This window comes from Nicotiana tabacum, chromosome 7 (assembly GCF_000715075.1).
Source record: "Nicotiana tabacum cultivar K326 chromosome 7, ASM71507v2, whole genome shotgun sequence".
Lineage (NCBI taxonomy): Eukaryota > Viridiplantae > Streptophyta > Magnoliopsida > Solanales > Solanaceae > Nicotiana > Nicotiana tabacum.
In genome coordinates, this window is record NC_134086.1 from 119,485,075 (window position 1) to 119,557,163 (window position 72,089).

A 72,089-nucleotide genomic window follows, 5' to 3' on the forward strand; every position below is an offset into this window, starting at 1 on the left:
GGTTGAAGTGCATTTCAATGTTTTTGATATCTGTTTGAGATTCTGAGCCTTGGAATAGCTCTGTATGGTGATTCTCGTATTAGGGGCGCGTCCAAAAGTGGTTTCGGAGGTCCGTAGGTCATTATGGATTCATTTAGCTAAAGTTAAAAATTTGAAGGTTTTGAGAAGTTTAACCAGAAGTAGGCCTTTTAATATCGGTGTCGGTTTCTGATTCTAGAAGTTGGAGTAGATCCGTAATGTGAAATACGATTTGTGTGCAAATTTTGAGGTCAATCAGACGTCATTTGATAGGTTCGGCATCGAATAAAGAAGTTTGAAGCTCTAAAGTTCATAAAGCTCGAATTGGGGTGTGATTCGTGATTTCAACGTTGCTTGATGTGATTTGAGACCTTGAGCATGTCCGTGTTCTATTTTGGGATGGGTTGGTGTGATTGGATGAGGTCCCAAGGGTATCGGATGGAATTCGGGTGGTTAAACGATCGAATTTAGAATTTGAAGAAGGATTTAGGAAGCTGTCATCTGGTGTAACCGCACCTATGAGGTTTTTGTCGCAGGTGCGGAACGACAAAAGCAGCCTAGGAGACGCAGCAGTGGGCAGGAGCGTAGGTGCGAGGGAAGATCCGCACCTACGAAGGCGCAAATGTGGAAGGGAGATCGCAGAAGTGGAAGCTACTGGGTTGAGTTAGAGCTGCACCTGCAATGGATTTCCGCAGGTGCGAAGGTCCGGGCTGGACAGTGTCTTTTTTAAAACGAAGGGTTTGGCTCAATTTCATTTTATTTCGTCCATGGGAGTCAATTTTGGAGCAATGTGGAGTGCCTTCTTCATCAACTAGTAAGGGGTAAGTACTTTCTTCCAAATTTTGAGTTAAATACATGATTTTATATGGATTTAATCATGGAAAATTAGTGGAAATTTTCATTTTTGGTGGAAAAACCTAGAATTTGTATTTTTGGATTTTGACCACGATTTTGGATATGGAACTTGGAATAAGTTATATATTTGAGTTCTTGGCATTATGGATAAAGTTTATCTTAGACATTTTTTGTAATCCGGGCACCTAAACCCGAAGATGATTTTTATCGACTTTTCGATCAGGGTTAGAAATTGTTATGAATTAGATTATAATGAGTATTTGAGTATATATTAAAGGGTTTGCATAATTATTGGCTAGTTTTGGAGCATTGAGCATCGATTCGAGTTGTTGAAGGTCTTAGAAGCCTGTTATGGAACTTCGGAGTGAGGTAAGTCTCCTTTCTAACATTGTAAGAGAGAATTTACCCCATAGGTGAAATAAATCAATATGTGCTCCTATTTTTGGGGTCTATGTACGCACGAGGTGACGAGAGTCTGTGTGTAGCTACTATTATGCTTAAGTTCGGGTAGTCTAGGACCCAAAAGCATGCTTTACATGCAATATTTGCAACCTTATTGTCAACTTAAAATGCTTAAATTATATCAAACTTGGTAAATAAATTTCTAAATGGTTAAACATCATTTTCTTGACTTTTAAAAGAGAAGTTTGCCTTTTCCTTGGATAATTGCCCTTGATGAATTCTTGATTGACTGTTTGAATGAGTTTATCTTTTGTGGAACGGGTCGAACGCCTCGGTAGATTAATTAGATGCATCTATGGTTCGCGCCATTCGACCCTCTGATAGTGCACAGTTTAAATATTATATTGGATCGGGTCGTACGACCTCAGCATGATTTACGCATGCTTGTATTGCGTGCCTTGAGATTTATAAATAATGATATTGACTCCCTGGTTTGAGATAAATTGATAAATGATGAAATATAAATTTGGAAACCTCTTATTATAAAAAGGACTATTAGCTTGCTTCATGATTTCCTTGAGTTTACTGCCGTTTTTAATAAATCCACGACTAATTATATTATTGATTGCCATAGTAAGTGTTGGAGTCGACCTCTCGTCACTACTTCTTCGAGATTAGACTGGATACTTACTGGGTATGCGTTGTTTTCGTACTCATACTACACTTGTTGTACATTTTGTTGTACATGCACATGGTGCGTTGCATCTTTTGAGACGATCCGCAGCCAGCAGAGTCTCCTTCAGAATACTTATATTTTCTTTTCTGTCCAATTTGTATTCCGGACAGTTATTGTATGTTATTTTTACTTCCTAGTAAATGCTCATGCACTTGTGACACTAGGTTCTGGGATGATTATGGGATTATTTAGTATTGAAATTTGTTAAAAACACTATTATTCACTCTGTGAAGTTCACCCTTTATTATTTGACTTAAGGAAATTATGATTTCAAAAATACTAAAATGAGAATCAAAGTTAATTATTTATTGTTGGCTTGCCTGACAGTGGTGTCCGGCGCCATCACGGCTTTTAATGGTTTTTGGGTCATGACACTTCTAGTAAATCCAACAAATACGTGTAATAAGAGAGATGATGTCGAGTCTCGACCTCGCGGGCGTGGCCTCGCTTATCAACCCACCTCCAAGCTAGTAGGAGAAATAGAGGAGGTGGTGCATACGGAGCTATCGGTGGAAGAGGTGGTTGGAACTGTAGGAATCGCTCATAGGCCTAACCTAATATAGGTTGTGGACGTAAAATTTAACGCATTTTTTACTATGTATGTTATCATGAAAATAATTGACTATGTTTTCATAAGCAATAGGTTCCCATGCACGTCCTACACATCTGCCTATACAGGTAAGCTAGAACAGCTGAACCCCAGCTGTAACCAGATAAGTCATCTAACTGCTCCAGATGATGTAGAAATCACAAGATGACTAGGTTTTCCGAAGTGTTTGGGAACAATATACCACCAAACATCATCAGCAGCAACAACCTTGTTTGTCGGTCGATATCCTCTGGCGACGAATCATTAGTAATCTCCGTGTCCATCGCCACCAGATGTTGCCGAAAAGGCGTCAGTTGTAATCGACTGGCCCCACTCAGCGCAGTTAGCTCCGCATGTTGGAAGCCGATAAGCCGCTACAACATATGAATGTAATCTTCTCCGTATAATCTCTAAGAGCATGTGGGTAAGCTAGAGTTATACAAAAAATAGGTAGCCCGAAAAGAACCTCCATGCCATCAAGCGTGATGGTAGCCTCGCTGATGGGTGGATGAAACTTGTGTGTCTCCGTTCGCCATCGCTCTATCATAGCTGTGATCAACGCCAGCCGAACTGTAATCGATTGATCTCTATGATCCTGTATACTCTGAAGGCGTCTAACTATATTGGGATGCAATGGGTGGTCCCTAATGAACTCTCACATATCGTTTATACGTCTACAGTGGAATGTCTGGGATAGACACTGCCCATCCCAGATGTGTGAAGAACTATGGTTGCCCTGTAGCAACAGTAGCTCTCGAGATGCAGGTCTGGGATGCATAGAGGAAGCTCCATGATGATGTTTGTAAATTGAACAATATTAATTAAAGTATTTTTCTATTTAATTTTTTTTTTGGTAATTAAAACTTTCATTTACCAGGAAAATATTTACAAGTAAATCAAAAACCTTTACACACATCCTACACTTTCTATACTTCTCCCCTCCTTAACCACCTTTCTATTACTATACTATTTTGTCTATTACATAGAGTACCATTCCAATCTACTTAATGCTTTTTCCACATGCTTGTTGCTTCGACACTGTATTTCCTGTATAATCATCTTGCCAAGTATCTCCTATCGTCTCACTTTAGCTTGAAAGATTCTGGTATTTCTTTCTTGCCACACATAGTAGACACATGTTGCTAGTATCATCTTATATAGTTCAGTTGTTGCAATTTTTCTCTTCAGCCATTTTTTAGCCCACGCTAGCTCCTCAGCCCATCTATATACTAGTCTTCTTATCCCTTGCCAAGCTAGCAGATTACCCCATAATTCAGCTACATATGAGCACTCAAAGAATAAGTGTTGAATTTCACTAGCTTGTCTGCACAGAACACACTCCTGATCAATTTGTATTTCCCATTTTCTCAGTTTGTCTTTAGTATATAACTTGCCATTTGCTGTCATTGTGTAATGATCCGGCCAGTGGTTTCATGAGTTACCGCTCCTTTTCCCCATTTCTGCTTCTTATTGCTTTGTTTATCGGTTCAATGTGTTATCGGGTTGGTTGGTTCGGGTTCGGAGACGTTTTGGTAAGGTTTCAGACACTTAGTCTCTTTTGAGGAAGCTTAAGTTAGAAAAGTCAACCGGATGTTGGCTTATGTGTTAAAGGGCTCGGATGTGAGTTCTGATGGTTTGGATAGATTCAGGAGGTGATTTGGAACTTAGGAGCGTGATCAGAATGTGTTTTGGAGGTCCGGAGTAGGTTGAGGCTTGAATTGGCGAAATTGGAATTTTGGCATTTTCTGGTTGGTAGGTGAGATTTTGATATAGGGGTCGGAATGGAATTCTATGAGTTGAAATAGTTTTGTTGTGTCATTTGGGATGTGTGTGCAAAATTTTAGGCCATTCGGACGTGGTTTGATAGACTTTTTGATCAAAAGCGTAATTTAGAAGATTTTGAAATTCTTAAGCTTGAATCCGATGTGAATTTGGTGTTTTGATATTGTTTTGAGCATTCCGAGGATCGGAATAAGTTTGAACGATGTTACGGGATATGTTGGCATGTTTGGTTGAGGTCCTGGGGGCCTCGGGTGAGTTTTGGGTTGTCAATCGGACCATTTCAAGTTGTTGGAGATTGCAAAAAAACTGTTGTGTATGTTGCAGACAATTGGCCTTCGTGTTCGCAGTAGACCCTCTCGTTCACGAAAGGTTAGTAGATGAGGCTGAAGATTTGGCCTTCGCGTTCACGAGGGACGTCCTGCGTTCGTGAAGGGCTGGGCCATGGAGCGTTGTGTTCGCGAGAAGGAGAGCTGCGTTCGCGAAGGATTGGAATCTAGAGCATCGCATTCGCGAAGGAGGAAATTTTGGTCAACGTCAGTTTGTGCTTCGCGAATGCAAGGCTTTGACCACGTTCACGAAGAAGGATTAGAATGCCTGGGCAGAATGTTTAAATAGACATTGTCCGCGATTTTGGGGCTAAGTTTCACCATTTTGGGGCCAATTTTGGAGCTTTTTGAAGAGGATTGAAGAGGGAATCAAGGGGGAACTCTTGGAGGTAAGATTTATGAACTTAATACTCGATCCTTATGTGAATTATACCTAATTAATCATGGAATTTAAGTCTAATATTGAAGAACTAGGGCTTGTAATTGGAGACCTAGAATTTGGGATTTGAGGGGTCGTTTGTGGTTGGATTTTGATATTTTTGATATGAATGAACTCGGGGAGTGATAAAGAGTCTATTGATGTAATTTTTATCGGAATCTGAGACGTGGGCCCGAAGGTCGGGTTTGGCCAATTTCGGGATTTGTGTTATAATTTGATTTTTTTTTGAGCGGGCTTTGTTCCCTTAGCATATTTTGATAGTTTTGCACTGAGTTTGGTTAGATTTGGAGCATCCGGAGGTCGATTCGAGAGGCCAAGCCATCGCGGGTTAGAGATTTGGACCAGATAGAGGTGAGTAATGATTGTAAATGTTGCCCTGAGGATATGAAACCCCGGATTGCACATCATTGTGCTATATTGAGGAGACACACACGCTAGATGATGAGCATGGGGTCGTGCACTGTTGGGGATTGTGACTTATTCCGTCCCGAATGACTATTTTATCGCGTATTCGACTGAAAACTATTTACTATCATCATGTTTTGGGCTGAATGCAATATTTGGGCCTCGTGCCAACTATTTGAACCCTTAGGGGATTCTTACTAATATTTTCTCACTGTTTTGACTTTATACTTGTACTCAGTCATGCTAGATTCTACTGTTCTCATAATTCAGCCATGTTTACTCTGTTATAACACTTAAAATGATATTTTAAATGATATTTTGGGTTGAGCATCATATTTTACTATTGTCCGAGTGACTTATGAGATTGTGACTGAATAAGGCCGAGGGCCTATGTTGTAAGGTTATTGTGCTAATTCATGATTATAAGGCCGATGACCTGAGATTTGTACGCCACGAGGTGGCTTGTTGTTATGAGGCCGAGAGCCTATTGATTACTCCATGAGATGGCTTGAGATTTTGCTTGGGCCATAAGGGGCCCCTCTCGGAGTTTGTACACCCTCAGTGAGCGCGGGTACCCATTGTGATATGAGATATAGCCCGAGGGGCCGGTATTGTTCCATGATATTGCCCGAGGGGCGGATTTTGTTGATATTGTGCCCGAGAGGTGGATTTTGTTGATATTGTGCCCGAGGGGCGGATTTTGTTATGTGTTTATCTGTTCTAGCTGCTTTCCATTTAATTGTTAACTGTTAAAAAGGTATTTTAAAGAGGCTTATTATGAACTAAGGTGTCTTTAAATGTTTTCACTGTTTCATTGCTTTTACTAGTTTTATATTGCTTCTTTATAGTATGTTGATGTGCCTTTACGTGATTTCTTACCACTCAGTCCTCAATTATTGTTATTACTTACTGAGTTGGAGTACTCACTTTACTCCTTGCACCCTCTGTGCAGATTCAGGCGCTTCAGGTCCCGCGAGCGAGTGTTGATTTCTTCCAGCTCAGGCGGATTCTGGAGATTCACTAGGTAGCTGCTCGGCCTTCGCAGCCCAGTGCTTCTTCCCCTATCTTATTTTTCCTTGTTTAGTTCTGTAATAGACTATGTAGACTTTTCCTGTCTTTATTCGGATAGTAAATGCTCATGACTAGTGATACCCCATTGTCGGGCTATGTCTATTCCGTAATTGTATTGTTTCGCCTTATTTTGGGATTATTATTATGTTAAGGACGTAATTTGTATTATTTTAATTGCTTAAAATAAATTGGGAGTGTGTCAGCTCGCCTTGTCTTTACGATATGTGCCATCACGACTAGGTCGGGGTTTAAGGTCGTGGCACATTGTTAGTATAAATGTCCACCTAGGGCAGCCTGCATTCTTCTCCAACTCACTTTACTGAAGCTTCCTCTCACCTTGTGATATATATGTTTAATTGAACAGTTGTTCATCTTTTTGATGTCTTTATGATTAAAGCTTGCTTCCTCAAAGGTCTTGTTTGCTTTCATAATCTTGCTCATCATCCATGATGTTTGCTTCAGTTGGACTTCCCATATGTTTCTACTTTTTATGTAGTAACTATGCATCCATTGAATCCAAGGTTTATTCTTCTCTTTGCATAGATTCCAATATTGTTTACATATAGCTGCTTTGTTCCATAGTGTGATGCTCATAATATTGAAATCCCCTGCTGATTTGGGCAGACATACTTTTTTACATGCCAGTAATGCTTTCTTAGAGATATTTCCCTCCCCTGTCCACAAAAGCTTATGCATATTGCCTCAATTAGTTTAGTGATTCTCTTTGGGAGCACAAAGATTTGTGCCTAGTAAGTTTGGATAGAGAACAATACACTTTTGATCAATTGAATCCTTCCAGCATAAGATAGAAATTTAGATGTCCATGAGGTTATTCTGCCAACTATTTTATCAATTAAGGGTTGGCATTGAATTGCTGATATTCTCTTAGAACTTAGGGGAGCTCCTAGGTATCTAACTGATAGTTCACCTTTTTGGATTCCCAGAAATTCCAGAATAGATTCCTGTGCAACTTGTGATACCCATCCAAAAAAGATTGAACTTTTATTCTTGTTAATCACCAATCCTGAAGCAGTGAATTCCATGAAGCAGTTATAAAGTAACTTGATTGATCCTATATCACCCCTGCAAAAAAGTAAAAAGGTCATCTGCAAAATCAAGTTGCAAAATTTGCAACTTTCACACTTGGGTTGATTATTGAAATCTGGAATCTAGTTCAAAGTCTTTAGGTTTCTTATCAAATATTCCATTCCCAGCACAAATAGAAATGGATATAATGGATCCCCTTACCTCAGCCCCTTCCTAGCTTCAAATGGATGTGTCAATGAACCATTAACCAAGAATGTATATGTAACACTTTGCATAAATGTCATGATCCATCTCATAAACTGTTCTGGAAAAGTCAGTGCATTCAGCACCTGCTCCATAAAAGCCCATTCAATAGAATCATATGCCTTTTGCATATCCAGTTTTATCATACACCTTGGTGACATCCTTTTACTTCCATATCCTTTGACAAGTTCATGGCTAAGAATAATGTTATTTGTTATCACTCTTCCAGGAACAAAGGCAAACTGTGTTTTATCAATCAGTGCATCCATAACCCTTTGTAATCTCTTAGTTAATACCTTAGAGATCACTTTATACAAAGTAGTTCAACAAGAGATTGGTCTGTATTCTTTAATACTGCTAGGATTTCTTACTTTAGGGATCAAAGTGATTGTTGGGCAGTTGATAGGTCTGTACATTTGAGCAGATTCAAAGAACTCTAGAACAGCCATAGTCACATCATCTCCTATGACTTTTCATGCTTTTTTAAAAAATACTACATTAAATCCATCATATCCAGGTGCTTTTTGGTCGCTAATACCCTTCAATGCTAACCAAACTTCCTCCTTAGTCACTGGTTGGATAAGTTGCAATTGGTGCTCCCTACTTAATATTGCTCCCATCTTCATAATATTTGGATTAATAGCAAGGATACTTGCTGCTCTTGAACCCAACAATTCCTTATAATATCCCAATACTTCTACCTTTATGCCTTCTTCCAATATTAGTTGAATCCCCAGGTCATTTGTTAGAGCCTGAATATCATTCGAGTTATTCCAGTTCTTCATTTGTGCAAAGAAATAAGCAGAGTTGGAATCTCTTAGTTTCATCCATTAGACTCTGGATCTTTGCTTGTAGATACTCTCTTCTATCAGTGTCCATTTTTCTAATTCACATTTTAAAGTTTTCTCATTCTTAATTAACTCTGGCTGTTGCATTCTATCACTCATCTTCTCTTGAACAATTTGCAACTCTTTCCTAACTTCTTTAATTATATCTTCCACCCCTTGATAATGTTGTATGTTTATTCCTTTTATAACCTCCTAAATCCTTTTGAGCTTATTCCATACTTCCTGCATCATTCCCTTTGCTCCATCTACACTCCATACTTGATCAACATGCTATATAAATTGAGGATGATCTGCTATACAATTAAAGAATCTAAATGGCCTATTCTTCGTCCTCTGTATCTGTGTAACCATTAGTTTAAGTGGAGAATGATCAGACACAGATAGTTCTAGCACCTGTATTTTCAGGCTTGGCATTGTCATCATCCAGTTAGCATTAACCAACCCCCTATCTATTCTGCTATAAGTATGATTATTTGTCCAGGTATATTCTCTTCCCACAGTTTGTAACTCATTCATCCCAATATCCTTCATGAACTCCTTGAAATCTTTTGTCTCCATATCTTGTATCACGGAACCATGTTTTCTGTCTTGGTCATTTAACACAGCATTGTAATCTCCCATTGCTATCCAAGGCCCCTGTTGTGTACTATGAATCTGTCTCAACTTTCTCCACAAACCATGCCTATCTTTGATAGTATGTAACTCATATATTGCTGTTAATCCAATTGTAAACAACTTTGAAACAGTTCTGAGCTGACTATGTATTAGCTGCTCATCAATTTCAGTTGGGTCAAACACATAGATTTTATGATCCTAAATCACCCAAATTCTACTTTTGTTCATTGTACTAAAGTTAGTTATCCATTGCCATCTAGGTGCAATCTTCTTCATTACATCTCTAGTTTTCTATTCCTTTATTTTGTGCTCAACTAGAGCTATTAATGTTTTTTTATTTACTTTTATAAACTCCTTATCTCCTTTTGCTTATAAGTTTTATTGAATCCCCTAACATTCTATGTTATCACACTCATACTCGTATGAAATAAGTACCTTGATACAACTCCTACACCCCTACGCTCATCATCTGCATACAGCTTGTGCCTGGATCACTATTTGCTTGATCATTTCTTAGAGATTGGAATCTATTGTTTCCAACCAGGTTCTGTTCCTTATTTTGTTTAGCTTTGGTTGCCCTTGTTGCTGACTTACCAAGCACTGTTATCTACCCATCTTCTTTTCCTTGTTTCTCATTGTCCTTTGTCTTTGCCCCTTGTTCTGATGTTTGGACTGCTTCATTCTTCTTACTTTGTTCAGTCTCTTGCTTTTTATCATTTGAGCCATCTCTATCGGTTCTGAGCTAAATTTGCTTTCCTTTATTCACCTTCCTCTGATATATCATTTTCTGTGGTTGTGGAGCTTTGACTTCATTACAATCATGGCCTATTTTCAAACATTTAGCACAGAATGTTGGCTCCCAATCATATGTAATTTCCTGCTGTATTGTTCTGCCCTTTGGATATTGCAGCTTCACAGTTCTAGGTAATGGTTTAGTGATATCCATTTCAATTAACATTCTTGTATAAGAAATTCTAATCGATCCAGTAGTACACTCATCAGCATAGACAGGGTTTCCCAAAGCACTACCTATCTTGCTTAGGGCCTTTATACTCCAAAAATTGATCGACAAGTTAAGAAATCTAACCCACATGGAATGGTTTTCAGTACTTCATCATGCAAATTGAAATCTGCTGACCATGCTTTCATAATTATAGGACAATTGTTTACCGTACGAGGTCCAGAATATAGTACTTGATCTCTTTCTTCCAAATTACTAAACCTTATCACAAAATAATCATCATTATGATTGTAGATCTGTGGCTTCACTGAAAATTTATCCACTGAGTTCAAGAATCTTTCCATTGCTCCAATAGTAGGTGAATCTCATATCACATAAAGTACAATTGCAGAACTCCACTTATCATTTTCATGTTCTATATCCTCAAGGTTTAATTTCACGATCTTCTCACCATTTTGAATTACCGGTGCAATAAATTGTACATTCATACCTTTTATCGTTAATTTGTTCCCCACTACCACATTTGCCCATGTCTGAGTTTGCTATCTTTTCCTTCAGCAATTTTATTGTTCTCAACAGTACTTGAGCTGCATGATACTGTTCTATTGTTGCTCAGAGTGTTCGCTTGTATTTGAGTTGTCTCGCTTCCAGATCCACCTCCTATAGCTTGTGCAACTACAGGTGTAATATCTACAGCTTTCACTTTGCTATTTCTACGAGCTAGATCTGCTTCCTCCTTGCTCTGTTCACTTTGTATGCTTCTCAGAGTGACTGCTTCATTTGGTTATTCAATTCTCACTCCTTTTGATGATACAAACAGTTCTAAAACAGCATTTCTTGCTTCCGTTGATCTTTGATCTGTAATCGGAACCTTCATAAGGTTCTTCTTAGGTCTGCCTCTCCCTCCCATGGCTTCCAAAAGCACATTAGGCTTGTTTAATTGTTTAACATCTTTAAATATATTGAAATATCTTTTATATTAATATTTAATCAAAAATAATTCTATATTATTAGTTAGGTTGATACATTTTTTATATTATTAATTTATATGTTAGTTTCTTACATTTTTCGACTAAAATTCGGCATGTTTTTTTTTTGAACTATCATCTTTTAAAGCTATTTTTGGGAATAATAAGATTAAATAATTAATTTTCAAAACTATATATAATATAATTAATAAGTATTCATATAAAAATACTTAGTTTGACAAATTTTCTATATTGTTGTTTTATATTTTATTTTCTTATATTTTTTGACTAAAATTCGAGAGAGTTTTTGTTTGAACTATCATCTTTTTAAAGATATTTTTGGGGTTAACAGAGAATTAAATAATTAATTTTAATAACTAAAAAGATACTTTAGTAATTATTCATATAAAAAATACTTAGGTTGATAAATTTTCTATATTTATATTTCATATATTAGTTTCCTACATTTTTCTACTAAAATTCTACATGGTTTTATTTTAACTATCATATTTTAAAGTTATTTTTGAATTATAATAGAATTAAATACTAAAATTTCATAAGTAATCAAGATATATTCAATAATTGTTCATATAAAAGATACTACAAACTTAATAATAAATAATATTAAATTTATCTCATTCGTAATATAGGTTTGTTTGTTAACTATGATATCTTGCCCAAATTTCCCGGCATTGTCTCTGTTGCAATGTCAAATGATTATTTTATGATTTATTTCTAATATTTGATAATTAACTACTAATACATTAAATTCATAATAATCGAGCACTCTATCCGAGTCTATTAAGGAGAGCACATAGTTTTTATTCTACACAACGGAATCTTAAAGAGCATTAAAGTAATACTACTCTAAATGACAATAAACAAAGTCAACTATCATAAGCTAAAATTTATTATCAGTGTTACTACGTTAAAGGGCACTACATAACTAAGGGCACAACATAATACTAAAAGGCACTAAACAACAATAAAGTCACAAATCAATATATGTACAACAATAAAATCACATATAACAATAATTATTCGTAAATTAACAATATGTATTTTTACTAATTTTTTAGCACATAAGTAAACTAATCCAGATATTTTTTTTAATTAAATCACAAAATGATCACTAACAACAATATATAACACAATAAATAACAATTAATAAGCATTTTATATACATGAGGTTTACCAAAAGTAAGTCGAAATACCTTGATCTAAAAAATTTTGAAATGTGAAAATTTGATGATTTGAAAGCTGAAACGAGCAATAGACGAGATTTACTACACGACAATGCCTTCGATCCGGTGATAGTTTGCTAAAATACGGAGAAGACACAATTTTTGGGGGACGGGTGGACTCCAATAGAGTGTTTTGGTTAAAAAATTGGGGGAGGGGGGTTCACCTTCTGCTTCTGTGTGGTCGGGGAAGGAGATGGGCATCGATATTTTATATAGGTATAGCACATATATTGGATGTGTTATACCTACCTGTCTTTTCAACTGCTGGTATATAGCGCATCCTGCATATATATATAAAATCGCCAATTTAAAATTCAAATTTAGCGCATGTAATCCATGCGCTATACCTTAACGGACAAACGTGCCGTTGAGGTATAACACAGTGAAGAAGTGCATTATACATAAAATAATACTCAATTGTTTTTTACGTTTATTTTTGTCGTTTGAGTCCAAATAAATAACACTTTGATTCCGGACTCTATAATATAGTGATTCTGACAAAGATTTTTCTTTTGTTTTGCGGGGGGAAGGGGGAGCTAGTCACTCCCTCCTCTTCTTTTCAATAGAGTTGTCATTTCACTTATATTATTAGAACAAGAAATAATACCATCATTCTAATAGAAAAATTCGTCAGATCCGCTGCACTAAGACGATTCTGAGTCATCATTCGTTACTATAACTAATACTTCATCTGTTTTAATTTATGTGAATCTATTTTTTTTTAATCTGTGCCAAAAAGAATGACTAATTTCCCTATTTGAAAATAATTTACCTTTATGCAATGATTTATAGCCACATAAAATATATATATATATATATATATATATATATATATATATAGAGAGAGAGAGAGAGAGAGAGAGATAGATAGATATATATACCTCAGTTTATACCACAAGTTCAAAATATTTCTCTTTTTTCTGATAAAATTTTGTGCCCAATAAAATGAGTTGACAACGAGAGAGTATTAAAAGTCATCAAAAATTTGCATGTTGTAGTTCTGAATGTATGGGACCAACGCTGACGAAAACGGGAATGAAAATCAGTCCAAAAGAACAGATCTTCAATTTTATTCAATCTTTTTCGCGTATACTATATCTTGAATCTAAAATATACGTAATTAAGAATATCATCAAATTGTATGTTTCAAAGAAACATGGCTAATTGATTTACTCTCTTTTAGTTGTCCTCCCGCCAAATTGTGCTTGGAGAACACCACATAAATTTTGAAAATCATGAAATAAGTACTTTAATTATAGGCATTTAAGGCCAATAAAACTCCGCAAAATAAATAATGAATTATATTAAGCTTCTTAATTACCAAGTCTTCCATGATTAGTTTATAATAAACCAAAATTGTGAACCCTTCTTCAACAACTACAGAGACTAAATCTTACTTTCCCTCGACTTAATGGAAATGGTCAGTATTATTGCAAGAGTAGCAAAGTAAGAATTTAGAAAAGAGAAGGTATATATTATACTACTTCAAATCTTTCAATACTTTACATATGCTTAATAAAAGTGTATGATTCTGAAAGTCAATAACCCACAGCAACTTCATATGGTGTAAACACGAGTGTATTTATATTTTTACGTACCCTCAACTTTACATAATTCTCAATGGGCTCTTGATTGAAGTGGAGAAAAAATAAAAAACAATATAACAGATGAACACAGGTGCAAGGAAAGAGTAATATTGCTACACAAATTTTCCTATCATCAATTTAACAAATTTTATTTTAAAAATTCAATAATCAATCCGGTTATTCATTTGACAAATTTCAAATTTACTAAGATGAAAAATACATTGCCAGGCTACCAAAGGATATCTATAGTTTAGACTCGTTAAAATATGAGATTTATAATATTGAAAATAATACAAATTAACTGCTATAAAATTGGAGAAATCTAGATCTTAAGCTAGAGAGATGTGAGACCTTCTCTATCTAAAAACCTTCCTTCCTACAATATTCCCTTACCTTCATCTACGTTCTCTACACACCAAAATATGGAAAATAGCTTTATTAACACTTCTTTACAATCTTCCCAAGAACCCCCTAATATAGGAAATATGCAAATTGATGACCCTCCACCTTTCCTAGGCTAACAAAAAACCTTTTTACAAATACTGATATCAAATAACTCTTCAATTCCCATTACTGATAATCATTGTCCTCAACAACAATATGTTGACTTCTCTGATGAAACAAAGACTACAGAGGTTGATGAAGAATTATTTATTCCTTTATCTACTGATGATAAATCACGATTACATACACCTTGGAAATCATCAGTGGTTGTTAAAGTGTTTGGAAAAAAAACTGGCCATCTACTGGTGAAACAAAAACTAACTTCACTATGGAAACCTACTGAAAACATGTCTCTAATTGATCTTGGATTTGAGTTTTTCCTTATTAAGTTCCAGAAAGAAGAGAATCTGCAAACAACCCTTCATGGAGGTCCTTGGTTTGTCCTTAACCATTTCCTATTTGTGAGGCAATGGGAACCTAAATTTATTGCATCCAACACTCAGCTAACGTATTCTGCTATATGGGTACGTCTTCCTGAGCTACCTACTGAGTTTTATGATATGGAAATCCTTCAGCGAGTGGGAGCAAAATTGGGTAAGCTATTAAAAGTTGATACATGCACGACAACTACTTCTAGGGGAAGGTATGCAAGAATTTGCATTGAAGTACATCTTGAAAAACCTCTCAAGACACATCTCCATATTGGCAACCATAAACAAACAATCTAATATGAAGGTTGTTTAACCAAAAAATGGGATTTCGGTCAAAGCTTTAATTTAGAAGAATGCGGGTTACTGATAATCAAAAGAATATATGAAAGAAAGTGATTTGGATAGCAATAAGATAATCAGAAGAAAAGCAAGTAAATCGGTATATTCAGATAGTATTTCGTGTCCCTACAATTGATCCGTTCTCTCCCTTTTATAACTATTTTGAAGATATGTGTTTTGCCTTTGTCATAATAAGGCCATTATGGACAACTAAAGACATTAAATGCTATGTTACATAATTATTGTATTTAATACAGATTCTCTAATGTTTTTAGTATTTAAGGCTCATTAAATACTGTATTTGTACTCCCATGTAGTGTCAAATTCATTCCCCTTGATTCTTGGACTTAAATAAGTATGAGCGCTGAGTCTTTTGGATAACCGCTCGTGCCTCTTCCTTTGCCTCTGCTCATATCTGTTGCAACTTGTGCCTCTTTGCCAGTTGTAACTCTTTGACCAGTCTATGTGTCATGACACGTCATCTTTACACCACTTTAATATGTAAACTCAATTTTTTCCAATACAGATAGTCCCCCCACTTGCCATTTATTCATCAATTGAATATTTGAGAAGTGGATTTCATTAAAATGAGGATTTTTGTCACCATTAATGCTATGACAGAATTGATGCTTCAACTGTCACTTCCATTTAATTCTCTTCACAAGTGTCACATTTTCATTAGTTCTGCAGTTTTGCAGCACTTTTTAAGGCTTTTTCACGGCTTCACTATTCACGAAGCGTTAGTTATCATTATTATGGTCCTTCCATCATTGCACATTTTCCTTTGGTGGTTGCTTATCAATATAAATATAACTTCATTCTTTGTCTTTACCACATAAAGTTTTCTGAACATCCAATTTTCTCAAATCTCTGTTTGTTTCTTCATTGTATCATCATGTCTTCATCAAACCCTAACCTTAGAAGGGTTCCCATTGTTGATACCTTCCCTAATGCCCCTAGTAGAAGCAGAAGAGGAGGTAGGCTCTGTAGTTTATGATCTGCATGTGGTTCTTCTATTCCTTCACCTAGTTCTGGCCCTTCTTCTAGAACTAGAATTTCTCTTTCACAAAGATCTTCTTCTAGTGGTAAAGAACCTTCTGAACCTCTTCGTGAGCCTTCAGTAGAAGAGATAGTTCCTGCGGAACTGTCTTTTTATCATGACATAGAGTCTCTTAGAAACCAAGTATCTTCTTTAGATCGTGCTGATTGTTGTGCCCCATTTTTCTCGCGAAATCGGGTTTATGACATTTGGGAGGGCAACTCATTCCCTATTGGGAATTTACGTTTGAATTTGAAGAGTAGCAACCTAATGATTAAGGTGCATTAGGACACCAAGAAGGTTTGATTTGAGTAACCAGAGATTGGTTACGAGCTTGAAATTATTCCAAGGAGAAGCTGTTAGGCACCCCTCAGAATCCACTAGTGTGGTTCCTGGCCAGACTTTTATTGAGAATTTAGGTGCAAATAACATGTAGGCAAATAAAACTTCAAATAAGAGGGGATTTTCACATAATGGTTACAAACAAAATTGGAAAGAATTAAAAGGAAGTTGATTTTCTTAAAAGAAATAGTTTGAAATCTTTAGAAAAAAAAAGAAACAAAAGGGAAAAGGGGGGTCCTAGGTTTATTAATAATATGGATCACCCCACACAACATCCGGTAATCACTCCTTAGTGAGGGGCTACACGAGACGTTATCGCATGGTCATCATATCCATATCTACCCTTTCCCACCCCGTTAAGGTATTAAAGCGCGAAATGGTCTCGATTACTTATAACATGCTATTACCTGTCCCAATCCTATTAGTCTGTAGGAATTTAGGACTACTAATCCTAAGAGGGAGGGATATTAGGCTTATTTGTAGTTTCAGGGGTAAAATTCTAAGGGGAAACACAAAAACATGTATAGCAAGTTGGGGAAAGCACATAACAAGTAAAAGTCTTAGATATACCCCTCAAACAAAGAAAACATATAATTAGCATGACTTTTACATACTGTTTATGGTCTAATTAAGAACTTAAAGGTTGAGGCAGACTGATTGATTACATTATTCAGATAAGAAATACGAATCAGGCCTGCCTGCTAGTTGTAGTTAATAGCACAGATTCAGTTTATAACTTCGCCCTAAAGCTTGCCTAAGTGTTGGACAAGGATCCTATAGGCATGGTATCTACTGAATTCAGAAAGCAATAAACAGAATACGTACTAGTTAAAAAGGTTGTCAGATTATTAAAGAAAACAAGTTTTTACGAAGGTTATAAATTCTGCCACTGATGATACTCGTTATTACTGGATTTAGCTCTAGACGTGAATGAAGCGATTAAGATTCGATTAATAGTTCCTATAGACATATTTTCTATTCATTGTTGATTTTAAACCTTTTTATAGACATGGTAAAATGCAGAAACCTTATAGGCATGATATCTAGGTGCTGAATTTTGTTTAAGACCTATGAACATGATATCTAATTGTAGTTGATTGTTTAAAACCTATGAACATGATTGCTAGATGAAAAAATGGATATACAAGATTCAGAAGGACCTATATGCATAATTTCTATATGCATGTGCAGAATTCAGATTTCCAGATACTTATGGACATGAATTCTATATGAGAGAATGCAGAATTCAGAAATACCTATAGACATGGCATCTATGTGAGAAATGCGGAATTTAGAAATACCTATAGGCATGATATTTATGTGAGAATGTAGAATTCAGAAATACCTATATGCATGATACCTATGTGAGAATGCAGAATTCAGAAATATCTATAGGCATGATATCTATGTGAGAATGCAAAATTCAGAAATACCTATAGGCATGATATCTATGTGAGAATGCATAATTCAGAAATACCTATAGGCACGATATCTACCCTTTGCATACGTAGTTATCCCCCCATTTCACTATCCAGCCCTAAATGTTTATTACAAAATTATTACAGCCCAGAATAAAGTAAAATACATCAGAAAAAAATAAAAGTACAACCAAATGAGAGCTTGCTCGTACCCAAATGTATTATCATATTATGAGAAGTGCAGTGTGGAAGGGCCAATCCTCAAGTGTCTAAGTTTAGAGGGAACTCAAGGTGCCAAGGCAAGGCTCACAAGGGGGGTCAGAACTTAAAGACTAAGAGGGAGTGTAAGTGCAGAAAAGAATTCTGAGAGAGGGAAAGGGGAAGGGAAACAACTACAAATAAGTACACATAGAGGTACAGGGGAACGAGGAGATTGTAAAGAGCCAATAGCAGGTTGTGGGCAACCTAGCAATGGTGAATGCTAGCACACCCATAAGCCTGTTAGAAGACACTATTAGAGGCTAGGATCCAAAGGGATCAAGCTTAATTCATGGACAATAATTTGCATATTTCCATACCTTAAGCCATAGCTCAAACACATAGGGAGCAGGGGTTTGGGATTCATAATAGAAACATGCAGAAGGAAGTCAGCATGCTAATTTAAGTGTTGAACTGTATAGAAACAGTAAGTTGGCATGGATACAAAAGCAGAAAATAAACACATCGTGGTGCCAAAGCTTAAATCAGAACATACCAGCTTCAATGAAATAAATAGAGAAAAGCAGTAGGTCTTGTAAATAGGCCACGATGCAAGCAAATAAGAGAGAATGTTATTGTGTGCAAGTGTAGTTTCAGAAGACAACTATGAGTTAGGGATGGATTCCCTGTGCTAATGAAAGAGTAGTGTATTTATAGTGTGAAAATAGGCAGAAATAAGGTAAGAAAACAATTAAGGGACTAGGGTATCAATTAAAAATCAATCAGTACAAGATTTCTCTTAATTAAGGAACTCAGATTCAAACGGGAACTATTTAAGGGAAGAAATCAAATAAACATCTTGTGCAAAGCATGTAATTAGGGGTAAATACAAAAGAAGTTACTTAAGGGCAGAGTTTTGAAATACACGGTTATATAAATAAGGTAAGAAAAATCAATTAGTAGCTAGTAAATCAAGGATCAGAGATTTTGTAATCACTGGTCCATGAGTGAACCAAGTCAGAAAAACTGAAAATAGTTTTAACTTAAGTCGAGTCACAGGTAAATCAGCCAACAAGAAAAGAAATCAATCAAACCTATACAGAAGGAAGTCTGAACTAATCACAAATTTGAAAGCCATTTTAGAGGGAAGTTCGGCACATATAAAGAGCATACAGACATGCTAAGCTAAAAGAAAATGACGTGTCATTACAAAATCAGTAGATAATAGACTATAGGAGCATGGTAGTTACATAGGTTAGCAATGTAGAAGAGAAGTAGCATCAAATATCATACAAAAGGTCCAGTGTAAAAGGCCTTAGAAGAGTTCAGTGGAAAATCAAAATTGCTTAAAGAGACAGAGGTTGAAAGATTTCGAGATTCAGTTGATAAACAAATTCAGAAACTCGAAATAGTTAGGGTTTCTTAAATCAGACAGTTTTAAAGATGAAGAACAAACATATCACAAAGACAATGTTCTCAAACTCGGATGAACCCCAAATTCTAGGGTTTTACCATCAATCGAGTTCCAAGATGAGAGGACAAGTAAGAAGAAGATACTAGTCAAAAACAAGTTCAAAGATCTTAGAAGGGAACTGGGGCCTTCGACATGCTTTTTTAGTAACGGAAACTCATGAGAAACATAGTAAAAGAGTAACATGCGAATTATAGTAGAAGAGCTAAAAGAAACATAGTAGAAGAAGCTAATAAGAAACATAGTAGAACAAGACTAATCAGAACACAATAGGAGAAACATATAAAGAAACATGCTTAGAAGAAACTAATTAAGAACACAGTGGAAGAAACTTAATAAGAAACTCACAGAGAACACAGTAGAAGAAACATAGTAAAAAAACACACAAAAGAAAAAGAAAAATCAGAGAAGCCTCTAAATAACTCAGAAACCCTAGGTCGGAAAAAAATAAAGGGATTTGAAAACATAGCTTTGAAAGAAATATCAAGAAATCGTTTAAAAACTTAGGGAAAACACGGATCTGGAACAGATCTAAAAAGATCAGAAAAACCTCAAAAGCTAGGGTTTCAAAGGAACCCAAACGGTGAGAAAGCCCCAGATCAAAGAAGGAGGAGTCGAAGCCAGGCTCAAAACAGACATAGCTTGCTGGAGCAAGGCCGGAGATGGCCATAAAACTTGAATCAACGAGGCCTGGACGAAGCTTCTTCGTGGTCAGGTCATGAAACCTCAGCAAACGAGCGTGTATGCACCATGGAAGGTTGGTAGGTGGTGAGACCACCATAGATTCAGGCCAGGAGATGGCCGGAGAAGATGGATGATACTCATCGGAGAGAAGGGGAAAGGGGAAGGTTCTAGAGAGAACCAAAGATAGAGAGATAGAGAGAGAGAGAGAGTCGATTGAGTGAAGGAAATGAGAGGGGTTTTGGGGGGTCATTTGGTTTAATTTAGGAAGGGTGAATGGTGGCCATTGATCATTTTGATCAACGACCTAGATTAAATGGGGATCCGGGCGGGTTATTCAAACGGGTTGTAGGTCGGGTAGATTTAGGATTTGGGCTGGATAATTGGGTTTGAGATTGGGTTTAATTAGGGGTTCAAATCTTGCCAAAATTGAAATGAAATGGGCTAACATTTAAATAGCCACTTTTTTCCTTGTTTAATTTATAAATAATAGTAAAATAAATTTTGCGAGTAAATTAAAGGTACTAAAATTATTAATAAAACATAATTATCCAATTAAAAATACTTAAGTTAATTTTATAAATATAAACACCATTAAATCTTAAAAAGAATAATATCACAATTACGTGCAATTTAGCTTTAAAAATACTAAATAAATTTATTAACAATATGCAAAAAATATGTTAGCTATATTTAATACATATATGAGAATCCAATAGATGAATCACCAAAATGATAATTTTGGGAACAATTATTGGATTTTTCTTGCTAAAATAAGGCAATAAATTGATTTAAAAATCCTTAAAATTAAGAGAAAAAATATTAAAACCTTGGGACATACTTATATATGCATATTCATGCTATTTTGAAAGTATTTTGTATATTAAAATATACAGGAAAAAATTGGGTATCAACAACTGCCCTCTTTACCCGGGAAGGATGAAGAGTTGTCGGGTAAAGATGTGATGACCAATTTTGACCAAACGAAAGGGTTCGAGGAGACATAGGTCGTACTCTGGCTTTTGATCTGCCTACATATCCCTGGTTTTTTAGGAATCAGGCCATATGTAGTTCAGGATCCGTCGGAGGAGTAGGCTTGATGGAGACTTTCAAGAACGGACACAATATTCAGGTTGGGGTGGATGGATGAAATCTGATAGGGATGCGGGAACTGGAGGGGGATCTCTCCTGCTGATATGGTCGTTGCTCGCCGGTTTACCTACAAATAAACAATACAAGCATATATTGTGCGTAAAATTAATCATGATGCAAATTCCCATCAGACAATGAATGTTTGTCCTCGGACGGTTAGGATGACGTCCTCAGACCATGGTGTCCTGGGCCATGAAGCGTATGATAAAGGATTCACAGGCCATGAAATGATGCTCTCGGGCTATGATAATGATGCCTCTGAACCATGATGCCTTTGAATAATGATATGCAAGAGATTAAAAAGGAAAAGGGGGGGTCCTCTGGCCATGGCATGGTGTTCTCGGGCTATGAAAATGGTGCCTCCAAACATTGACGCCTTTGGACAATTTGGCGATCTTTCAGCCCATAAAATGCAACATGTGGAGATCTTTTAGCCCATGAGATGCAAATATAGAGGTGGCGATCTTTCAGCCAATGCAAACGTAGATAAAATGGCGATCCTTCAGCCAATGCAAATGTAAATAAGGTGGCGATCTTTCAGCCAATGAAAATGTAAATAAAGTGGTGATCTTTAAGCCATGCAAATGTGGAGGTGGCGATCTTTCAGCAATGCAAATGTAAATAAGGTGGCGATCTTTCAGCCATGCAAATATGGAGGTGGCGATCTTTCAGCCAATGCAAATGAAGATAGCGTTTAGTCTCGGAAGGCAGAATAGTAGCCTTATGCAATGCAGAAATGCAGATGGAGGTAGAGCTTAACCTCGGAAGGTAGAATGGTAGCCTTATGCAATGCAGAAATGCAGATGGAGGTAGAGCTTAACATCGGAAGGCATAATGGTAGCCTTATGCAATGCAGAAATGCAGATTGAGGTAGAGCTTAACCTTGGAAGGCAGAATGGTAGCCTTATGCAATGCAGAAATGCAGATGGAGGTAGAGCTTAACCTCAGAAGGCAGAATAGTAGCCTTATGCAATGCAGAAATGCAGATGGAGGTAGAGCTTAACCTCGGAAGGCAGAATGGTAGCCTTATGCAATGCAGAAATGCAGATGGAGACAGAGCTTCATCTCGGAAGGCAGAATGGTAGCCTTATGCAATGCGGAAATGCAGATGGAGATAGAGCTTAGTCTCGGAAGGCAGAATGGTAGCCTTATACAGGAAGTAAAGGCAAATAATAATAGAATTTTCTTAGCTGATAGTGGATCGCGATATTTCGAATGTTGGGGATATTGTGTCTACCGGGGACACTGCGTGCGGATAGCAATTGTGAGTAAGTGCAACGGTTCTAAGAGTCATATTTCTGAGCAATGTGAGTCTCGTGAGTATAGAGTATATTTGATGATTTTGCAACTCAAGTGTCTGCATCCAAAGAAAAATCGTGAGTTTTGTAAAGGGGGAGGTTAGTTTGTATCCCCGTTGGCTCTGTTTGACCTACTCATCTTTGATCTGGTGATATTGTACGTATCATTGGGGTAGCATTGCTAAACAAAGCGATTTCAGAAATAAACATGCATGATTTTGTAAAAAATATGACATAAGTGTATAATCAAGAACAACTTTTAGATGAACCGGCGACTGTGATGTGGTCCAAGACATTGCAACCTTCCTTGTTACAGAATATTAAGGGTCCTCCTTAAAATTCTGCCCCAGTTTACTAGGTTGTTGCTTCTGACTGCTGCTAGCGATGATTGGCTGAAATTAACTTCGAAATTTTGAGGGTCCTCCTCAAAATTCTGCCCCAGTTTCCAATTGCGGAGGGAAATGAAAGTTTTGTTGAATTGTGACCAAACACATAGGGCTGCCTATGTATCCCCTCTTAAACGAGAATCAGGTCAGGCGTAGTTCAAATTACATTATAAAGGAAAGCATAAAGATTACACATAGTAGTGCTTGACTGCATCTGAATTGATCAGCTTTGGCCAAACTTTTCCGTCCATTTCCACAAGTATGAGGGCTCCTCCTATTAGAACCCGGTGAACCATGTACGGACCCTGCTAGTTGGGAGAGAATTTCCCTTTGGCTTCATCTTGATGCGGGAAAATTTTCTTCAATACCAGCTTCCCCGGTGTGAACTGTCTTGGCTTGACTCTTTTGTTGAAGGCTTTGGACATCTTGTTCTGATAAAGTTGACCGTGACAAACTGCATTCATTCTCTTTCCATTTATAAGATCTAGTTGCTCGTAACGATTCTTTACCCATTCTGCATCGTCTAGCTTTGCTTCTTGTATGATTCTTAATGAGGGAATTTCCACCTCGGCTGGAATGACGGCTTCTGTACCATAAACCAGCATATAGGGGGTTGGCCCGGTTGATGTGTGGATTGTGGTGCGGTATCCCAATAAAGCAAATGATAGTTTCTCGTGCCACTGCTTATGTTTCTCTATCATTTTCCTTAGTATCTTCTTGACATTCTTATTGGCGGCTTCTACTGCTTTTTCATCTGAGGTCTGTAGGCTATAGAGTTCTTGTGTTTGATCTTGAAGATTTCACACATGGCTTTCATCAGGTCATTGTTGAGATTGGAACCATTATCAGTGATGATTGATTCCGGAATCGCGAACCGACAAACGATATGGTCGTGGACGAAGTCTACCACGACTTTCTTAGTCACTGCTTTGTAAGATGCTACTTTGACCCATTTGGTGAAATAGTCGATATCTACTAGGATAAACCTGTGCCCGTTGAAGGTGGCAGGCTCGATTGGTCCAATAACATCCATTCCCCAAGCAGCGAATGACCACGATGAGCTTGTTGTGTTAAGCTCGCTTGGAGGTACCTTTATCATGTCTGCATGTATCTGATAGTGGTGGCATTTCCGAACATATGGGATACAGTTTGTCTCCATAGTCATCCAAAAGTAACCAACACAGAGTATCTTCTTTGCTAAGACAAAACCGTTCATATGTGGGCCGCAGGTCACAGCATGGATTTCTTCTAGTAGTTTAGATGCTTCCTTCACGTTTACACACCTTAGTAATCCCAAATCAGGAGTCCTCCTATATAGGATTCCTCCATTGTGAAAGAAATTGTTGGACAACCTTCGAAGTGTGCACTTCTGAGTAGTGTTCGAAAGTTCTGGGTATTCTCATTTTGCCAAATATTCCTTGATATCATGAAACCAAGGCTTTCCATATGCTTCTTCTCCGACATGAGCACAGTAAGCTGGCTGATCATAGATCTTTATCGGAATGGGATCAATAAAGTTCTTGTCTGGATGTTGTATCATGGATGATAGGGTGGCCAATGCATCGGCGAACTCATTCTGGATTCTGGGAACATATTGTAATTTCGTCTTTGTGAACCTCTTTCTCAATTCCTGTACATGATGCAGATAAGGGAGTATCTTGATGTTCTTGGTTTCCCATTCTTCTCGGACCTGATGTATAAGCAAGTCTGAATCCCCCATGACTAGCAACTCTTGAATGTTCATGTCGATGGCCATTTTGAAACCTAAGATGCAGTCTTCATACTCAGCCATGTTGTTGGTGCACGGGAATCTGAGTTTGGCGGACACCGGATAATGTTGACCGGTTTCCGATACGAGGACTGCTCCTATGCCAACTCCCTTGAAGTTTGCTGCTCCATCGAAAAACATTCTCTAACCGACATAGGATTCTGCAATATCTTCTCCTATGAATGATACCTCTTCGTCAGGAAAATACATTTTCAGGGGTTCGTATTCTCCATCCACGGGGTTTTCAGCAAGATGATCTGCTAGTACCTGTACCATGATTGCCTTCTGAGTTACGTAGACAATGTCAAATTCACTCAACAAGATTTGCCACTTGGCTAGCTTTCCAATGGGCATGGGCTTCTGGAAGATGTACTTCAAAGAATCCATCCTTGATATGAGATATGTAGTATAGGCATAGAAGTAGTGTCTCAACTTCTGAGCTACCCAAGTTAAAGCACAACAGGTGCGTTCTAACAAAGAATACTGGGCCTCGTACGGGGTGAACTTCTTACTGAGGTAATAAATGGCTTGTTCCTTCCTCCTCGTTTCATCATGTTACCCTAAAACACAACCGAATGCTCTATCCAATACTGCGAGGTAGAGTAATAGAGGTCTACCTAGCTCGGGCAGGACCAAGTCTGGTGGTGTTGACAAGTACTCCTTGATTTTATCGAAGGCCTTTTGGCAGTCATCAGTCCATTTAGTAGCGACCTCCTTCTTCAACATCTTAAAAATTGGCTCACAGATAACTGTATATTGTGCTATGAACTGGCTGATATAGTTAAGTCTCCCCAAGAAACTCATCACGTCCTTCTTGTTCTTTGGAAGTGGTAACTCTTGAATAGCTTTGACCTTTGATGGATCCAGTTCTATTCCTCGGTGACTTACAATGAACCCAAGCAGTTTTCCGGGCGGAACCCCAAATTCACATTTTGCGGGATTCAGTTTTAGGTTGTATCTTCTCAGTCTATTGAAGAACTTCCTCAAATCTTCCATGTGATCAGTGGCTTTCTTGGACTTGATGATAACATCGTCTACATATACTTCGATCTCCTTGTGTATCATATCGTGGAAAATGGTGTTCATGGCCCTCATATAGGTGGCCCCAACATTTTTTAATCCAAACGGCATCATCTTATAACAGTACATCCCCTACGGCATAATGAAAGCCGTTTTCTCAGCATCTTCTTCATCTATCCAGATCTGATGATACCTCGCAAAACAATCAAACCCATTCAGACTCCTAACCAATTTGACCCAATTTTAGAGGACATGGATACTAGCTCTACCCAAAATGATAAAGCTATTTTTCAACCTGCCAGTGTCCATGAGCTCACCGCTACTCTTTGTTATTTGGAATGTCAATCGGTTGGGCCTAATGGGCCACACAATAAAGATACACCTGCCATAATTGATACTACTCACTCCTCCTTTGTTATCAAGCCCACCAAAACAAATATTCACTCTAATAATAACTCACACACGTTTATTAACAATCCTCAGACACGTCAAGTTGGTAATCAGCTTATTAACATAGCCACCCAAACTGAGCAATCAGGAAAAGATACTTCTTTTACCCACCATAATACAGAACCTAATTTATCTCTACACTCTCTTGTTAACCACGATAATATGCATGCTACATTAGGCTATAAAGTTACTGCCTCCCAAACTCCAATACTCTCCCATGATTACATTCCATGTGCTAAACCTTATCAAGACACTACTTCACCATCCCCTTCATTACACACTACTGGAACGTTTACTCACCCTAATACAACTTCTGGAGAAGCCAACTCTTCTTCTAAAGCTTCTTCATTACAGACCTGCAATACACAAGCACCTATATTTTCTTTTCCACCCAAAAATCATGCAGCGTCCGAACTTCACCAACACCAACTACAACTACAACAGCTATTTCAAACAACAAATCCACCAAAACAACCAATTCTTCCATCTACCTCATCTGATCATGCAAGGCCCTTAGTTTCCAAACCCATCGACGCCATTAATCTACACACCCCAACCTCACATGGCGAACCATCCTCTACAGTCTTGGCTGGAGATGGGACTCCAGGGCTATGCTCTGATTTTCACTTTAGAACTCAACAATCAGGAGGTAATCCTCCTAGTCCAAAATCCGACACATTTGGCAGAAATTGTGATGGAGGAGATGAGATTTGGGATGGAGGCTTACGCTCAAACGTAGTGGTACACAACTCAAACTCCATTGATAGTGGACCACCAAGCATCAACATCCCAACAGCCACAGTGGGCATATCCCATGCACCCACCGATCCCATATGTCAACCCCCAGATGAATCTACTCCATTCTATCCACCACATCATTGGGGTCAAATATATGCACCTTGGTTCCAGCCGATCGACTCTTTCAACCCTTGGTCCCCATACTCGACTCAGGTCAGTCCAAACGACTTACTGAAGCAACAAGTGAGTCCTTCTCCATCACCACCCCAATCTCCAAACGAACTAGACATGCAAACAGATCAGGAGCTAAGGGCAATATTGGCAGAGATGAGGGAAACACGCACGAATTACTTATGGCTAAAGGGCATTCAACTCTCCAACCTAAAAGAGCAGTACGAAAAAAAAGATCATACTGAAATGCCTCCCAGAGTTAGTCACATGCAGTCTCAATTTCAGGTTGATGACAAACCAAGACGAAGGGAAGTATGCCTTGGTCATCATTCCGACTGTTCGAACGACTCGTCTGATAGAGAATCAGAGGCTGGCAGCCATGGGGGCTGTCACTCAACAGACTCCAGTTCCAACTGAAATGGTCACTTTTTCGCCTAACTTTATGAATTTTATCATTTGGAATTGCAGCGGATTTCACAATGCTGAGTTTCGGAGACATTTTAGGTCTTTACTAGACAATAATAGTCCAGCTTTGGTAATATTATTGGAGACACGCATGCAGGATCACACTGTTCTTCGAGATGATTTTCAGTTTACAAACATGTGGCAGGTACCTGCCAATGGACTCATAGGTGGGTTAGTGGTGTTATGGCATGATACAATTATTAATGTGGAAAAATTAAGAATGTCCGAGCAGGAAATCTATTGTGTTGTCCAGGTATGCCCTTCGACTCCAAAATAGTTATTATCTGCGATTTATGCTTCTAATTATTATACTAGTAGAACTACTCTATGGGATAACTTGTGTTATTTTAAGGAAAATTATGTTATTGGTCCTTGGTTGATAGGGGAGGACTTTAATGAATTACTTAATGCGCGGGAAAAGTTTGGAGGCCTGCCCATAAGTAATAATAGAGCGGATAAGTTTAATAATTTTACTAATAATTGTAACTTGTTGGATTTAGGGTTTAGGGGTAACAGGTACACTTGGACCAATAAACGTAGTAATGGACATACAATTTTAGAATGCCTAGACCGTATTTTTGCAAATTATGAATGGCTTAATATATATCCTGAGGCATCGGTTCAATACTTACCTCGTACTTACGAGGATCACTATCCTCTATTATTAACATTATAATCTAGACGACCTTTTTATAAGAAAATATACCAGTTTGAAACAGTGTGGACAACACATCCTCAGTTCCACCAGTTAGTACATCAAATTTGGGATACTAATGAACAACAACAACAACAACAACAACCCAGTATAATCCCACTTAGTGGGGTCTGGGGAGGGTAGTGTGTAAGCAGACTTTACCCCTACCCTGGGGTAGAGAGGCTGTTTCCAAATAGACCCTCGGCATCCTTCCCTCCAAGAACTTCCCACCTTGCTCTTGGGGAGACTCGAACTCACAACCTCTCGGTTGGAAGTGGAGGTTGCTTACCATCAGAGCAACCCCTCTTGGGATACTAATGAAGATCTCCTAAATACCACTAAGCAGTTCCAAGAAGCTGCTATTCACTAGAATAAGTATACTTTTGGAAATATATTCTCCCGTAAACGTAAGTTGCTAGCTAGGCTTATGGGTATTCAATCTACTGTTCACTACCCTACGAGTACTTTCCTTCAAAATCTAAAATAACAACTAACTCTTGATTACAGTAACATTATTCGTTTAGAAGAAGATTTTTGGAAGCTTAAATCTAGGGTAAATTGGCTAAACGAGGGAGATGCAAATACTAAATTTTTCCATATGACTACTCTTCAAAGAAGAAGAAAAAAATAGAATTACTGCCTTACAAGATACAATGTGCAATTGGACTTTTAACACTGATGACATTCATAGGCAAATATACTAATCAATATTTATTTGCCACAGATCATATACTCTCCACCTCTAATGTTCAAATTGCCCCTTCTAATGTCATGGAGAATTTTGACTGTCAAGTCCTGCAAGCTATTCCTACAGATATTGAAATTACTCAGGCCCTAAAGGGATTCAAACCTTATAAGGCACCTGGTCCGGATGGTCTACATCCGTTCTTCTATCTCAAATATTGGAATGACGTGGGCCCTAAAGTTATCCAATTTTGCAAGCAAATATTCACTAATAAGTTCATTCCCGTTGACCTTAATCGTACTTATATTTGCCTTACCCCAAAGGTCAAGCATGTATACACTATTCAGCAATATAGGCCTATTAGTTTGTGCAATACTACTCATAAGTTAATTACTAAAATAATTGTTAATGGGCTTAAGCCTTTACTCTATAAGATCATAGGACTGACTCAATCTAGCTTTCAATAAGGGAAAAGAGCTTCTGACAATGTTATAATAGTTCAGGAAATTATTAACCATCTTCATAAAATGAAGGGCAAGTCAAGCTACATGCTTCTAAAACTAGACTTTGAAAAGGCTTTTGATCGGTTAGAGTGGTCCTTCATAAGGAAAACTCTTTTATATTTTAATATACCAAATTCCCTCACGGAGTTAATAATGTCGTGTGTTACAACTACATCTACATCAATTATTATTAATGGAACTCGTACTTCATATTTGAATCCTTCGCGAGGAATTCGACAAGGGGATCCTTTATCTCCATACACATTCATAATGTGTATGAAAATGCTCTCTCGTATGATTAATCAATCAGTAGACTACCTAAATTGGCAACCTATTAGAATTTCTAAAAAGGGTCCTGATCTTTCGCACCTTTTCTTTGCAGATGATATAATATTACTATCAAAGTCTCTACTCAAAGCTGTCATGAAATTATTGATGTTCTCAATTGCTTCAATCACATTTCTGGTCAAAAAATTAATTTTGAGAAATCAAAAATATTTTTCTCAAAAAATTGCTCCCTTTCCAATAAAAGTTTTGTGCTACAATCTTTTGCAATAAAGGAGACTCAATCATTTGGAAAATATTTGGGCTTTCCAATTTTCAATGGATGACCTCGAAAAAGTGACTTCCAATTCCTGCTAGACAATTTTAAGAATAGATTAGCAGGATGGAAAACTAAGTTTTTAACTTTAGCAGGAAGAATCACTCTTATTAAGTCAACTCTAAACTCTTTTCCTAATCATATCATGCAATATGTTCATATACCGAACACTGTCATTAGTAAACTAAATTGTTATCAAAAGAACTTTCTTTGGGGTACTACTGACACAAGAAAGAGATTTATAAAGTGGGAGCAAATTACAACACCTACAATACAAGGAGGTTTAGGGATCCAAAACTTGGTACTAAAAATTATGCCTTGCTTGCAAGCTTAGCCTAAAGAATTTTTCATAATCCAGGAACTCTTTGGGCAATGACCCTTCTCAATAAATACGTTCATAAAAAACATGGCTATGCTACTTCTTTAACATGGCGTAATATAATCAAGGGTTGACATCACTGTCAACAGAGTATCTACTGGAGGTTAGGAGCAGGGACTCACATTAAGCTATGGTCTGACCCATGGCTTAGGACGGGTACAACTCTAAGGTCCATGCTTATAGGCCTATTACCTAAATTACATGATACTCACACAGTCTCTACTATTCTCAATAATAATACTTGGGACTGGAAGAATTTGGGTTTTGAAATTCCTAATGAGATAGAAACAATAATAAACAAGCAATATATCTCCATCTATGCTCAACAACATGATCAAATCCAATGGGGCCTCACGACTAATGGAAATTTCCATGTGCAAACAATGTACAAAGAACTTACTGACAATAGCAATTATTCAATTACCTCTTGCAATGACTTCAAATGGATATGAAAACTGCCGGTGCAGCCAAAGATTAGAAGCTTCTTATGGTTGGTTCTCCATAATAGACTATCGACTCTACAATATCTAAATTACATAGGCATTCCAATAAGTTCCATTTGCTCAAAATGCCAAAATATCCATAAATTGATAATTCATATTCTTCTCCATTGCTCTTGTGCAGAACATTACTGGCATGTCATTCGTTTACAAAAAATAACCAAAAACATACCACCGAATTCTGCCCCTATCCATTGGTTGAAAAAGCTCATTAACTACAAAGGAATTACTTTTCCACATTAAGTTAACTCAAAAACTATTTTTGGCTACAGGTCTTTGGTACCTTTGGACTACTTGTAATAAATACATTTTTGAGCGTAAAGATCAACAGTCAAATCTCTTTAATGTTTTTAATCTAGCAATAGAACATGCCTACTTGGTAGGCTCAACATATATGCTCTCTAATAGAGTTCCAGTACATCTAAGATGGATTCCTCCTGCAATAAATTTTTACAAACTAAATACGAATAGGGCAACTTCTTTCGAGACTGACAGAGATGGAATTGGGGGGGGGGGGGGCAGAGTTATTAGAAATCACAAGGGTGAGTGGATGGTGGGATTCGCTGGCCCAATTCCTCATATGAACTGTCTATCTGCTGAATTACAAGCACTCATCAAAGGCTTAAGTCTAGCAGCACAACTGAGACTGCTACCACTTCAAGTGGAAATAGATGCAAAAGAGGTAATTACACTTCTGGATAACCAAAATTCTAAGTATTCTAACTTAATTTTGGATTGCAGGTACCTCCTGGGGACACTCCATGATCCAGTAGTCACCCATGCGTACATGGAACAGAATTATGTAACAGATAATCTTGCAAAGCTAGGAAGTAGGATTCCACCTGCTGCTGCATTGCGCATTTTTGTTGAACCACCTTTTTGTGTTACAAAACAAGTGTTAGAAGACCAGCGAGGATTCACATCCCAGTGCATGGTTCCACCTACAGCAGTACAACAGCTGGATGATGAAGACGACAATAGATGTTTTGTTACTAACAATGTACCTAAGGAAACTGCTACTATTCAATTTTAAGTTTGATGGTACAAATGCAGTCCATACTACTTTGGAGGATCGTTAGTGTGACATTATTAGAGGCGATACCTCACATCGTTATGCATGTACGGATGGTATACCTAATAGTATAGCTAGCACTAGCACTTGTAATATGATACATGAGCATCACAACCCTGTACGCATGTTTTAATATATGTTACTTACCTTTCCTACCAAAAACAAAAACTGCTATAACAAGTAGGTGACCTGATAGTGTAAAAATTCATAAACTCATTGTTTAATTATAACATCTACATCTTGTGGCGATTCAGATCTTACTATTTCTGTAGTTGGAAAGTTTCTATCATATCTCAACTTCCCTTCCTAATCGTTCCTTTCTCTTTCTATTTTTCATCAATGTTAATTATGACCATTCCCATAGTGGTCTGGAGGATTTAACTGGTTTAATTTAGTCAGCGGAAAATATGATATATTACCTCTGTCTCAATTTATGTGAACTTGTTTGACTGGACACGTAGTTTAAGAAAAAAATGACGACTTTTGGAATTGAAGTAAAAAATGAGTCTAGAGTATTTGTGTGGTAATAAAAGCTTCTCATTAAGGGTAGAATTATAAATTTAAGTTAAATTATTTTCAAATTTAGAAGGGGTCATTCTTTTTTTAAGGGACAAAAAAAATAGGTTCACATAAACTAGAGGGGTAGTCTTTTATAGTAGTTGCTAACTATTTATGCGTTATAAGAAAATTTAAGATTTAGTCGTTATAGTTGTTGACGGAACATCACGACAAAGATGTTTAAAAATTCACCATTGTTTACTTGGTACTGCAGAAGCCTATTCCACACTGATTCAAACAAATTTTCATCTATAAATAGGCACACCTCTCTGATCATACTTCTCACAGATAAACAAATTGTTTCAATATATATACAGAGTTTTCCCTAATTTGCAATGGCTCGCAAGTTGTTTGTATTAACCGTTGCCATTTTGGCTGTTGTCTTTTCAATAAGCCATGCATATGACCCTAGTCCTTTACAAGATTTTTGTGTTGCTGTTAACGACTCTATGGCTGCTGGTAAATTATTGAACTACGAATTTGATTGTTTGTTTTTCACTTGTATTTGTTGTTATTTTCACTTACTAATAATGATTTTTACGCAGTTTTCGTGAATGGAAAAATATGCAAGGATCCGAAGGTTGTCAATGCTGATGACTTCTTCAAATCAGGCCTAAACATACCTGGAAATACTTCAAATCAAGTCGGATCAGCTGTAACTGCTGTGAACGTCGGCAACTTGCCTGGACTCAACACTCTGGGCATTTCGTTAGTTCGTATTGATTATGCACCATATGGTCTCAATCCACCTCATACTCACCCTAGAGCAGCTGAGGTTCTTGTTGTACTCGAGGGTACTCTCTATGTTGGCTTTGTCCTTTCAAATCCCGGACCAAATATGAAGAACAAACTCTTTACAAAGATTCTAAAACCTGGAGATGTGTTTGTTTTTCCAATAGGTCTCATCCATTTTCAATTTAATGTTGGAAAAACTAAGGCTGTTGCGTTTGCTGGACTTAGCAGTCAAAATCCAGGAGTTATCACTATTGCTAATGCAATTTTTGGCTCAGATCCACCAATTAATGAAGACGTCCTCACCAAAGCATTCCAAGTTGATAAGAAAGTGATCGATTATCTCCAATCACAATTCTGGTGGGACAACAACTAAATTTAATACAAAGCCAAATAACACTATGGTGCTATTATTTATGCTTGATTTTGGAATTTAAGAAATCATAAATAAAAATCAGGATCTAGTCCTTTGGACTGGTTTTCCTTGATCTTTGTATTGGATCTACTAAAGGAGGAATATTTTACGGTTTGTTTTAGTAAAAGTTATGTTTATCGTTTGTTGTGGTTATGTTCTCTGACCCATCCACCAGTTTATTTTGCTCTACACTATCATCTGGCATGCTTATGATAAAAAAAATGAGGCGATTCTGAATACAATAGATTAGCACTCAATTATTTGCTATATAAAATTTAGAAAAAGATACAGTAAGCTTAAGTCCTTTATTTTTATTGTGTTTATTCATTCAAAGATAGAAAGTAAGAAAAAAGGAATTAACCAAACCAGCTGCCACGTAAAAATTAAAAAGGACAGTTGTTATCTTAATTGTCAACAGAGGTTGACTGCTTTGAAAATACAAATGTATACAAATCAAGTAGTAGCAGTTGTACAGCGAAGCACTACTAGAAATCAGGTGATTTCCGTCCAAGAATTTCCGACCGAAATCGGTTGGAATTAAGAGTATTTGGTCGCAAAACACAACAAAAGTGACTGACAGCAAAAAAAATAAACTTTCCGACCGATTTCGGTTGGAAAATTTGTCAAATATTTGGTCAAACTTGTATATAATGTAAAAAATAATTATTTATTAAAATATTTCCAAATTTCCGACCGAACTCGGTCGGGAACTGATCAAATATTTGGTCAACCTTGTATATAATGTAAAAAATAATTATTTATTAAAAAAATTCCAAATTGCTTTTTGAATTTTTTGTTTCCCGCGCAAGACAAAAAACCGAAATAATTGTAACTCAATATTTCCGACCGAATTCGGTCGGAACAATATTTACTATAACTAATATATATATATATATATATATATTTGATATAGGAGTATCCTTAAGTAATGTTAGGTTTGATTCGACCGTAAAAACAGTTGTTTACCGACGCAGCAGTATCGACAGACTTTTTTCTGTCGCTTATAGTAATTAGTAAGTGTATTAGTTGTAATTAGCTTATAGATTGACATTACACTAAGTATAAGTCCTTTAGTAGTATCCTTAAGTAATGTTAGGTTTGATTCGACCGTAAATTAATAATTTTATTACGTAGAAGTGTATTAGTGACAATTAGCTTATATAAATTGATAATTACAATAAGCATAAGTGGATTTGCCGATGATTTATTCTAAATTCGTAATCACACTATCTAAATGTATAGTGTGTGTGTGTAAACCAAAGTTTTTTTCAGTGAAGCTCAAGTGGACTCCATATAATCCCAGCTTCATGTTGTATTTTTTATTCTATGTTTCTCTCAAGAATCTAGTTACTTAAAATTCCTATCTCTTAAATTGCACTTTGTTTTTACAACAAAATATGTGTATTGCTATAGTTTTCGTTAACATGTTTATTATATTTGTAGGAAAAAAAATTGGGGAGGAAGATGAGTCATGATGAGTTCTTCATGGAGACTCACATCCGGAAGAAGAAGGCACCGGCAGATCCAACTAGATGGGTCGAGGACCGGGCAGAGACTACACATGTAAGTTTCATAACTACTATAAATGTTTCTAATATTATATAGTTAGTAATTTTTTATCTTCTAAATAAAGGGTCGCTACAAGATCAATTTGGAGGAGTACACTCAGAGCTTGCCACTAAATGAGCAAGGCGAGCGACCGCCCATTTCAGACGAAGAAGAGAAGAGTATATGGTTGAGTACTGTCGGTGGTCCTAAAAAGGGGATAGCATACGGCCTTTCAGATAAATCGTTTCGGCGCTATAGGGCTGGATTGCAAGGTATAGGGACTTCCGCCCAAGGCGAGACGATTGATAGTTCGGCTATATCGTCCATGGAAGAGAAGATCGCAAAGCTGACAGCAGAGCTTGAAGAGACCAAGGCTAGAGAAAAGAAGAATTTTGATACCCTTCAAGGTCAGCTAGAAAGGAGGGACAAACAATTTGATCTCCTTCAAGGTCAGCTGGCCAATCTTCTTGCTTGTGGTGCTTTCCCCATTCCCCGGTCTCCTCCTCCTTCCCCACCTGCCGGCGATGAAGGTCCTAGGACATTACATGAAGATGGTGCTACATAAAAAATTCATTGAATGTTGTGTATTGTTAAACAAAGTTGTGAACTTGTCAATATTTTGTTGTTGGTTATTTGAATGATGATTATATTATTATTGAACACTTTAGTAGTTGTTGTTGTGGTTATTAGTTGTTGTGGTTGTGGTTATTAGTTGTTGGTTAATTGTTGTTGTTGGTGGTTATTAGTTATTTTATTGAGTTTTCATGGTTGAATGGCAGCAATGTAAGTTGCCATTATAGGATGTATGTTGGTTTAAATTGGCAGGGAGTGTAGCTTAAAAAGAGCAAAGTTCCAATATTTTCGACCAATATTTTCCGACCGATTTCGACCAATATTGGTCGGAAAATTTCGATCGGAAATTTGCGACCAATTGCGGTCGGTCTGCATTTGCGACCATTGTTTTTCCGTCCAATTAAAAACGATCGAAATTTGGTCGGAAATTTCGGTCGGAAATCACCTGATTTTTGGTAGTGAAGGTTGATATCAGCTAAGGGTGTCTAACGGGTGTGACGGGCCAGGTTGGGTAGGGAAAAGAAACCGTCTGGGTTTCGAACCGGGCCGGTTACGGATTAGGAGTTACCGGACTTAACGGGTTCGGATTTATCCGGATAAAAAATGAACCGTAAGGGTTACGAGTACAAGAGCCGGGCTGGCCGGGTTAGTGTTTTTATTTTTTTTTAATTTTTTGTATTTTGTATAACTATTGTAATTTATATTAATATAAAGTAAAAATATAAAGAATACAATGAAGATGGAAAAAAATTGCACTTATAAATTGCAAGTGCTATATTTATTTCAAAATTCAAACTTACAAATTGAAAGTTTTACATTTAACAAAGTAAATTAACAAAAAAAGAGTAAATTCAAAGGTTATGCATTGCCTTAGACTCTAAAACCTTTAAAAAATAATAATTGAAATCTAGCCTTTAAACCGGTCCGGGTCGGGCCGGTTAACCGGTTCTATAGGGATTTTGGTTGATCGGGTTTGACCGGTTCGGTTAACCGGATGAATTAAAGTGAACGGACCAACCCCTAACCCCAGTAACCTAGCACAACGGGCCCCTAAGTACCGGGTCGGGCCGATTGGGATTTCAACCAGTCTGTGCCGGGCCGGTCCCAGGTCAACCCGGCCCATTTGACACATCTAATATCAACATCACATTCTAAGACACAAGGCAGGAGTTTTCAGTGGCCACACTTTGTGGTGACCCTTTTTTTCGCCAGCAAAAGTAAACCTATATATCGCCATTTCTAGTGGTGACCTGCTTTAAATTTAGTTTCTGGCATATTTATTTACTTTTATGGTGAGGTTTAATCGCAATAAAAGCTAACAATAAAATGAATTTTTGTGACAAAGAATTTGGTCATAAAAAGTAAATAAATGTGCCACAAATAAATTTGACGTAGTGTTAGTAAAACAGCGACATATGATTTGGCAACTTGGTGCTTACTTTTGGTGGCGATTAAAATAGCTGCTACCATCGTCACTGAAATCGTTCTGTGTGGATTGCATTTCATGCAAATTTTTGTTTTAGAATAATTTTATAGCCCACCTCCCTCTAGCTTTACGATATTACTAAATTTAATTAACAAAAAGGTACAAAATATGATATTAGAAAAGACAAATCCACCAGATTTTAATTATTTTATACGAATGATAAATAGTTTAAAATAATTGCTAAAAAACATCAAAATAAAAAGGATCACAAATTATGAAGGGATATCTAATAAGTAAAAAGTGATGATAGGCTATAATTACGTATTTTAGTCGCTTATTACACTCTAATTTACTGCTCTTTAATTGAGTTTGAGCTTTAATCGCTAGCGTTTTGCACTAAATATGTGTTTTATGCCTTGTAGGAGTGATTCTGATCTATGTAGGCGTTATGGAATGAAATCGAGCAATCTGGAGCTTTGAAATCTAAGTAAAAGTCCAATACATTAAGCCGGGATCGTGTTCGGAGGTCGTGTACCAAGTCAGGATGTCAAAAGAGGACGAAATAACTTCACTTTGAGAAATTTACACTGGGCGCTGCAAGGCGCGGCACAGCAGTGTAAAAACTGGCCAGACAAAAAAAAGAGAAGCCTGCTGATAAACTCCACAAGCGCGCCGCAGGGTGCCGCGTAGGGTGCAGCGTGCCTGTACAAATTTTACAGAGCTAGAGTCCTATTTCGCGCAGGAAAAGGTGTTTCATCTGGGCCCGACCCTACTTGGTATAAATACATATAAAAATGTTATTTTGAGGACTTTTGACAGATCTTAGAGGTAGGGAGACCTGAGATTAGACCAAGGGGAGAGCACAGAGCAGTCGTGGAGGCAGGAATTCATTAGATTCTATATTTCTTCCATCAAACTCAGTAATATTTACTTTTTCTTGAAGATGTGTTGTTTTGTTACCATGTCTATGTGAAGCTAAACTTCACGTTCTAGGGTTGTGGTTGACATGATTATTAACGTTTATTAATTACATTTTCGTTAATTCGGATTATCATCTTGTTGTTGTTTCTCTAATTCTGTGCATAATTGCTTAATTGTCTGGCCAGCAGTTGAATTCTATTTACTATCTATGCTATGCTTGGAAAAGCCGTGTTTAGATTAGAGTAAAATTAGAGAGATCTTGTTTCTGAACCTGTGGCTCGGGGAAAGATTTCGCAGTTAGGATAGGAATATACCTAACAGTCTTGCTTAGTTGAATACTGTATTATATTCGTTCATGATAGATTCGATACCATAGGAATACAAGGTTGATATATTATGGATAGACGGATAGTATTGTGGGAACATGCTATTCATATAAACGATCCGGTCAACTAGCAACCATAGATAATTCGGATTAACAAGTGTGATTATTAAACTTAATAGGATTGTTACAACAACCACAACCCTGGAATCGTCATCTCCTCTGAATTAAAGTCTCATCATACCCATTTTAATTCTTATTAATTTAGTTGTTATTTGTTTAATTTCGGCAATAGTAGACTAATAGAAGAACATCACTCTTGATTATCTTGGACAATTAATTAATTTTAGTTTGCTTAGTTAACGATCAATTAAGTCTTTGTGGGTTCGACATCTGACTTTCGAGTCACTTTATTACTTGACGACCACGTATACTTGCGTGTGTGTTTGGTCCCTATAAATTTTTGGTGTCATTGCCGGCGACTTAGTTATTGATTGTTTTCCTAAGTTAGCTTTCAGTTGATTTTTGTTCAAGTTTTTAATTTTCTTGTTTAGTTAGTATTTTTTTTTCTTATTTTGACTTGACATCTTGGAATGAAAATTGTTTGAATGATGATTATTCTTACTTTGATGATCCTTGTCCATATTGTGGAGGACCCCACTGGTGAAAAAATTGTCAAAATATTCCCGAAAGCGAGTTAGGTGCACTATCTCAATCTTATGAGTGGAATAATTGTAATATGTGTGGTGGTCAAGGTGTCCATTGGGATGATTGTCCTAACTCTTTTTTTCCGTCTCTGAGCCCTTATTATGATCTTTCTAATAATGTTTCTGAGTTTGATAGGATCAACAATATGGAAGATGTGGAACATGATGCTAATATAATGGACATAATGAGGAAAATAATGGAGCAAACTCAATTTTTAATAGAGCAAACTCAGGAACGTTGAAAAGAGATGGAAATTCTCAAGGCAATAATGAAGATAATGAAGGCTAATATGGAAGAATTGAATGAAAAGAGCGAGTACCAGCAAGACGAAAAATTTGAAAAAGAGGAGATTTTGAGTTAAACTTGGCTGGTGGAACAAGTTGAAAGATTGGAAATATACGAGGTTCAACGTGAGAAAATTACAGATGGGATACAAGGCCTAATAGAAGGAAGAGCTAAAATAGGACAAGAGATCGAAAAATTTGGCACTGTTATTCATGACTTGGGAGCTCAATTGATTGCAAAGGTTGATGCGTCTAATGCCCAACAAAATAGTTCTGAGTTGTGTGAAACTGAAAAGGAGCTTATACGCCAATTCGAGGAGCTAAAATTGGAGAGTCAATCATTCGAGCGTACTTTTATTAATGATGTCCATGTTGAGGAAAGCACTCTAGAGTCATGTGAGGAAGTAGATAATATTATATTTGAAGAATCTAGTGTGTGTACATATGAGGATGTAAATAGTAATACAATTCTAGAGTCAAGGCGTATTTATCCTCATTCCAGACATTTTTCAATATTGTGTTTGGATGATGACATGAAAATCAAGTCATCTGAGCCTTTGAGCCAGCGTACGAGGACCTAGGTGCTTATATTATGGAATTTATCATGCCAGATAGACATAATTACATAGCTCATTTGAAGGCCAAGAAGTGTAGAATCCGATATTGGTTGCTTAGCTCAATTAAATTTGTCTCACCACCCCGGGAGCATAACAGAAAGCTTGATGCCATGTTAGGGGTATAATTCATAAGTTCAAGGCGAAGGCAGAAAGTGGTTCACATCGTGCCGCGACGTTAACTCTGACGCTTGTTGGGAGGCAACCCATCTTTACTATTTTCTTTTAGTTTTATTTTTTCTTATTATTGTTGTAGTATTTGTTTTTGTTTTATAGGATTATAAGAATAGGAAGCGCAGCCATTAGAAGAGTGCAAAAGCGAGTTAGATGGTGAGAACTAAGTGTGGGGTGCCCACACAAAGGATACCAATCGGGAGAAGTTTGAATATCCTGTGAGCTGCTAATTCTTCGGCCTTTGGCCTACCAGGGAGTCTCTTTTACCCTCTTGTTATTTATAGTGTGCATTGAGGACATTGCACAATTTTAAGTGTGGGGTGAGGAGATTGTTTGGGTGAGTTTCTGTGCTATTTTAGCTTAGTTGTAGTACTCGTTCTTAGTGTAGTAGTTTTTGTCAAAAATAATAATATAGAGAGAGAGAGAGAGAGAGAGAGAGAAATGGACTTTTCCCGATGATGGATCTCCTAAACAGTTTTCTTAAGGAATTTATATCTAAAGAAAAAGGACAAAAAGATTTTCTTTGTAGGTAGTGTAGCAATTCCCCCTTGGTTTTTCTTTGTGCCGCAGTTCTTTTCCAAGGGTTTTGTTTGAATCGGATGTAGTTAGTTTTATTTTTTTTTAGAAGTAGGAAACCTTGTGCTATGTTTTGAATTGAAGCAATACCTCTTGACTTTGTTATGCCTTGAGAACAGTGAGTGTGTTAGTTGTGACGCTTAGGCTCAGTTTTTTACTCTTGTATAAGTACTTTAAATTGTATGATCTAACTTTGCTTAACTTCTTTGACTAGAGTGTCTTGATGAGTCAAATTCTGAGTGAGTTATGTGCCATGTGTGTGTGTAAGGTTTTGTGTTATTCTGTACATTGCATTTGATGTCTAGAACTTGCCCCGTGTGTTTGCAAAGCGAAATAGTAGTTTTGTTCAGTCTTGGAAGTGATATAGTCTTCTTTGTTGAGCCATATATATATATATTACTCGCCTAATTGTTATGTATCATAGTTAGCCCCTTTGAGCATGTAATCCTGTTTCTTTGGCAACCACATTACAAGCATTACCCATTTATTTGAATTAACTATCTATTGGAATCTTTTCACCTCTCATGAGAACTTGAATTATTATAAACTTTGTAAAAGCTAAAGTGTGGATAGGTTGGTTTGGCGTTTGAGTTGAACTAATTAAACAAGGAGAAAGGTGCAGTGTTTTGAAAAAAAGTAAGAGCCACTTGAAAAGAAAGAAGAAAAGAAAGAAAAAGAATAGTTGTATTGCTGTGAAAAATATTCTTTGATAGTGGGGACTCTTGATGTAAATGTGCTTTAAGAAGTGAGGAGTTAATATATATTGATGTGAAGGTGAAGTTATGGTTTGACATGAGTGTGAGGTTTTAAATGTTAAAGTGTATGCATTAAAGTACTTAAGGAGGTGTAGTCACTATTATATCTAAATGTATCCTACCCGACCCGCAGCCTACATTACAACCAAATAAAGTCCTACTTGATCCTAGACTGATTGAGCTCGATTAGTAGAGTAGTACATTACGGGCAAGCCTATGGTGCATCTTTTGTGGCATATGAATGTTATTTCTGAGAGTGAGCGAATTCTTTCTATCTTGAGTTCCTAATTGCTCTTAAATTGTATTGTGTGTGGAACTACTTTCTTTTATTGTGTGAGGGCACTCAATTCATGAAGGAAAGGTAATATTAGTAACCTCTATGTTAGAGTATGTGGGTAAGTTGTGAATAATGTGTGGTACTTGTGAGTCAAAACTTGAGGTGAAGATGTTACACTCTTGTGCTTAGTCTATTTTAAATATTCTTGGTATGATGAGTTAGGAGAGCTCTTTAAAAAGGTTGTGTCTTTATAAAGTGTAGTTTGATTGCTCAAGGATGAGCAATGGTTTAAGTATGGTGTTGATGATATTCTATAATTACATATTTTAGTCGCTTATTACACTCTAATTTACTGCACATTAATTGAGTTTGAGCTTTAATCGCTAGCATTTTGCACTAAATATGTGTTTTATGCCCTGTAGGAGTGATTCCGATCTATGTAGGTGTTATGGAATGAAATCGAGCATTCTGGAGCTTTGAAGTCTGAGTAAAAGCCCAATATATTAAGCCAGGATCGTGTTCGAGGGTCATGTACCAAGTTAGGATGTCAAAAGAGGACGAAATAATTTCACTCTGAGAAATTTACACTGGGTGCCGCAAGGCGCGGCACAGTAGTGTAAAACTGACCTGACAAGAAAAGTGAAGCCTACTAATAAACTCCACAAGCGTCGCAGGGTGCCGCATAGGGTGCGTCGCGCTTGTACAAATTTTACAGAGCTAGAGTCCTATTTCGCGCTGGAAAGGGTGTTTCATCTGGGCCCGACCCTACTTGGTATAAATACATATAAAAATGCTATTTTGAGGACTTTTAATAGATCTTAGACGTAGGGAGACCTGAGATTAAACCAAGGGGAGAGCACAGAGCAGCCGTTGAGGCAGAAATTCATTAGATTCTATATTTCTTCCATCAAACTCAGTAATCTTTACTTTTTCTTGATGATGCGTTGTTTTGTTACCATTTCTATGTGGAGCTAAACTTCACGGTCTAGGGTTATGGTTGACATGATTATTAACGTTTATTAATTACATCTTCGTTAATTCAGATTATCATCTTATTGTTGTTTCTATAATTCTGTGCATAATTACTTAATTGACTGGCCATCAGTTGAGTTCTATTTACTATCTATGCTATGCTTGGGAAAGCTGTATTTAGATTAGAGTAGAATTAGAGAGAGCTTGTTTCTGAACCCGTGGCTCGGGAAAAGATTTCACGGTTAGGATAGGAATATACCTAACAGTCTTGCTTAGTTGAATATTGTATTATTTTCGTTCATGATAGATTCAATATCATAGGAATACAAGGTTGATATGTTATGGATAGACGGATAGTATTATGGGAACATGTTATTCATATAAACGATCCGGTCAACTAGCAACCATAGATAATTCGGATTAAAGAGTATGATTATTAAACTTAATAGGATTTTTACACCAACCACAATCCTGGAATCGTCATCTCCTTTGAATTAAAGTCACATCATACCCATTTTAGTTCTTATTAATTTCGTTGTTATTTGTTTAATTTCCGCAATAGTAGACTAATAGAAGAACATCACTCTTTATTATCTTGGACAATTAATTTATTTTAGTTTGCTTAGTTAACGATCAATCTAAGTCTCTGTGGGTTGGACATCTGACTTTCGAGTCACTTTATTACTTGACGACCACATATACTTGCATGTGTGTTTGGTCCCAACTAAGGGTGGCAAGTGAGCCGGTTAGGCCCGGGCCCAGCCCAGGCCCGCGAGCCCATATGGGTAGTGGGCCTAAACGGGCCTACCTGTTTAAGCCCGGGACCAGGGGGTTTGAGGCCCATGTGGGCCGGTTCACACGTGAAGCCCGTAGGACCGGGACCGTTTGGGCTCGGGACCGGCTCCTAAGTGGGCCGGTTCTACCGGTACCAAACGGGTCCAACGGCTATAATTTTAAAAAAAAATCTCCTTTAAAAATCTGACAGTTTATGGCTACCAAAATGGGCGTTGGCTATTTATAAAATAGCATAATATCCCCCCTCCCAACTTTGTTTTAACCCCAAACTTTTTATAATTACACTTTTTTTCTATATTCAACTATAAATACCCCCTCATTCTCTCATTTTTCTTCACCAAATCATCAATCTTTCTCTAATTTTCTTCTAAAATTAGTTACTTTGTTGTTGCAACTTGTGTGAAAATTGTGAAGTTGGTGAATTGAAGTATTCAAGTCTTCAACGATAATTTCAACAAGTTGTTCGTCAATTCGGTAAACTTGTTCCAACTCTTTAGTTTTAATATTATATTTTTTTGTTTTATTTAATTACTTTGTATAATTATAATTAAGATGTCATATTCCTTAAAAAAATATTTAGAAAAAATAAGAGAAAATCCAAGAGTGGTGAATCTAGTGGTCAATCTATTCCTCCTCTAATTCTCCGGCCTCCCCTACCCAAACCCCATACCCGCCCTCCACCTGCTCCTATTCTTGATATTGATAATACTTTATTACAATTTACGGATAGTCAATATGTGCATAATGTTGGTGGTGATGAATGCTTATATATATATATAAGCTATATAATTTACAAGAAATTGCCTTAGATAAAAAATTTTAAAAACAAAATAGTCAAGGCCCGTTTCTTTTTTGTTTTAATAATACAACACAAACACAAACATAGAAACTTAACATAACTTAAATTCAGTACAACTAATGAAAATACATGATGCGGGAAACATAAAGATACACTACTATACTCAACACGTACATGTTATTGTTTAGTCACGACCGCCTAGTATTCTCTGCTCTAACTACTTAAATTTGTCTTCCAGCTTATTTTTTTCTTCTTCCAACTCTTTGAGTTTCTTCTTCAACTCCGCAACTTCTCGTTTGGATTGTCGCTCTCTTTCCCACTGCTTCAAACACAAACAATGAAGATACTGCAACTTTTCTTTGTAGTATTCCTGCTGATAGGGTTCATCAATCCATACCTCAAAATTGCAAACAGGTTCGTCGGAAACCCTATAAAACTTGTTCATACACGCCCAGTAGCGGCGTCCAGCTTCACCATCATCCCAATAGTCTTGCATCATGCATTTTTTGCCGCACTCGCACCTTGGCACATAAAGGGGTTCAGGCATTTGTTAAAGCGTAAAGAAAAACCTTGCTTTTATGGAAATATTTGCTATTGGTTATTATTAAGCGCAGAAAATAACTAGAATGCGCCAGTTATTTATAGATAAGGCAACACACAAAACGTAGTATTGTACCGCGCTATACATATTCACTTTTTCTGAAACGAAACAGCTTTTTTTGCAGCCGGTCAGCTTTTCAGACCGACAAGACAACACACAAAATGTAGTATTGTACCATGCTGTACATATTAACTTTTTCTGAAATGAAATAGCTTTTCCGTAGTCGGTCAGCTTTTCAGACCGACAAGACAACACACAATTTATGCTTTTAAGGTAATTTGAGACAATTTGTGTTATTTTAAAATTATTAGACGCGCTATACATATTCACTTTTTCTGAAACGAAACAGCTTTTCCGCAGTCGGTCATCTTTTCAGACCGACAAGACAACACACAATTTATGCTTTTAAGTTAATTTGAGATAATTTGTGTTATTTTAAAATTATTAGACGCGCTATACATATTCACTTTTTCTTAAACGAAACAGCTTTTCCGCAGTCGGTCAGCTTTTCAGACCGACAAGACAACACACAATTTATGCTTTTAAGTTGATTTGAGACAATTTGTGTTATTTTAAAATTATTAGACGTATTATACTTAATGTTTTAGTTTGTTAGATTAATTTGAAGTATTATGTTGAAGTCATTGAACTTTAATTTGAAGTATTAAATTTAAACTTTAATTTGCAACTTTGTTACCAAGTTCAATTGTATATATATTTTATAGCTAACGTTATATCGAAATTCGAATATAGCTTATATACTATACACTTAGTAGTTAGTATATTGCCGTATATAGTATATTGCCTTATATAAGATTGTATACATTAGCTATATATATCACACACACACACACACACACACACACACACACACACACACATATATATATATATATATATATATATATATATATATATATATATATATATATATATATATATATATATATATTACAAGAAATTACCTTAGATAAAAAAAATTTTAAAAAAGGTAGTTTACACATATGTATATACACATATAAGCCATGTGTATAGTATATATATATATATATATATATATATATATATATATAGCTATAGTATATATAATATATATAAGCTATATAATTTACAAGAAATTGCCTTAGATAAAAAAAATTAAAAAAAAGTCAGGCCCGAAAAAGATATATATATATATATATATACACACATATAAGCCATGTATATAGTATATATATAATATATATAAGCTATATATTTTACAAGAAATTGCCTTAGATAAAAAAATATTAAAAAAAATAGTCAAGGTCTATTTAGGCCCGTTTGGGCCCCGGCCCGGTCCACATAGTCTGGGGCCATTATTACACGGTCCCGATCTGGTTACACCCAAAAACCCATAAAGCCTGGGTCCGTTTAAGCCCGGCCCACAAAGATCGGGTCGGTTTGAGCCCAGCCCACGAAGCCCATTTGGGCCCGGGCCCGGACCGGATGCCAGCCTTAGTCCCAACAAAAAGCAGTATTATAATACCTGAATGGATATCTAAGAAATTATCACTTAATAAATTAATCTTTAGCAAATACCTATTTCTTCGCAACGACTGTGCTCCCTCTGAGCATCCTCTTTTGAATTCGGGAAATGGATACTATATAACATACAAAATGTATATATATATATATATATATATATATATATATATGTTATATACAAAAAATTATATAATTTTTCAGCTACCGAATATAAATAGTTTTTGCCAAAAATAATAATATGCATAACGATAGATACAAAAATTCTGCATCCGAAATTTCAACTCAACCCAAAGCTGAAGTTTTTTCATCTGCAAAGCCAGGTAACCATATAATCTCTCAAACTCTATTGCACCTTGAAATGCTTCAGCTTCTGTTACTCTTATGTTCTTTAGCTATGGAATTCTATGTCATGTGGGTATGTTGTTATTGAACTAAAATGGCTAGTCTTCTTTGAAATTATATATTTCCACAAAAAATTTAAAAGCTGTCTCTTTTGAGTACATCTTTCTTTCCTTTTTAGGCTTAGTGGGTTAGTGAATTAAATCCTGCCTAAGACAATTACATTATCTTTATGTACTTTAATGTTGTAGGGATCACGCCCAGTCTTAAAAAGGATAAGCGATCGCTGCAAATATAATTCGGTCTAAGAGTTCGGAGTCGAATCCCACAGAGAAATAAGGTTTTGTTGTAACTGTTAAGTATCACAAAGAAGACAACCTCGAACAATTTCTAAGCTATAAATATCAATATTCTTATGTCTAACTAATTAACTAACAAATTTAAAAAGTAAATTAACAACTAGAGATACTAAGGGTTTGAGACAAGATTAAGGAGGCCTACAGTTATGATTTCGCCAATTGTCAGAATCCTTCCCGCTATATCTCCTATTATTTCGCCTAAGTATTCTCTATTTATCGTGAGCATTTCAGGTGTCGTAATTCTCTTTCGAGCAACAACCACAATTTACTAGACATATTCTCTCGAACTACGCTAGCTGACATTAGTTTACCGCTCACTAAGATCACACCAAGGTTTCGTTATTTCTAATTCCACATTCAAACCCTCCGTATTGATTTCTCACATATGTTAGGAGTGACGTTGTTCAACAACTATCTAAATATGTACCATTTTTCAAGCAATACATAATAATTAATATGCACAGTCAATTGAGAGCTCTTCAATCAACAACAATAAACACGTAGTTGAACAAGTAGACAAATTTCACGGCTCAATTATATAAAAAACATAACAAGAATTTATCCTACAAAAAGTTCCATCAAAATTCTAGATAAAAAATCAGCTATACAATACTAGAATTCATAACCAATAAATAGAAATAGGAAAAAGAAAGTGAAAAACTCGTAGAAAAATTCTCCCCCTTGCTCTTAGAGTGGTCTTGCCTCCTTAGGTCGAATTTCCCCCTTTAAATGTGAGTTTAAGGACTATTTATATGGGATAGGGTTTACACGAGGCAAAATAATACAAGCCAAATTTGCAACAACCTTTTTAGATTAGCTCATTCACTCTCTCTTGCGCACGCTACAGTGAACGAACAAAGTTCTTCTCTTTTTCTTTTCCTTCTAGGTGCCTCGTGCACTTCCATGCCTTTTGGCCTTAATCCACTGTTTTTTTTTTCAAGCTCCCCTCAGTTAGCTCGTTCACTCACTCGTGTGCACGTGAGAGTGAACGAGCAAAGTTCTTCTTTTGCCTCTTGGTCCTGAATCAACTTCTTTTGCTCATCTTTCGTCCAACTTGCTCCTACACATAAGAATGCGGGTAATTAGCATAATTCACTACAAAAAATTATGTAACCTCTCTCAACCACACAAGTTATGAGATGAAAGTACACCCAAAAATATAATTTTTAGCCGTTTATCATGTAGAAATACTTAAAACCATATAAATGACTGATCATTGTAGTATCAGATACACAACTTTTGCTTTTTGGTTAGTTGCAGCATCATGTTAGCCTGTTCTTTTTTTTTTTTCTTTTCCAAAAATTCTTTGTGGGTCATGATTTAAGGCGAAAAAGGAAACCTGCAGATGAATAGGGTAAAACAGGAAACAAGGCTTTGCCTCCCTACGGTTGACTATTTGAGTTTGGGTGAGATTGAACCTGAGAAGTTGTTAGATCATTACAATAATTGAGTTTGTTCATTTAAATTGATCTGTTGATTACTTGTTTTGCTTTAAAAGTATCTTGTTTTTTCTCTTTAAAAGTATTCCAAGATTTCATTATTCTAGTAAAAAATTTACAATTTTATGCATAAGAGGGTCCGCATTAATTTTCAGCTTTCTGTTTCTAGTTTCGAATTAGGATAATCAGCATATTACAGTTTCGTAAATAACGATCAAGTTGTTCACTAACATCAACCCATTAATTATATCTGATCATATTTTTCGTAATTAATTGACTATATATTATTCGCGAATGAAAACATTTTCTTCCATAATGATTTTTTTAAAAGTTAAACTAATTCGTACAAATCTCTTTCGAAATTTTTGCCATGATCTTGGGACGTGGCGAGAATCTTGTCCTTCTATAACAAACTCACAACGACACTATCTTGGAGTTGGTCATACTTGACTGCGATGTTCCTCGAACACTTAGGTCTTCGAGCTTCTTATTCTGCCATCGAGCCCGGCTTGGTCTTTATCAAACTTCTGCCCTCTGTGCGACGTCTCGAGCTTACTAAATCGGGGGTACCTGATTTTACCGTATACAGATGGTCACCGCATTTCTTAGAGTAAAATGATAAGAAACGATTTGAACCTCGATTTTTGGATCCTTTGATGATGACGTCATCCTTGTGACGTAGGCGCTCGAAGTGACCAAAACGTCCCATCAGTTCGCTTCCCCAAAACATTAAATGTGTGCCAGTAATAGTCGGCCACTAGCATTGTTGAACCGTCACCGTCCATCTATAAATATAAGGTCTAACCTCTGAGAAAACTTTACTTCAATCTTCAAATTACCTCTGAACCTCCTCTATGCCTCTCTCTCTTCATCTGTTTCCTTTCTTTATCTGTTTCCACCGCCTTCTTAGTGTCGGAAAATGACAAGCTCCGCCGTCTTCTGTATCTTATAATCCAAAATTATGGTGAAAACCTCTAAAACAATCCCTTAAAAATAAAAGGCTTCCTCATCTTCTTCTCGTCCGGCCGGTGATAAAGCGCCAACCCTCCATGAGATTGCTCCAGTCGCCTGGATCTTAAAGAAGGACTTCGACGTCGAGAATGTAACGACCTGACCGGTCGTTTTGAGATTTTGCCCTTCGCTCGCTAGTTCTCGGGCACGACTTACCTCGTGTGGTGTATTATGACTTATGTAAATCGTTGGTGTTGGGTTTCAGGTTAATCAGAATGAATTTGGAAGAACAGTCTCAGTTGAAAGCTTAAAATTTGAAAGGTTTGACCAAGATTTGACTTATGTGTATTTGATCTCGGATTGAAATTTTTATTATTTGGATAGCTCCGTTAGGTGATTTGGGACTTAGGAGTGTGATCGGAATGCGTTTTGGAAGTCCGTGGAAGGTTTAGGCTTGGATTGGCGAAATTGAGATTTCGGCGCTTTCCTGTTGATAGGTGAGATTTTGATATAAAGGTCGGAATGAAATTACGAGAGTTGCAGTAGCTTCGTTGTGTCATTTGGGATGTGTGTGCAAAATTTCAGGTCATTCGGACGAGATTTGATAGACTTTTTGAGCGAAAGCATAATTTAAGAGTTCTTGGAGTTCTTAGGCTTGGATCCTATGTTAAATTGGTGATTGGATATTGTTGTGAGCTTTGAGAAAGTTTGAACGATGTCATGGGATGTGTTGGTACAATTGGTTTGAAGTTCCGGGAGTTCCGGGTAGGTTCCCAGATGTTTTAGTGTAAAAATCATAGCCGTAGCAGGTCCACAGGGGTTGCAGGCCCCGAAACTCACTCACGCGGTTTGCACAAAAATAAGTGCGCCCGCGGTGAGTGCTGTGTGGACCGCACAAAAGCGGGCACGGCCGCAGTAGGCGTCGCGCGGACCGCACAAAAGTGGGCGCGACCGCGGTGAAGAACCTTTCCGCTGGTCCTACTTCGGAAGCTCATATCTTTTGATCTACAAGGAATTTTGAGGTGATTTAAAAAACGAAAGTTATAGCTCTTCGTGTCTAGTTTCCAGAAAGGTAAAGATATCTCAATTTGGACATCTGTAGCGAAAGTTATGGTCAAAATACTAAAGTCTGTCACTATAGAGGAAGGCATGTGCGGCCGTGGTTGTTTTTGCGCGGACCGCACCGGTTACCGCGGACTGCAGTCGATTTGATGCCGCCCGCGGTGGCTGAAATCTGAGGGGTACTCTATAAATACGAGGTTTTGGATTTTATTTGATATTTTGACCTAGAGAGCTCGGATTTTGGCGATATTTTGAAGGTTTTTCAAGAAATTCATCGGGGTAAGTGATTCTAACTCTGATTTGGCTAGAGTACATGAATCTATCATTGAATTCATCATTTAATCCGTGATTTGGAATGGAATTTGGGAAGAAAATGGTGAAACCTTTCAAAAATGTAAAATGATGATTTGAAGGGCCAAATGGTATCGGAATTGGATATTTTTCGTATGGTTAGACTCGTGAGAGCATAAGGATTCTAGTTTTGTGAATTTTGTCAAATTTCGAGACGTGGGCCCGGGGCTCAGGTTTTGGTAATTTCGGGAATCGTGCCCTTTATTGATTGTTTTCGCTTGTTCTTTGTTCCCTTAGCATATTGTGATGTATTCGTTCTGATTTTTGATAGATTCGACGCACGTGGAGGCCGATTTGAGGGGCAAAGGCGTCGCGAGCTAGAGATTTCGCCGGTTTGAGGTGAGTAATGATTTTAAATGATATCTTGAGGGTTTGAAACCCCGGATTTGCACATCGTAGTGCTGTATTGAGGTGAGACACGTGCAGGATGACGAGCGTGGGGCCTTTTACTATTGGGGATTGTGACTTGGTCCGTCCCGATTGATGATTTTACCGCGTATTTAACTGAAAACTAATTGTTATCATCATTATTTGGGCTGAATGCCATCTTTGGGCCTAGTGACAGCTATTTGAACCCTTCGGGGATTGTTGTTTGATATTTCCTCACTGTTTGATTATATAGTTGAACTCAGTCATGTTATTTTCTACTGTTTTCAAAACTCAGCCATGTTTACTCTGCTCTAACACTTAAAATGGAATTTTAAATAATATTTTGTGTTGAGAATCATGTTTTACGATTGCCCGAGGGGCTTATGTGAATTTTGACTGAGTAAGGCCGAGGGCCTATATTGTGAGGATACTCTTGGATCGGACTGCACGCCGCAGCAGTGAGATACTAATTTATATGAGGCCGAGGGCCTAGATTTGATGCCACGAGATGACTTGATATTGTGCTTGGGCCGTAAGGGGCCCCTCCCGGAGTCTGCACACCCCCAGTGAGCGCCGTCGACGATAAATGGATTGGGCTGCAAGCCGCAGCGATATATGGATCGGGCTGCACGCCGCAGTGGTGCTGGTACTGTTCTATGTGTTTACTTTATTTCATTGTCTGCCATTATCTATTGTTGTGCTACTTCATGTGATATCTATCTGATTGCCTGGCATTATCTATTAATTGAGTGTTGCGCCCGAGGGGCGGATTACCGTGCTTAACTGCACTATTTGTTTTGCATTCATTTGCGTAACTGTTGATAAAGTCATTTTCTAAAGAGGTTTAAACTGAGCTAAGATATTTCTAAAGATTTCACAACTTCACTATTTTTCTCAAAGGGTTTTTCACTGCCTCTCTCCAGCATGTTGGTTGCCTTACGTGATTTCTTACTGCTCAGTTGTTATTTACCTTTATTACTCATTGAGTTAGAGTATTCACTTTACTCCCTGCACCTTGTGTGCAGATGCAGGTATTTAAACACCCAGTAGCGGGTTTTGAGCCGATCGGAGGCTAAGTTATCGGAGTTTAGCAAGGTGACCGCCAGTGTTCGCGGCACCGCATTTCTTCCTTTGTTTATCAGTCCTGTTTTTTATAATTCAGACCGTGTAGTTGTATTTATACTCTAATAGATGCTCGTGACTTGTGACACCCCGGTTTGGGCTGTGTCGGGATAGTTTCTTCTATTGTCATCGTTATTTTCCGCAAATTATGGCTATTATATCATGTTTAGAACTATTTATGATATTTAACTATTTAAAAGAAATGTTCCGTTTTGGTCTAGCTGGCCTTGTCTTCACGAGAGGCGCCATCACGATCGGGTTTGGGAATTGGGTCGTGACAGAGAACCCCCCTGCAGTTCCTAGCCGATGCGAACATGCATCGAGGTACATCTGTTCGATAAAGGAGAAGCATCTCGAGGTCATGAAAAAGGAATGCGGCTGGGGGGACGAGATCGTGATACAGATCCCGGCTCCCGAGGAGAGCATCACAACTCATATGGAGGGTTTTTTAAGTGTTTACACTTACCTCTTCACACCGAGTCCCCTCGATCCAGTGGTGATCGATTTTTGTAAAAGGTACGAGGTTACCCTAGGTCGGATCCATCCCTCCTTTTGGCGCATCGTGATTATGTTGCGCTATTTTTCTAGCAAAGCCAAGGGGATGGAGTTTACCCTCTATCACCTTATCAGATTGTATTGGCCTTAGCTTTTCCGCGGACTGATCAAGCTCCAACATCAATCGAAAAAGCCTTATTTTCTAGCAATGATGAGACCAAAGACCGAGGCTGGATGAGCTAGTTCATCCTAGTGAGGACCTCAGACATCATCCCGAGGACAAAATGCCATTTCCGGAGCGATGGAACCTCCATCGTAAGTAAAAAGAATTTTACCGGTATCCCCTTGTGTTTCGTTCTCGCATTGTGTGATGCCTTTACCTTTTCATGCAGTTGATGCTTGGATGCCACATGCAATCCCTAACCTTGAGGACTGGGTCAGGAAGTTGGCTGCGACCTTCTCGTATGATGAGCGCAAATGGCGTGACTTGTCGAGGAGTAAATGGGAGTCCAAACATCATGGTATGTTCTCCTTTCAGGTTTTTGATATTCTTATCTTATTAGTGATGCCACCTCACTCATGCTTATTTGTGCAGGCATAGGAGATGTCTCTGAAATGAGGCCAACCCCGCCCAGGGAAGAGACCGAGTCCCCGATTCCAAAATTAGGGAAAGACAACGAAATAAAGAGGGCTTCGAAGCCTGAAGATCCTCAAGATAAGAAATCCCTTGCTCGATAGCTATGAAAGAGATTTATTCATGTTGACGCAGATTTGGCCCACGATTTCCCGGATGATGAAGAAAATGATGATGAAGAGTAGGCGTTGGTGCCTCGAACCAGGAAACCGATCGAGACCGTGTTGATACCGAATTTTTTCCTCATGTATTTCAAAATGCATATATACTTTCAGAATAGTGCATGAGCATCAACCAATATTTTTCCATAATTTTTCTGATTTTAATTAATTAATTTTAGCATTTTATTATCCAAATAATTACTAATTGCATCACAAACGGTTTTATGGTAATTTTATTGCTTTATTTTATAATTTTTACTAAGCTTTGATTATTTCATGAATAGCCATAGGTATATGTTAGGGTTATAATTGCAATAACTTTGCAATAATAGCCCATGTGTGCACAATTACCTTATTTCACAAGAAAATAACCTTTTGTATTTTTATAATATTAAGTAATTATTTTAAATTATTTTTATACACCAATAGCATTTTTTGTCATGTATTAGCTATTTTATAAATTATTTTTTATCAAATAATTGGATATTTAACAAATGGCCCCTTTTAATTTAATTTCATTTTCGGACCTAGCCCAAATTTTACCCTTAGCCCAATTAAAATACCCACAACCCAATTTCCTATCTGAACCGCTCAAAAACTAGATCAAATCCTAGTCGTTGATCTCAGAGATCTACGGTCCAGGGTGTTGTTACTATTTTTAATTACCCTAACACCCTAACCCTAATCATTTTTCCTTCTTTCTGTCGCCCCAAAATCCCTTCCCTCCTCCATTCTCTCTCAAACTCTCCCTTAACCCTAGCCGTCGTCACCAAAAACCCTTCAATCTATGGGGTTTCCCTGTGATTTTAGGCCCCAGCCAGCCCCTTACATTGGTTATTCGATTTTGTTGTTATCTGAAGGAATCTCGAAGAGATTCAACTCAGACTTGGCTTCAAACTCTTAATTTTCTTGATGAACCTGCCTTGTGTTCATCGCTATGTTTGTGAGTATTGTTATCTTTATGTTTATGGCTTGAAACTTCAGTTCTTAACTGGATTTTTCTCACCTCGTTCCATTATTCAAATCCCTAATCTCTTTCTACTCGAGTCTGTTTAGATTGTAGATCTGAGATGATTTTGAGATTATCTGATATTTCTCTTCGAAAATCTTCTATTTTTCTTACTATTAACCGATTTTAATGTTTCTCTAAAACTAGGGTTTCATTTGCGTTTCCGCAAAACTTTTCTAAAGAAATTTGAGTGTTTGATTCCGTTACTCTTGTTTGCTCGACTGTCTATGTTCTAAACCCTAGGGTTTCTGATTATTTCATTAGTTGTTCCGGTATTTGCCCGTTATTTTTATCTCTGTCAATTAAAAGAGATTGACTGATTTTATTAGGGTTATAATTATATTTTTCTGCCGAGATTGGTACTTCTTTGTGATTTTTACCTATTTTCCTTATTTGTGACTTCTAATTGGTACTACTTGCCTTAATTAGTTTAGTAACTGGATTTATGGGATTTGATTGCTTTAACCAACTCCTAGATGGTCTTTGATTGATTTTCTTGCCTTGTTTAACCTCTAATTTGGCTGCTAATTGATTCTTCCTAAGTTAAGGGATGTTTTTCGGATTCTGTTGTACTAATTAGTTGGGTTTATCCCCAATTAACTGGTTGATTTTATTTGCCTGCCTTATTATGAACTCCAATATTCTTTGCCTTATTTGTTTTACCTTGCTAAGTGCTATATAATCCCCCCATTCTGATTTCTTTCAAACACACGAACACACATAGAAAGACACAAAAACACATACAAACTCTTTCTCTTATTCATACACACTCTCCATTACAATTCTTTCTGTTAATTGTGTTTGTTGCACTGTCTAGCCGGCTGAAAGCCAAGGCTAGACTCTTGGATCCTATTTGGTTTACTTTCCTGTTGCTATCTCTTAACTGGTATGTCTCCACTTCTGCTATCAGTCAATATGCTATGTAATTAAACCTATGTTCTTCATGTTTACTGCTTTTAAACAGCATGTCTATCTCTGTTATCATATCCTATTCAATATGCTATGTAGTCAATCTGCTGTAGATATCAATATGCCTCTGTTTTCCCTTATATTCCTGTTAACTAGCATGCTTTCACTCCTGTGAATTTGTCATGTCCAATATGTTAGTATGGTTAGTACACTTTAGCATATTCCTGCTCGATCAAGGATACTTGTTCACCTGTTTATTAACTAGAATGTTTCAATCCCTATCTTGTTTTATGTGTTTACCTTAACAAGTTCCTGATTAATTCATGATTTTTATGCTCTCAACTTTTTCTATCTTTTCTGTATGACTGTCTGATCAGTAACTTGATCCCAGCATGTTGTTCTCTGTTTAATATATGCATATGCTCACCTAGTAATAGCTAATGAACTAAGTCAATCCCAGGCAATGTGAAACCTTGTTTGAATTGATTGTGACTCTGTTCTGTCTGTTGTTTGACTACTAGAGTTCATGTCTGAACTCCATCTGTTAAATGTGGTTCTGCTTGTAGTTCTTGTAATCTGGTAATCTGTTTCTATTCACTTCTAAAATCCAAACTGCTTTTCCTAAAACTATCTCCTACTTCATATACTATTTTTCAACTCCTACTCTTAGATATCTAGGATCATGGCCCTCCAGTGTGAGCACTACCTAGGAGTTCATGAGACTCCTCCGAACTCTAACACACTGGGGATGGCCTTTCCAAACTTGTTTACAAAAACTGTTTTCTTTGAAAGGTTCTGGTGTGAGCATTACACGGGGTCCCTGAGGACCTTGGGAACTTTGATGCACCAGAAGCCCATCTGATGTATTATGGACTACTCCTGATTTGATTGAAGGCTTGGCTTCCATGTTTACATTGGGCCTGCCAAGGCTCTCTATAGTATAGTGATTTTCATTATGTAATTTATTTATATTGGTCTAATAATAATTCTTGTAAAAATAGATATGAGGTATTAGTAAAAGCTGGGGAAGAGTTTTATATATTTTGTTGGGTTCGGGTAGAAATCATGTCTATAGGTTGATGTGATGATGTTTACTTATATGCATTAGAAACCATGCCTATAGGACTTATCTCATTCTTTAAAATCCTGAAATTTAATACTTTGCATCACTAGAAATCCTACTTCTAAGTCGTTTCTCAATTCTGCATCAATAATTATGTTTTCAAAACCTTTATGTGTGCATTAGAAATCATGTTTCTAGGAATTTCCTTGTAGAACTCGCTTGGCAACTAATTAACGCTTTTACTCACCTAAAAATCATGTCTATAGGAAACACCTATAAAAATCAAGTCTTGACACTTAGACATCATGCATATAGGAAATAAGTGTAAAGACAACTTCAACACTTAGATATCATGTCTATAGAAGAAAATGTATAAAATCAGTTTTCTGTGTCATGAAATAACGCTTGTGATCAGTTTCAGCACTTAGAAAGCATGCCTGTAGGGTCTAAAATATAAAATCTGTCTGTTAAGAATTAATCATTGGTTTATAATTGCATGTTGATTAACGTTTAGATACCATGTCTATAGGATCCTGCCCGATTATCACCTAGGCAAGCCTATAAGACAATTAAAAATGTGTTTGTTTGACTGCTTATAAACGGGACCAACTTCAGTAAGTGATAAAAATCAGTAGGCAAACTGATAAGTATTCACCACCTCGCCTTAATAAACTGTTGCATATTCTGTACTCATTTAGATATCCTGCCTATAGGACCCTAATCATTTTAAAACTGCTTGTTTGAATAGCGTGCATTTGTTTGTCTATTTGTGGAGGTTAATATGAGCCCCCTTAAGTGATCCTTTATGTGATAATCCTACTTGTTTTGTTTTACGGTTAGTTTTCTCCTTTTAAGCACCATAGGTGAGTTTAGAACCACCTTAAATAGAGGTCCTAAACACCTCCTAGGCCATAGGTAAGGGACAGGTAGTGCACGCATAGGATACGTATTCAATGATGTTAGAACGCTTAGGTAATAATTAAGGAGAGGGTAATCTGGTAGTAAATGATATGATGATCTGTGCGCTAATGCTACGCGTAACACCTCTATTTGAGGAAGGTTACCGAGTATTGCACAGAAGTGATCCTATAGGCTAATAAACCTAGGACCCCATTTATTCCCATTTTAAAAATAATCTCTATTTGTTTAAATCGCTTTATGACTAATTCGGTTAAATGGAGTTTGGTCGGGACCCACCGTTGTGGACCTCGAGGGGTGCCTAACACCTTCCTCCCAAGGTAATTTCGGGCCCTTATCCAATCTCTGGTGATGTAAACTAGTGCACAAGTTATTTCTTCTAGGTGCCCTAATGCACCTTAATCCGTTAGGTGGCGACTCTTCAAATCTCATACCCAATTCCCAAAAGGAAATGAGTTGTCCCCAAAATGTCAAAACCCGGACTCCGCAAGGAAAAAAGGAGCGCGACAACATGGTGACTATGCTGGGGATATTTTTAGGCTCTTACCATAACAAACTTGTTTTTTGCGAATTAGTCTTAAGCATGTTTTATTCTGTTAATACATGTGCACCCTTTCTCTTTCCCCGTTATTTGAATTTAATTGCCTATTTTTCAAGCATTTATGATTTCCTTTATTACAAAAATTAACTTGTCTCCTTGTTTTCTTTCTTAAACGTCTTTCAATTATTAAATACCACATTTATCATTTTTAACATGCAAATACGTGACAACATGTTATTTATTGTTACATAAATCATGCTAAACATCATATTCTACTCGTGCATAATCAATCCTATAGCAACGCTTGATGAGTATTTGTGCTCTTCCTATATATCACCATTTAAATTTGAAAAGGCGTATTTGAGGTAAAACTAGTCGATCAGCGGTGTAGTCGACGGTTCCGTGCCTTTCCCCTTCAAGCTGTCCACTTGAGGGTACCAGTCTAGACCTCTCTAGAAACCTTACTCTGATTAATTGCACATGCATCATGGCAAACCTAGCCGGTTTAATATGTTGTTGATACCCAATTTTCCCATAATATTTTCAAAACTGTGCCTTGGCATCAATTAGTATTTTTCATATAATTTCTGCATTTTAAAATATTTTTAATTAAGTCATCCCAATATTTTATTTATAAAACAATCACTGATTGCATCACAAATAGTTTTATAATAATTTTTGTGGCTTAATCTTATCATTTGCACTTGTACTAAGTTTTCAATTGTTGCACAAATAACCACTTTTGTATTTTTAGGTTGCAATTGTAATTACTTTGCAATTATAGCCCACACACGCATTATTACATTATTTTATCGAAAAACAGCCTTTTACATTTTTACAATATTAAATAATTATTTTAAAAATTTTCAGGCATGAAAATTATTTTTATATAATTTATTAACTTTTTTTTAGCAATTAAATATGTGTGTAATAAATAGCCCCTTTCCATTTGGACCCATCCAATTAGACAGCCCAATTCTTAATCCCACATTAGCTCAAAATCTACCCAGGCCCAAATCCTATCTGACCCTAGTCCAATCTGCATTCACCCGACCAAATACCCCAGCCAATCCTGGCCGTTGATCATTATGATCAACGGTCCAGATCTCCTCTTACCTTCATTAAACCCATATACCCCTTCTAACCTAATCATTTCCCACCCTTCCCTGTCGTCATCTGTTTCCTCCTCCCTCAAATTCTCTCCACCTAAACCTTAATCTTTAAGTGTCGTCATCGGCTTAGCCTCCGTTCTACGATGTTTCTGTCACCTCAGGCCCCTAAATGGCCTCTTCTATGCTATGATACCTCCATCTCCAAGATCCTTGAGGAGATTCTCAAGGGACCTAGGTGGTTTGTTTACACCTTTGGGTTTTCTAGCCCGTTTCAGGATATTTGGCTTGACCTTGAGTAATATATTTCTCATTTTTGTCTTGAATCCATGGTTTCCTAAGTCTATGCTCGTCTCTGTTACCTTTCTAAAAAAATCCTAATATTTATCCTTTGATCTTCTCAGATCTGTCCAGATCTGAGATGAATCAAACCTATTTCACATGTTTTCACGAAGGTTTTATGGTTTTTTTAATCGATTCTCCATTTTCCCTTAAAAAACTAGGGTTTACTGAACTCGCCTTTTCAAAACCTTTCTGATTTTCAAGTGTTTAATCGTGGTTCTTAAGTGTTACTGACTGATTCATGCTAATATTGGTTGGACCTTAGTCGATTTGTGCTAAAGCCCCAATGTTCTTATACTTTTGCTTCATTCTTGGGGTTTTACGTGTCACTTGTTGCATTGTTACGCTCTGTGCTTTGACTTTCATGATTTACCTTAGTCTAATTCATGTATCTTGTGACTTTTACCCTACTTCATCTCTACTAGGGTTTCAAAGTCGATCTCTTGGATAATTTATGTGTGTTTATGAAGTTTTATTTAGCCTACTCGTCTATTTGTGGAAACTGATATTTTTCCTCTCTTTAAATCAGTACTATTTTGGATTTTGATTTTTTTATTTGCTTGGTTATAAAATTATGTGTTGATTCTTGATTTATTCCCTTGATTACGACTTTAATTATTCTTATTACCTTATTGCATGTAATGTTACCGATTCTTCACGATTATTTCCTTAATTAAACTCCGATTTGTTTACCTCTTTACTTAGGTCTGATTTGATTTCTTGCCTTAAGTGACTACCGTCCTTTAACCGTTGAGTAGTTGTCCTTAATTAAAGGAAGACTACACTGATTTTGTGTGTGATTGATCTTGTAATTTCCCTAATTGTTGAGTTTTGATTTCTTTTACCTTATTCTGCTCCACTCCTAAACTGATATATATACTCTCCTCTATTCTTAGTTCAAGACACGAACATTGGTTCACAACATACTCTCACACTATTAAAAGCTCTCTATTCTCCTCTGTTACTTGCAATTCTCACTGACCTAGCCGGCTGTAAGCCAAGGCTAGCTATTTGCACCATATCTGCTATATACTTTTTATTCTCTCTCCTTAACTAGTACGTCATGATTCAATTCAAAGTCCAAAACTCTATGTGTTTCATTGTTGTTCCAGTTCATTAGTTGTAACTTCCAATCCTGTTTATTGTATTACTATCATGTGGCTCAATGTGTAACCAACATGCCTAAATCACACTACCTAACTAGTGTCTCACCTGGCATGTTGGAGTTATTTTTGTTAGAATCCGTGACTAGTTTATTTACTCATAATGTTCTGCTTACTATTTTGTTTAGCATGTCTAGTCTTTTCTTGTGGTAATTGCATGCATCTTGTTTGCTCCTTAGCATGTCCAAACTACATTGCCTGCCTATTGTCTCACCCAGCATGTCTGAACTCTGCTTGTTCTATATGTGATTAGTATATCTAAACTATGAGTGTTTGTGTGGTGCTTGCCTAGTCTGTTCATTTAAGTCTTGCCTACTCTGCTTTACTAATGAGATCTTGATAAGTCATCTAGCCCTTTAAGGTAACTCTAGTTGTGTGTTTAGTCATGTCCAAGGTCTATATGTCCTCAACATGTCTTTGTTGTAATCTATGTAACTAACTTATTAATTCTACAAATTCTTGAGAAGTTTGTGCATCTGTTTGCTTATACACTAAGGTGTATTCTATGTATCCCCAACCCCTCTCTCCATGTGTGGAATCTGTTTGCCAAAGTTGTTTCTGAAGCTGTTTGTTCTGTGACTTGTGTTCTAATTTCAAAGTATTTTTTATACTTCTCTCCATCTGTTTTACCACCAAACTAGCCCTGGTTTTTAGAAAATCTTTGCACCTCTAAGAGTCCTCTCTATACTGTTTGTCAAAACTCTTTTCAAATCATGTCAAGCACTCTCACTTATTCTTAGATTATTAAGTCCTGCCCCTCTGGCATGTGTACTACTTAGAGGTCCCTAAGATCTCTCTGAACTCTAGAATATCAGGGATGGCTCTTCCACTCAGCACATAATCGGTTTTTGTTTGAGAAAGTCTGGGTGTGAGAACTGCCCGGGATCCTTGAGGTCCTTAGGGAACTCTGATACACCTGGACACAAATGTGGCAATGAATCTTGGGCCTTTGACACTGTTGAAGGCCTAGTACACCAGGGTTTGTTTTGGGCCTACTTTAGGCTCCCTATAGCTTAATTTATATTTTATTTATGTAATTTATTCAATCATTGGTCTGTAATAATTAATTGTAAACAGATATTGGGGCGACTAGTGAAAAGGGAGGGTAGTTGTATGGTAAGGTGGGTAAAAATGGGTAGAAAACATGCTATAGGATTTATATTCTGCAAATCTGTGTTAGAAGCCATGTTCTAGGATTGTTATGTCTGTTTGCATTTAACCCTATTGAACTTGTGCATTAGATAACCTGTTCTTAGGGTATTCGTACTTATTGCTTCAGCATACTATATGTCAGGTATCCCATTCTTTAATCTTGCACAAGTATTGTCACTTAGAGATCATGCTCCTAGGCTAATAATCCTGTCGTAATAAGGCTAACATTCCTGTATGCATTAGATATCATGTCTTTAGGAACTCTGTTTGCATTTTATTGAACATGTCCATTTCGACTAAATAAATATTTGGCTATGAAAAGGGTTAAGCAGCCTCACACATAGACTTCATGTCTTAAAATAAAATAACGCCTGTTATAATCTGTGTCATCTAGAATAGCATGTTTGTAGTTTGAAAAATTTCTTAAATTATTAATCATCTCCTGTAATTGTGATTGCAAACAGTCCCCCGCCTAGGCAAGCCTTAGATTATCAGTATCTATGTATACATAAACTGGAAACAGTTGGGTTAAATTGCTTAAGCTTAACAGGCTATAAAACCTGTAGGCAAACTGGTTAGGATTCTGCCACTTTCTTTATACATATCCCGAATCTGTAACATTCATCTAGATATCATGTTCTTAGGATTTCTGAACATCTTCATAATGTTTATTTTAGACGTGCTGTTTGTTTGCCTATATACATGCGGAGGTAAATATGAGCCTTCTAACTATTTGTCCCTATTTTCTTGTCCTACATGTTATTTACTTGTCGCCTAGATTTTTACCTTTTCAAAAGCTTAGGTTGTTTAGAACTTTCAAGATTTAGAGGTCCTAAATTCCTCTAGGACCATAAGGAAGGGACGGGTAGCAACACACTTATGGGTCGTTAATTAAACTCGCTTATATAACCACTAAGGGTAGGGTAATGGGTAGTAGAAGCATATGATGACCTGCACGCTAATGCCACGTGTAGCCCCTCATTGAGGAGTGATTACCGGGCATTGCATGGGTATGATCCTGTAAGCTAATCAACTTAGGACTTCCTTTTCCCGATTCCCATATGTGTTTAGATTCTCTAAAATTCCTTTCCTATACATATGCATGTGTAAGTTGTCCAAACCCCTCTTAGTTTCATTATCTGAATTTGCTTGATCATATATATACTTAGCCTGTAAAATTACCTTTATTTGCAAATATGTGTTAAACTGCTTACTTGTTAAAATGACTAATTCACATAGTTTAAGTTTGGCCGGGACCCACCATTGTGGATCGCGAGGGGTGCCTAACACCTTTCCCTCAAGGTTATTTTGAGCCCTTACCCTAATCTCTGGTAATGCAAACTAGTTATATGAGCTAATTACTCTAGGTGCCCTAACGCACCATAATCCATTAGGTGGTGACTCTTCAAATACCCAATTTCCAAAAGGAAATGAGTTGTTCCCCCATGAATGTCGAAACCTGGACCTCCGCGAGGAGAAAAGGGGGCGCGACAACATGGCGACTCTTCTGGGGATATTTTAGGCTCTTACCATAACGAAATTATTTTTGTGAGTTAGTCTAAGCATTTTCCATCCCACGTACCCTTTCCCCTTATTTGAATTTAACCGCTTATTTTCAAGCATTTATGATTTCTTGATACTGACTTATCTCTTTGTTTTCTTTTCCCGTAACTATCTTTCAATTATTTAAATACCACATTTATCATTTTTTACGTGCAAATACTTGACAACATGCTATTTATTGTTGCATAAATCATGCTCAATATCGTATTCCACTCGTGCATAATCAATCCTATAGCTATTTATTGTTGCATAAATCATGCTCAATATCGTATTCCACTCGTGCATAATCAATCCTATTCCACTCGTGCACAACAGCTCTTACCGTACTTGACAACATGCTATTTATTGTTGCATAAATCATGCTCAATATCGTATTCCACTCGTGCATAATCAATCCTATAGCAACGCTTGATAAGTGTTTGTGCTCTTCCTATATATCACCCTTTAAATTCGGAAAGGCGTATTTGTGGTAAAGCTAGTCGATGAGCGGTGCGTTCGACAGTTTTGTGCCTTTCCCCCTCAAGTTGTCCGCTTGAGGGTCCCAGTCTAGACCTCTATATCAGCCTTACTCTGATTAATTGTACATGCATCATGGTCAAACCTAGCCGGATTAATATGTTGTCCGCATAATAACCCTTTAAGTCAAGCCTCGTCCAAAAGTCCATCGGGTTTTCCACAATTTCAATGAACGTAACCACGATTGTGTGCATTAATTTGGAGAAATAAGTGCCAATATGCTAATCATTACTGTATAAATAGACAAACCTGGAGGGGGAAAGGGCTAAATCTCTCTTGTTTTGCAGAAAATAAGGCACGAAGTTCCCAGATTTGGTATGGTCGGTAGCATACCTCAACTTTTGATAGATTGGTGGAGGGATCTTCCCTCAAGTGATCAAAATCATGTGAAAAGAGTCTTGGGTAATTTGCCATCACAATTGGATCTTCAACCAAACAAGATGCTAATCGAGGTTGCCACTCTTTTTTGGGATAAAGAAAGGGCCGTGTTCCATTTTGGAGACATAGAAATGACTTCCCTCCTAGAAGAAATAGGGGGATTTGCTAGGTTGCCTTGTGATAGCCCTAGTCTGATAGCACCTGGAAATCACACAACTAGAGGGTTCCGTAAGATGATGGGGCTGAAGAAAAATGATGATTTAGAGTGACTGAAAAACTCCTACATACCTTTTGATTTCCTTTAAGAAAGATACGGTCACAACAGCTCTTACCGTATTTTTGATGATGAGTTCTCAATCAGTTCTTACCGTACTTGACAACATGCTATTTATTGTTGCATAAATCATGCTCAATATCGTATTCCACTCGTGCATAATCAACATGCTATTTTTAGGCTGGGTTCATCACAGGGTCTTTGTGTTCATTGTGTGCTTCTTGGGCATCCTGGTATTCCCAATCCAAGGGGATAGAATCCATATTAGGCTGGCCATGGTGGCCAAAGCTCTAATGGATGAGATAGAGGGGCAGACATATACCATTGTCCCTATGATCATTGCGGATATCTACCGGGCCTTGGAACACTGTCAGAAGAGGTCCAAATTCTTCGAGGGTTGCAATTTGCTGCTACAAGTCTGTCTGTTAGAACATCTCCAAAGGGGCCAATACCGTCAAGAGTTTCCACGAAGGCCGTGGAATAACCACATAGCCTTCCATCACCCTAAAAGGATGATTTACATTCCGGACATGTTCGATCAACCTAAGGATGGTGTAGGATGGGTGCAGTTTTTTAACAAGCTGACTGAAGACCAGGTTCAATGGATGTTCGAGTGGTTCCCCACCGACGAGTTCATCATAAGATCCAGAGATGTCCCACATTTGGTGCTGATCGGGTTAAGAGGGATATACCCTTATGCACCCCTTAGAGTTATGAGACAGGCAGGCAGGAGACAAGTGATGTGCCAAAGAATTTCGGCATATTTAATACCAATTTCTTCGATTTTAGCTCGTTTTAAATGCAATTATCTTTTATACTTATGTAATTTTAATGTTTTGCAGTATATGAGGCTTAAGGACCCAAGAACATGGAAATGAAATCAAAAAGCTACAAAAGGACATGAAAAAGGCAAAATGCGATCGCAAATCCAACATGCGGACCACATAGAGCTCAGAGGGACCGCAAAGTCCAACAGTCTGTTTGGCCAAATTCAAGCACAAGAAATGCGGTCCATTATGTGACCGCATAACAGGTTTGCGGGCCGCATATGGATCGCAAACCCCCTGTAGAAGTTGCTGATGTCTGAAATGCAATGACATTATGCGGTCGCAAATCAACAATGCGGACCGCATAACCAAAATGCGACGACTACCTGGGAACTAGGGTTTCAAAGATGCGATGGCTTTGATGAGAATGCAGACCGCATGTTTATTATGCGACATGAATGCGGTCGTATAATTAACCTGGAGGGGAATTTTTGTCCGAAATTGGTCCCGAGTTTTAGCCCACTATAAATAGATTTATTGGGGTTTTGTGGGGGCATCTTGTCTGGGTTTTGAGCTACAATCCAACCTTTGAATATTCCTCTCTTTTGGAAGCTTTAGGAGTGAAGAATATTTCACTTTGTAAGCTTTATGGCATTTAATATTCTCATCATTTTTTATTTTAGCATGAGTAGCTAGCTTTAAATACTAAGTTTGTGGACCCTAAATGAGTGTTATGTTAATGTGTTTAATATTGAATATATATATATAATGGTTGGTTGATATATATTTATTTCTCATTCTTCATTTATTGTTGGTGGTTGCAAACATTAACAAGTTCTATTAAACTCTTTCTTTACTTGGAAAAGTGAGCTAGAGTTTGGTAGAAGTAAATATCAAAGACTCAAGGCTTTAAACCTTGTTTAACATAATCGCTTAGGAATAAGTGAGTTTTATTTGGCATAAATTAATTGCTCTTAATTGCAACTCTTTTATTTATGAAAAAATCATAAAGAGGAAATTAAATACCACCGAACTATTGGAAAATATTGGGTAGTCATTTAGAAATCATTTGCATATCTAAAGAACCTTCCATTAGAAATATATCATATTAACACCGATAGCATTACATTTCATTGAAGGGGACACAACCTTGGTTTCTTTACTCAAATTATTTACATTATCATATCACAATTAAGTATCTCATTAATTCTCAACTATATCATTCTCTTGTTACGTTAAACGAATAGAATTACAACTTAAGTCAAGTTACATACTACTCAAGTAACCTTTTCACACCATATTCCCTGTGGGATTCGACCCCAACCTTGTTGGGTTATTATATTTGACACCGATCGCCTTACACTATTTAATTAAAGTGTAATTTTAGCGTATCAAATTTTGGTGCCGTTGTCGGGGAATACGGTTTTGAAATTACTAATTAGTGTGTGATTTACTTTACGTATTATTCTATTCCATCACACTTTACTTGTTTTTCTTGGTGTTGATAGGAAGACATGGCCGAATATGAGGAAGAAATGGAAGAAAATCGTTTTGCGGACATAGATGAGTACATTGAGGATGCAAATGCTATTGTACCTCCGGTTGTTGGTGCTGCAACTTTCAAAGTGGAACATGGTTTAATCCTAATGCTCAAAGCGGAGGGGTTTTACAGGAATTCCACTGATGATGATCCGACGCAACATCTTAGAAACTTCTTGGGTATGTGTGTGATGCATAAGCAGAACAACATCTCAGATGATGCCCTAAGGTTGAGGGTGTTCAAGTACTCACTAGCTAGGGACGCAATGAAATGGCTTCAAAATAAGCCACCAAATTCCATTCATTCTTGGCCCGAACTTGTCCGAGCATTCTTAGCTAAATGATTCCTGCAAAGTAAGAAATTTGAGCTCCGGGATAAAATTTTCTTTTTCAAGCAAGTACTGGGAGAACATCTACATGGGGTATGGGATCGATTCAAGTTATATTTGGTGAGGTCTCCCAATCATGGTTTTCCGGATTCTATCTTGTTGGAGAAATTCTACATGGGTTTAGATCCTATGAACTAATCTATAGCCAAGAATGCAGCTGATGGATCTTTTATGGATAAGATATTCGCAAGGATCACACAAATACTTGACAAAATTGCAAAACATAATCAAGCTTGGCACTCAGAGGACACCACAGGTGGAATTGCATATGGTTCTCCCTCCTTGACCACCATGATTAAGGAGAATCAAGAAAGAGATCAAGTAATTGCAGGGCTTGCCACCAATGTCAATGTGTTGACAAAAATGTTCATTGAAAGCCAAACGAAGAAGGTAAATTATGGTGGAAGATGTGCAATCATCATCAAGTGAAGATTATGAGGAAGCCAAATGTGTCAACAACTCTCAAGGAGGATATCAAAGGCAACAAGAACCAAGGTCAAAGACAACAAAATCAATGGAGGTCTAACCCGCAAGGGCAAGACAACCAATAGTGGCGAAATGACCAAGGTGGCTCAAAATAAAAACAACAACAACTTCTCAAATAGGAGTTCAAACCCTCATGTTCCTCCAAAGGGTCAATATTCAAATCAAGGTTCCTCAAGTGATTCCAAGTTGGAAAGTATGCTTGAACGGGTATTGTAAAATCAAGAGAGGTCCGACACTTCTATGAGAATATGACCGAGCTTGTTGGTTCTCAAACCACATCCATTCAAAAATTAGAGATGCAAATGAGAGATCTTTGTAGGGAACAAAATCTGAAGCAAAAAGGGACACTTCCAAGTGACACAATCGCCAACCCAAAGGGTAGTGGGAGTGGTCCAACTTCTCATATCATGGAAATTACTACTCGGAGTGGGAAGGTGCTACAAGGAGAGAGTGAGCAAGTGGTTGAAGTAGAAGAGTCCTAACAAGAGGTTGAGGTTGAAGAGCCAAGGGTTATTGAAGCTGAAAAGGTTCCGGAAGAGTTGAAAGTTCAAGAAGTGAATCGGGAAGAGGTAAGGGAAAAGGTAAAAGAGACACCAAAAGCTCTACCACCTATTCCTAGACCTCCTCCCCTGTTTCCTCAAAGACTTGCGAAGAAGGCTAATGATAGCAAACTCGAAAAGTTCTATGACATGCTCAAGAAGTTATCGGTAAACATTCCATTCGTGGAAGAATTTCAAGAGATGCCGGGTTTTGCTAAATATTTGAAAGACTTGATCACCAAGAAGAGAACCACCAAAAACGAAGTGGTGAATATGACTCACCGGGTTAGATCCATCATTGCAACAACCACCGTTCAAAAGAAAGAACACCCGGGAGCTTTCACTATTCCATGCACTATTGGGGCGCATGATTTTGCAAGAGCCCTTTGTGATAATGGGGCTAGAATCAACTTAGTGCCTCTTGCCATTTACAATCAAGCGGTGTTAGGTATGCCAAGGACTACAAGTATGAGATTGCAAATGGCCGATCGTTCCATAAAAGGAGACCGGTGGGAATTGTTGATGATGTGCTTGTAAAAGTGGGAAAGTTTCATTTACCCGCCGATTTCGTAATCCTTGATTGTGTAGTTGAAAAATAGATCCCTATCATCTTGGGGAGACCATTCCTTGCCACAGGAAAAGCACTAATGGATTCGGAACAGAATGAGATCAAATTCCGTATGAATGATGAAGAGGTTACATTCCAAGCAATCAAGGGTATGAAACTACCACATGAATATGAAAGCACCTCGGTGATTGATGTTGTTGATGAAGTGGAAGATGCGATTGAAATGAAGATGGAAGAACAATGGCTAGGTAAGGCATTGGCGGTTATTTTGGTAAACTTCAATGGTGAAGATATGGAGGGGTATATGGAATTAGTCAATGCATTCGAGGGGTTTGGGTCCTACACTTATGCTCCGAAGAATCTCTCTCTCGACTTGGAGAACAGAGCCACTCCTCCCGCAAAGCCTTCTATTATTAAGCCACCGCAACTAGAGCTCAAACCACTTCCACCACACTTGATGTATAAATTTCTTGGCTCAAATGATACTCTACCGGTAATCGGTTCTTCTTTGTTGAATAATGTGCAGGTAGAACAATTATTGGATGTCTTGAAGGAGCATAGGCAAGCTATTGGGTGGACAATTGCGGACATTTGAGGGATTCCCGTCGGAATTTATAAACACAAGATCCAATTGGAGAATGAGAGTAAACCAAGTGTGGAACATCAACGAAGGTTGAACCCGTCCATACAGGAGGTGGTAAAGAAAGACATCATCAAGTGGTTGGATGCCGGGGTAGTCTACCCCATTGCCAATTGTTCTTAGGTGAGCCCGGTGCAATGTGTACCAAAAAAGGGAGGCATGACCATGATTGAAAATGATAAAAATGGGCTCAACCCAACAAGAATGGTGACCGGATGGAGGGTGTGTATGGATTATCGGAAGCTCAACAGTGCCACGTGCAAAGACAATTTCCATATGCCTTTTATTGATCAAATGCTTGATCGGCTAGCAGGAAGGTCATTCTATTGCTTTCTTGATGGATATTCCGGTTACAACCAAATCAACATAGCATTGGTGGACTAAGAGAAGACAACATTCACTTGCCCTTATGTAACTTTTGCCTTTAGCCGGATGCTGTTTGGTTTGTGCAACGCTCTGGCTACCTTTCAAATATTCATGATGTCCATCTTCTCGGACATGGTGGAGGATTTGCTAGAGGTTTTCATGGATGAATTTTCGGTGGTAGGTGACTCTTTTGATAATTGTCTTAACAATCTTAGACAAGTGCTCAAGAGATGTGAGGAGACCAACCTTGTGCTTAACTAGGAAAAATGCCACTTCATGGTGGATGAAGGCATTGTCTTGGGGCATAAAATTTCAAAACATGGCATAGAGGTTGACCGGGCAAAGATTGAGATCATTTCCATGCTCCCTCCACCTACTTCAGTTAAAGGTGTCTAAAGTTTTTTGGGGCATGCCGGCTTTTATAGGCGTTTCATCAAGGACTTTTATAAAATTGTAAATCCCATGTGAAAAATACTTGAGAAAGATGCAAAATTTGTGTTTGACGAGAAGTGCCTCAAAGCCTTCGAGGAATTGAAACAAAAGCTCACCACGACACCTATTATTGTCATACCCGACTGGTCTCTTCCATTTGAACTCATGTGTGACGCCAGTGGTGTATCTATTGGGGTAGTGCTTGTCCAACGTCACAACAAGGTTCTTCACCCAGTCTATTATGCAAGCAAGACACTTAATGGAGCGCAAATGAATTATACGGTGACTGCAAGAACTTCTTTCTATTGTCTATGCCTTTGAGAAATTCCGGGCTTATTTGTTGGGATCCAAGGTGATAGTGTACACAAACAATGTTGCTCTTCGCTATCTTATGGAAAAGAAAGATGCAAAGCCTGGGTTGATTCGGTGGGTCCTATTGTTGCAAGAATTTGACTTCGAAGTCAAAGATCGAAAAGGGACAAAAAATCAAGTGGCAGATGATTTATCAAGGCTTTAAGAGGTAGGGAGACCAAAGGAAGATCTTGAAATCAATGATGCTTTCCTGGATGAACACATATTGGCATTATCTAACACTTTTTCTCCTTGGTACGCCGATATTGCTAACTACTTGGTTAGCGACCTTATTCCGGATGGATTGGAAGCTTATTAGAAGAAGAAGGTTTTGAGAGATTGTCGGCAATACTATTAGGAAGAACCATTCTTGTTCCATGTTGGTGCTGATAACATCATCAGAAGGTGTGTTCTAGAAGATGAGATTATGGCAATTCTAAAAGCATGCCACGACTCACCGGTTGGGGTCACCATGGGGACAATCGAACGACGGAAAAAGTGCTTGAATGTGGTTATTATTGTCCATTGATTTATCATGATGCCAATCAAATAGTCAAGGCTTGCGACCAATGTCAAAGGCAAGGATCAATCTCTAAGAGGCATGAAATGCCAATGCACTTTGTGATAGAGATAGAGATCTTTGATGTGTGGGGAATTGATTTTATGGACTCCTTTTTAAGCTCTTGTGGTATGAAATATATCTTGGTAGCTATGGACTATGTGTCCAAATGGGTTGACGCAATTGCCTTACCAAACAATGAGGCAAGGAGTGTGACCACATTCTTAAAGAAAAACATATGCACGCGGTTTGGCACTCCTAGAACCATTCTTAGTGATAGTGGGTCTCTCTTCTGTAA

General features: G+C 37.4%; 2 protein-coding genes across 2 annotated transcripts; both read left to right on the forward strand.

Annotated features, from left to right (window-relative positions):
- The first annotated feature begins 33,214 nt into the window (after positions 1–33,214).
- LOC107760607 (germin-like protein subfamily 1 member 20) lies at positions 33,215–34,227 on the forward strand. Its single transcript, XM_016578684.2, has 2 exons — positions 33,215–33,397; positions 33,484–34,227. The coding sequence occupies exons 1-2, from the start codon at positions 33,274–33,276 to the stop codon at positions 34,044–34,046; spliced, it is 687 nt and encodes a 228-aa protein (XP_016434170.1). The 5' UTR covers positions 33,215–33,273; the 3' UTR covers positions 34,047–34,227.
- Positions 34,228–35,526: 1,299 nt separating this feature from the next.
- On the forward strand, positions 35,527–36,274 carry LOC142182571 (uncharacterized). The gene is made up of 2 exons (XM_075256788.1): positions 35,527–35,648; positions 35,719–36,274. Exons 1-2 carry the CDS (start codon positions 35,550–35,552, stop codon positions 36,196–36,198), a joined length of 579 nt encoding a protein of 192 aa, XP_075112889.1. The 5' UTR covers positions 35,527–35,549; the 3' UTR covers positions 36,199–36,274.
- The last annotated feature ends 35,815 nt before the right edge of the window (positions 36,275–72,089 follow it).

What these genes read in the sequence shown, in the direction of transcription:
- LOC107760607 (XM_016578684.2), top strand. Translation starts at nt 33,274, where the DNA reads ATGGCTCGCAAGTTGTTTGTATTAACCGTTGCCATTTTGGCTGTTGTC. An exon ending in TAACGACTCTATGGCTGCTG is followed by an intron (nt 33,398 to 33,483) that starts GTAAATTATTGA and finishes ATTTTTACGCAG; the next exon opens with TTTTCGTGAATGGAAAAATA.
- LOC142182571 (XM_075256788.1), top strand. Translation starts at nt 35,550, where the DNA reads ATGAGTCATGATGAGTTCTTCATGGAGACTCACATCCGGAAGAAGAAG. An exon ending in ACCGGGCAGAGACTACACAT is followed by an intron (nt 35,649 to 35,718) that starts GTAAGTTTCATA and finishes TTCTAAATAAAG; the next exon opens with GGTCGCTACAAGATCAATTT.